Raw genomic sequence first — 51,570 nt, 5'->3', positions numbered from 1 at the left:
ATCATTCTCCAAAACTTCATTCACATTCACTAGCTTTACATAATTCACACCAACTGAACTTCGACGCTCCGGTACTAACACTTCCACCCTCTGGTTATTGTCACTTAATAGCTCCACATGCAAAACTGGAATACGACCCTCTTCATCACATTCTGTTAAAAAAATGTATACGTCCTCATCATCTACAATATATGTCTCTCTCCGAGCTTTAGATAGATTGTAACTCAGTTTCAGATTCCCAGGGACTCCATTCTGGCCAACCTTCGTAGTGATCTTATCTAATAGCACCGAATAAGTTATCTTCTCTAAACATGCCGTCTTAAACGATATAGCGTATAGTGAATTTTTATAAATCCACTCATTCCCTTCTGAATAGTACCCTCCATAGTCAAAATGTACGTTAGTATGGCTCTTCTTCTTCATCGCCTCCTGAAATTACAACAATTTAAAACATAATTACAAACACAATTTGTCACAGTTATACTAGTTGTACCAGTTGGCCTATACAGTTGGACTATACTCTAACAGTTGTACCAGTTGACTATAGAGGGTACTATCCTGAAACTACAACAATCAAAAACAACACATACACCATTTTCCACTGTTATACTAGTTGTACCGGTTGGCCTACATACTATCAGTTGTACCAGTTGGCCTACATACTATCAGTTGTACTAGTTAGCCTACATACTATCCGTTGTACCAGTTGACTATGGAGGGTACTATCTTCAAAATACAGCAATTAAAAACAGCACATACACCATTTGAAACAAATATTCTAGTTGTACCAGTTGAATAATTAAACATAGTTGTACCGTTGGCCTATCAGTTGTACCTGTTGGCCTACATACTATCAGTTGTACCAGTTGGCCTATAGTCTATCAGTTGTACCAGTTGAATACTTAAACGTAGTTGTACCCTGTTGAATAACTTTCTCTTAGCTGTACCAATTGACTGAGATCTGACTCGATTCTACTTAAAATGTGACTCCATTCAACAATGTACGAGTGTAGCTCGATTCTAACATTCCCATTCGCCAATATACTATCAATTCTTCCAAAAAACCCCCAATTCTCATTCAAATCCCTAATTTTAAAGATTTCCAAAATACTCTTAAATTACCTAAAAATCTATCAATGCAGCAATGAAAAGAGGATACATGAGAAGAAACTAACCGCTTTCGAGAAGGAGGACGCGACTGCAAAACCGTACGTGCAGATCGGCGGGAGCGAGCTATGGCGGAGGGAGAGAGAAATGTCGGGGTCGGAGAGGAGAGAGAGAGAGGAGAGAGAGTGGGACGAAATGAGATTTTTAGTTTTTCTTTTTTGATTTCTTCTTTATTTCATTAAGGCTAGTTTCGGAAATTCACATTCTCGGTGGCATGCCAGATTTTTGAGTGGCATGCCAGATTTTTTTTTTCCAAAAAGTGGCATAAGTGACAATTTTTCTGTTTAGGGTTTCTAATAGATACAAAGAAGAGACCTTTAGTTGTTTCACAAAAAAAAAAATAAAAGAAGAGACCTTTAGTTATCCGTGACAAGACCGGGATGAACCGGAATAAACCGGATTGATGGACTTGTTAATGATTAATTAGTAAGTAATCATCAATTACCTAAACTAAACTCAATCAATGCTAACAAAACACTATCAAGTGACTAAACCAAATGAACTAAACCATTGGCGGAGCTAGCCATTATTTTTACAGTGGTCAATTTTTATCTAATGACTAAAATTTATTTCAAAACAAATTTTTGTGTGGGTCAATAAACACATTTTTAACTATTTTTGTGAGTTTTGCTTCTAAAAATACAAGTTAATAAACAATTTTTATAAATCCATAGGGGTCAGTTGACCCCCTTGTTATACTAAACTATACTTTCAAATAGCTTTTTTTAATACTATGAATGTTTAATATCATTATAAAATTTTGCTTTTGAATCCTTTGTTAAGAAAGATAAACAAGGACTACTCAATAGAAGAGATACGTTACTCTATGTGAGTTCAGATTAACCAGAGTTGCATAAGGTTGCGGAGAGATTTTTGATGTCTTCTTGCGGTGATTATATTTATATTGTGGATTTCTTTATCCATGAGAGCTTGAAGACGGTGGAAGAGAATAGATTGCTGGTTGTGGACCACATTGTTGGGAGTACATTTGCAAAGAGTTCATCAAAATTTTTTTAGATAAGAAGATCCACATTATTTAATTTAAATTTATACAGTATGTGTACTAACGAAAAATGTTTTATTTTTAAGTTTACCATAATAAAAAAACTTCTTTCTAGTTTTTCTTCTTAAGAGATGTTGATAGTGTTAGGTCCAGAAGAACTTCTTGGTAGTTGAAACAAAAGAGAAGAAGATAGTCGGAGAAGAAAAGAGGTTCATAGACACGTGATACGACGAGGCCTGCCAATAGAGACGAGTGGAAAAAGATTAGATAGTGCAAGCCCATGATTATTACTTCTTTTTTTGTAAATACATGATAATGAACATGACATGTCAATGACTCATTCCGGCAATAACAAGAAACAAGAAAACTTTTTTTTTCTTAAAGCAAAATAAAAAAGAACAAATAAAAAAGGATGTATGAATGCATTTGTATGGACTAGTAGTTTCAGAATTTATAACCGTTACATACTGCAAAATTTTGAATCATGTACAAATGAATTCATGGTCTAATATTACCAACATGATTTGATTAGTTAACTTACTTAATACACCGATTTATTAACGGGCAAGAAAAAAAGCTTAACATGACGCAATTTTTAGTTTTTACGGCAATACATCAATGCTAATTCACTTAACAACTTGTAAGCCAAACGATATATTTTCTTTTTTTACAATAGTCACTCTCAAAAGGAACTAAGAATTTCCAAGGCTATGGTTTGTTCGCAAGATTAATGGAAGAGTGATTGATTGATACCAATTGGTGGGGATCTTGATGTTATGGTATGGTTTTTGTGGTCCTAAGAATTAATCACTTTGCAAGTTTTTTTTTCGTCCTTTATCCGAATTCTTGTGGTTCCTCGATCTTCTTAACTACCAAGAATTATTATGTGATGAGATTTCGCATCTACTTTTCTTCCCATCTCTTCACCTACTCAATTACCCATAACTTTTTGGAAAAAAAATTTAGTTATGATCAGTGAATATATTTGTTGTAGATCCATTACAAATTTTTTGGTTTCAATATTTTATGCATGTACTCAATTACATGTACAATATGTGTGATGATATTCTCTCATCTCTTTTCCTTTCGACCACCTTGGTTTCTTGAATTGAAATGTATTTAACAAATACTATCACATCTTCGAATATATCATCGTTGGATCTACGATGAATACTAAATGTCTCTCATGCCATCACAGTTTTATAACATGAATTTCTGTCATATACAATATGATTTCTATTACGACATTCTTGACTTGAAATATATTTTGTTGCCACCTGAATAACTTTTTGTTGAATATATTTTTTAATATATTAATTGGATGTGCGAAAATCAATACTTTAACTCGGTAAGATCTAATCAAGAATTAACATGCATTTCAAAAAATTAAAATCACAAAGATAAAAATGTCTTCTTTAAATAAAAAAGAATCTTATCGTCTTTTGTTGTCCCCAAAGAAGATAACGAACTCTGTACAAAAGCTTCCCACTCATAACCGTCCTTTACATATTCGATAAATTTGTAAGGAATAAAAAGAGTGAATAATTAAATTTCGTATTGGATAATAAATCTTAATTGACATAAGTCCATATGTTTTTTACCTGCATTTTTTTTATATATGTATTGTACATATTAAATTATTTTTATTATTTCACTAAAAGATATTATTGATGACAATTCAAAATTTAAACTTACGTTAAAAAAATTATAGTAGTGATAGTTATGTCACAGTCACACGACATCAGAATAAAACTTGAGAGAGAAACAAAACGTGTAAGGCCGTGAACCAAGATAACAATGTCTAGTTCCAAAACCGCTTTTGGCTGTATTCAATTTCGTTGTTTATCATAGTTTCTTGGCTTCTTTGTTATTCGGTTTAATTGAGATACATAATAGTATTGTGGTTAAAAGTACAGTAAAACATCTATAAATTAATATTTGGTAATTAATATTTCGATAAATTAAAATATATTTTGGTGTCAAATTAATATATTGGTAAATTAATAAAATTTATTAGACACTAGACATTATTAGTCTATAGTAAAACCTCTATAAATTAATATTGTTGCAACCATGATATTTTATTAATTTATAGTAATATTATATTACCTATAAATTAATATTTTTTAGTTTATAGTGTAAATTAATATTTACTAATTTATAAAGAGATATGTTTTAATTCTTAAAATTTTAGAAAGAAATGAATTTATAAATTTTGTAGTTTTGGACTTGATTTTAATAGTTTGAAAAAACAATTTCGAAAATAAATTAGACAATAAAAGTACAAAGACTATAGATGAATTTTTTATACAAACGATATACGTAAATTCAAATTTATGATTAATGACCTCAATTGTCGTATTTTAATAGCTATAAGACTATCGTAATGAAAATGATGCATACTCAAAAATTAAAAACTTACAGAAAATCTTGACTATTTTATGATATAGTTATAGAGTATACTACACCACTATAATTTAAAATCACAATAGACCAATTGTTTTATTCAATAAAATTTAGACATATGTTCTAACGAAAATTTAATTTAGTAAAAAAAACAACTAAAAGCATATCTTAGTATAACAACTTATATATATGATTATTAATTTAGGATATTAATGGGACCATATATTTACATAAAGATTCTAAAAAAAAATTTATCTTATCGAATTTTTTCAAATTTTATATTGGCCCAACTTGGGACCGGACAATTTTATTGAAAATGTTTTTTTTTTTTTTTTTTTTTTTTGTGCAAAATTTTATTGAAAATGTTAAAACCTTAATAATCTACTGTATTATGGTTTTTACGGTATACCGGTTTGATTATTAAGGTTTTAACATTTTCTATAAAAGAATCACAATATTAATATCCTGTATTACGACAAAAATATTGCATTCTATATTTGACACTTAAATCGCTATATATATATAATTTGTAAAATACTTGTATCACTTTTTAATGAAAATTAGGAACCATTTTAAACATCTTCAAGAAAGAAACTAAACAATTGATGATTATATATGCGACATAAAAGTTAAATCATACCAATTGATGTTGTTGAAGGAAACAAATTAAATGATCGAAAAGATTTAATCGGCTACATTTGATGGCTTTGGCGTACAAAGACATTGTCGTAAATGGCCAAGAAAGCCCGATAAAATTCGTAGAGCTTCAAAAGAAACTTCTCAACAAAAGATGATCTCCTTCACTTGTAGCCTGAACTATCATAGTTTTATGTTACATTGAACACCAACTACACTCGAGGTCGTGGCAACATAGTGGGTTCAAAAGATCCAACACTCACCGTTACCGTACCTCGAACAAATGCCAGGAGTTCAAAGGCTTGGTACAGGTTGATGCTTATCATATTGGCAACCGTTTAAAACACAACAATTTTTATTTCCACACACATCAGCTCCATCAATATACCAATCATGGAGACCTCAAGAAAATCCAAAAAAGATTTCCTCGATATATAGTGGCCAACCACAACAATTTCTTTTTCTGCCTTATCTTTTTCAAAATCGATGTTGGTTAAGTTGCATTTGCGACTTGGTCATCCCGCTCCTCCAATTTTTGAATCTAGTTTTTCTAATCGTTCTACTTTCTTTGAAAACTCTATTTTATTGCAATGCTTGTTTAAGTAATAAAATTTTTGAATTACTTTTTCATTCTACTTCTATTTCCTTTTCTGATCACTTGGATAAAATCTTATAAGACCCTTATAATCCGATGCTCGACGTGGTTTACAAATTCATGCTAGTTCCTTTCTTTAAAACTCAACATCCTCTTCACTTGGATACGATCTTATTGTTTTCACGTTCTCTCACGTAAAACTTAAATACCCAATCTTTTTCTTGTTTGTCAAATAGCAACATCTTTTCTCTATATTCTTCCACAGGAAACGTCTATACATCGAAAGAATTCATCGGAGACTAATTTTCTGGACCCATTGCTAATCTATTCTTAATTTCCAAACAAAATCTGGTGTGTTTTTAAACTGATTTGAGGGTTGAAGGTTCTCTAAAAGCTTCACAATAGTGTTTCTTTTTTTTTCTTTTTTTTTGGGCAAACACAATAGTGTTTCTTTTTCTTTTTTGATCAAACACAATAGTGTTTCTAAACTACCACATCTCTGTTTCTTTTTTTTTTTGACATTAATTGGCATAATATTTTCCCTCTAATAAACGAGGCAATTTTGAATGATTTTCCCAAAAAGTGGTATATGATGTATTCTGATTTTTTTTTTTTGTTAAAAATATGATGTATTTCGATTTCAACATTAGTACAAACTTTGTTTTTTTTTTCACTTTGCCCAGTTATACATACTATATTTGGAAAGAGTTCCGACATTTTCTATTATACTTCATAGATTTTATTTATGTTTCGAAACCTTACTAAAATGAAGAAATTATGTTTGTAGATGTCGCAAACTTTATATGTTTTTAAAATTTAGTGATATAAATTTGCATACTTAGAAAATTGAAGTATGAAAAATGGATTCGGAAAATAAAAACATTTTATAACATAATATAAATAAAGTAAATTCTATTAAATGTTTCCATATATATTTTTGAAAAAATGGGAATATTTCATAAAACCGGACTTTGGAAATTAAATACACGCATGTTTGTTTGTGTATAAATTACATAGACATGCTAGTGGTTGTGGCTATCATGAGTCCCTTCGTTAATAAACAATGATGTAGGACCAATAGCTATTCAATAACCAACAAAACGATCACACACCAAGAAACTCTTCTTCACACTCTCTCTAATTCTCTCATTTCTCACCATACAATTTTTCATCTTCCTTTCTTTATCCTTTTCTAGATTTTCTTTTTACCCTTCAATCACTTATCTATATATCTATCAACCTTTCATGCTCTTTCACCACTCCTTCAATAAAATCTATCATTTAATCAATTCCTCTCTCTCTTACAACACTCAAGAAGCGAGACACAGAGGAGAGAGTTAGTCTTCTTCTCTGTTTTTGTCTCTTTGGCTATATATATTCAAACATTGTGTGAACAGGACACAAATCAACACAACACACACAACTTTGTGTTCTTTAAGTTTTGTTTCAGACATCAAATGGCGGGGACTGGATTGTTTGCAGAGATTCTTGATGGAGAAGTCTACAAATACTACGCTGATGGAGAGTGGAAAACTTCTTCCTCAGGTAAGAGTGTAGCCATCATTAACCCGGCCACAAGGAAGACACAGTACAAGGTTCAAGGTATGTCTCACTAATGTCATCATAAGTCTCATTCTTTCTTGATTTCAGATGATTTTGGCCAGATTTGGAGATATATTCTGGAAATTTTGATGAATCTTGGAAAATTGAGATTAGTTAAGATAACAACCTAAGAATCTTCGAAGAGAAACAGAGGAAGTAAAAAACAGAGGATATTAAGATAAGATAATGTTCTGTTTTCTGTTAAACATAGCATGCACACAAGAAGAAGTGAACGCGGTGATGGAACTGGCGAAATCCGCTCAGAAAGCGTGGGCAAAAACTCCTCTTTGGAAAAGAGCTGAGCTTCTTCACAAAGCTGCTGCAATCCTCAAGGACAACAAAGCTCCCATGGCTGAGTCTCTTGTAAAAGAAATCGCTAAACCCGCCAAAGATTCTGTTACTGAGGTCTCACTACATCCCTCTCTGTCATTCGAAACTGTTATTGTTTTGTGGTTTTGCAGATCTCTAATGTTTGATTATGGTGAAAGGTTGTGAGGTCTGGAGATTTGATCTCTTATTGTGCTGAAGAAGGTGTTAGGATCTTAGGTGAAGGGAAGTTTCTGCTCTCTGATAGCTTCCCCGGTAATGACCGTACTAAGTACTGCCTCACTTCCAAGGTATAACCTCTTTTATTCATATGTATGAATCAATGGTTGAAGTTAACAAATGTTTTGATCATATTATTGTTTTCTGATCTGCAGATCCCGCTCGGTGTGGTTTTGGCTATTCCTCCATTCAATTATCCGGTCAATCTCGCTGTGTCAAAGATCGCTCCTGCTTTGATCGCCGGAAACTCCCTTGTCCTCAAACCTCCAACTCAAGTAACTAAAAATAATATACACTCTTTTAAAATTGATGTTTTGAAAATGCTTGTAACGGTTTGTTTCTTTAGGGAGCCGTTTCTTGCCTTCATATGGTACATTGCTTTCACTTAGCTGGTTTCCCAAAAGGTCTTATCAGCTGCATTACCGGAAAAGGATCTGAGATCGGAGATTTCCTTACTATGCATCCTGCTGTTAACTGCATTAGGTATATATACATTCAACAAAACAGGTTATGTTTTTGTTAACTACTAAAATTTCGGATGCCGATTTCAGTTTCACGGGTGGTGATACCGGAATCTCAATCTCTAAGAAAGCTGGTATGATCCCTCTTCAAATGGAACTTGGAGGTAAAGATGCATGCATTGTCCTAGAGGATGCTGATCTTGATTTAGTTGCTTCCAATATCATCAAAGGAGGATTCTCTTACAGGTAATCTAGCTAGCTACGGTTAACCAATATATATGTTGGGATTCTGTGTTAACCAGTTTTATCTACCTTAACCAGCGGGCAGAGATGCACTGCGGTTAAGGTAGTCCTAGTAATGGAATCAGTGGCGGATGAGGTTGTTGAAAAAGTGAAAGCTAAAGTGGCCAAACTCACGGTGGGACCGCCGGAAGAGAACTCCGATATTACGGCTGTTGTGTCGGAATCTTCAGCTAATTTCATTGAAGGATTGGTGATGGATGCTAAGGAGAAAGGAGCAACCTTTTGTCAAGAGTATAAAAGAGAAGGTAACTTGATTTGGCCGTTGCTTTTGGACAATGTTAGACCGGACATGAGGATCGCGTGGGAGGAACCATTCGGTCCTGTCGTGCCCGTCTTGAGGATCAATTCTGTTGAAGAAGGGATTAATCATTGCAATGCTAGCAACTTTGGCCTCCAGGTTTGGCTATATGGGTTTAGGGTTTAGTCCGGTTTATATGGTTTGCACTTAACCGGAACTAACCGAACAATTTCACTTGAAGGGATGTGTATTCACTAAAGACATCAACAAGGCAATACTGATCAGTGATGCAATGGAGACAGGAACGGTTCAGATCAACTCTGCGCCAGCTCGTGGACCGGACCACTTCCCTTTCCAGGTAAACCATCGATTTCTAGACCCTTTTTTCCCTCGGTTATGACTGGTTTGGTTAACTCGGTTTTGGATTGGAATAAATAGGGACTTAAGGACAGTGGAATAGGATCACAAGGTGTGACAAATAGCATCAATTTGATGACCAAAGTGAAGACCACTGTCATTAACTTGCCTACACCTTCTTACTCTATGGGTTAGTTTCCCTTTTTTATGTTCTTCATTTTAGAATCAAATCAATCGGTCATGTTTGTATCGGATTAAATCGAAAACTGCGAATAAAAGGGAGTGATTAGTGTAACTATTATGGTTTGTAATCTCTATGTAACCAATAAGAGGATATTATGAAAGATGAGTGAGAGCTTTGGTTGTGTTGTGTTATAACAGGGGAAGGTTTCATCTCACGACTGTGATTCGAGCACACAAAAATCCTTTTGATAAATCTTTGGAGTTTATCATTGATGGTAAAAATTAGAATAATCGTTTGAGACCAATCTCATTGATTTCTCCGGTGGAAATTCCCAAAAATTTACTATAATAATTTATTCTTTCAGATGGTCTCGAAAGTACAAACTGGTCAGATAAAAAACAAATTGTATAAAAATTTTAACTGACCAGTTAAGTAGTAAGTTCTGTTTGAGTCTGATCTGAGCCATCTAATATCACGATTCACTAGGTAAAAACAATTATTGGAGTTTAGTTTAGATTCATTTTGTTTTTAGATTAACTTCTGTTTAGAAATTTAATAATTAACCGAATAATTGTGAGAGCATTCGTACCATTTAAGACATTCACAGTGGTCAATTACCATTGAAAATGCTGCGGAAAACGCAAATGCTTGTCTCCCCAACACATATAGATGAATCATTTAATTATTGTATTTGGACCACCAATAATTAATTGGTTCTTTATTCATGGTTTGTGTAGTCTGAAGTTAAAATATTTAAATCCAATTACTTAAACCAGTTTTCTACTATTTTAAAATTATGAAAAATATCCTTATATATAATTTAAAGAAATACCTTAAAAACACACCACACCACACCACACTATTAAGCTTTTGTTCTAAAAATACAATCTCTAGTTTATTATCTCAACAATACCACAAATTTTTGTATAAAAATATTTGTTCAACCAAAATGAATTACAAATAAAATTAAAAATCTATATTTGGATTTCTTATTTCTAATTTAGGGTTTATATTTCTACCATTTAAAAGAGAGTTTGATTTATTTAATATTAAATTTGTAGTATTATTTGAAAAAAAAACTAGTAGTGGTATTTTTAAAACAAAAACTTAAAAAAGTGGTATTTTAAAGAATTGCCGTATAATTTACTTACAACAGAAGAGCAAGAAACTCAAAACATAGTAAAAAAACTTAGAGATAAATATGAAAATAAATATATGTATGTCTTTTCTACAAGTTTGAAAATGAATTTAAAGATAAATCTATATATAATAGCAATCTAATAAATACCATTTGCACATCTGAACGGTTGCGTTTTTTTATCGCAATATTTCGTTTAAATCGGTTATTTTTTTACGATTATTTTGGTTGCGTCTTTTTATCCCAATTTTCGTTTAAATCGGTAATTTTTTTTTACGGTTATATCGTTTCCAATAATTACCATTTGCACATCTGAACGGTTGCGTTTTTTTATTGCAACCTTTCGTTTAAATATTTATGGTTGTTTTTTTTTACAGTTATTTTTGTACGGTCATGTTATTTTATTTAATTTCTTCTTACGTAAACCAATAAACTACATATAAAATTGGTTTTGTTTCATAGTTTACATATGGATATATTTAGTAGTATAACCTTCTTAATTATATCATTCATTTAATATTTACGTGATATCATGGGAAAACAAATATAATAGCAATCTCAATAAAATGTCATTTGCACATTTCAACGGTTGCGTCTTTTTATCATAACTTTTCTTTAAATATTAGCGGTTATTTTTCGGTTGTGTTTTTTTTTTATCGCAACTCTTCGTTAAAAATATTGACAGTTACTTTTTTTGTTTACGGTTATTTTTCAGTTATGTCTTTTTTATCGCAACTTTCCGATAAATATTGGCAGTTACTTTTTTTCGTTTCTGTCTTTTATCGCAATTTTCCGTTAAAATATTGATGGTTATTTTTCTCAGTTGTGTCTTTTTATCGTAACTTTCCGTTAAAATATTGACGGTTATTTTTTTTCAGTTGTGTCTTTTTATTGTAACTCTTCGCTAAAATATTGACGGTTATTTTTTTTGTTGACGGATATTTTTTAGGTTGTGTCTTTTTTATCGTAACTTTCTATTAAAATATTGATTGTTAATTTTTTGTTTGTGTATTTTATCGTAACTTTCGGTAAAAATATCCACAGTTATTTTTTTCTCGGCCATGTCTTTTTATCGCAACTTTCTGTTAAAATATTGACAGCTATTTTTTCTCGGTTGTATCTTTTATCGCAACTCTTCGTTAAAATATTGACGGTTATTTTTTCTCCGTTGTGTATTTTTATTGTAACCCTTTGTTAAAATATTGACGGTTGTTTTTTCTTAGTAGTATCTTTTTATCGCAACTCTTTGTTAAAATATTGACGGTTACTTTTTTTGTTGACGAATACTTTTTCGGTTGTGTATTTTTATCTTCACTTTCCGTTAAAATATTGACCTTTATTTTTGCGGTTGTGTTTTTTATCGCAACACTTCGTTAAATTATTGACAGTTTTTTTTTTTTTGTCGATGGTTATTTTTTGGTGGTGTTTTTTTATCGCAACTTTCCGATACAATATTGGCGGTTATGTTTTCTCGATTGTGTCTTTATATCGCAATTCTTCGTGAAAATATTGACGGTTACTTTTTTCGTTGACGGTTACTTTTTCAGTTATGTATTTTTATCGCAACTTTCCGTTAAAAAATTAACGGTTACTTTTTATGTTTTGGTCTTTTATCGCAATTTCGGTTGTATCTTTAATATCGCAACTTTGCGTTAAAATATTGAGGGTTATTTTTTCTCGGCTGTGTCTTTTTATCGCAATTCTTTGTTAAAATATTAACGGTTATATTTTTTATTGATGGTTATTTTTTGTGTTTTTTTAATCGCAACTTTTTCGTTAAAATATTAACGGTTATTTTTTTGTCTGTGTTTTTTTATCGTAAATTTCCGTTAAAATATTTACAGTTATTTTTTCTAAGTTGTAACTTTTTATCGCATATTTTTGTTAAAATATTGACAGTTATTTTTTTGGGATGGTTCTGTTTGTTCAATTATAATCGTATTTTTTTAGTTTACGGTTGTGTCTTTATAGTTGCATCTATTCATTTAAATACGTCTCTTCACTATATTTTATTGTATTTTTTCATCACAACTTTTTGTATGAAGAGTTGTCTTTTTAAAATTTCATGACTTTTGAACTCTATATATTTTTTCTTCTTCCTAAGTAGTTCCCAAATATTTGATCTTTAACATAGATTATTTATTTTATGATGAATCTAAAAAAAATAATCTGTAAAATGGCTCCAAATTCTTTATTCTCTAAACTATTTCTAAACATACATCATTTTAATATTAAAGAAATTTTTCACATTCTTAATCTAACTTAAGTTTTTTTGGAATGATTATAAAAATGGAGAAGTTTTAATCGACTTTACATATAACATTCTAATGAAGTACCAACAATTGGACGGGTTATATAGTGATTTTTTTATTTAACTATTTTATATAGTAACAATGATGTTTTATATTTTAAGGCAATATATATGGGTTATATACAAAGAAATATTGATGTTGCGTTAACACTATTACAAAGTCCGAATATGAGAAGACATGCTCATATGACGCTTGTGATTGGTCGTTTTAAATTTGGTAAGCGTCAAATGAATTGTTTCAAATGGTATGGTAATCCAGAAATCTTTTACATTATTAGGAAAAAAACAATGCTTCCAATTGGTCAAATGTTATTCAAGGAAGAAGTTTTTTATTCAGTTAATTTATCAATATAAATACAAATTTATGAGATCTTGTAAATATTTATTTTTTTGTTATAGATGTAATTTATGTCATTAAATTTTATATTTTCTCTAATATATATAACAGAATAAATATTAACTTTATATTTAAAGAACAGTGGGCAATAAAAAAAACACCAATTCTCTGGCGAAGTTCTTAGTCATTCACAAGTCATTCTGAGTACTGACTCCGTCCGAATTTTTTAGTTTTGACCTGCTAGAATTTTTCTTCTCTATATTATAACTCTTCGCTATGTATTTTGTCACTTATAAATAATTTACATTCATAAAAAATATTTCAAATGTGTTTTTAATCATAATTCTTCTTTTTTTATTTTTATTCATAAATTGTTTTAACATCTTTGAAAAATATTTATGATATAACTTTAAAACATAGTTAATTTTATATAATAATTCATATATTTGAATATATTATCATAATAATTTAATACATAAACACAATCAAATATATTTGTTGAAAATGAGTTCCCCCGCGATATCGCGGGGTTCATAACCTAGTATAGAAAATAATTGAGATAAAAATATACAAAACATAACATATCTCAATAATCTTCTTCAAGTTGGAGTATGAATAGTGTGAATACCTAACTTGAGAAAAATGCTTAAAACCCTTTCTGACTAAGAGTCTAAGCTAAGTAAGAATATATGCGAGTTGCATAGAACTATAGAAGATAAAAACATGCTACAATAAAATGGTGTTATGTGTGATTTCATCTCTCATAAAATGTTGTTACACTACAGGAAATGTGGGTATTAATAGCGGCCAAAAAACGCAATTATTCATCTACCATAGCGTTTCCTTAAGCGCTCTGACATCGCCCGTTATAGAAAGTCGGACACTTTTGATAGCGGTTTTGCGTTGTGCAATAGTTAAGTATACAACGATAGCGTTGTCTTTTGTGCAATTGTTAATGTTTATAATAGCGTGATAAAGATGTTATTAAAACTCGTTAATTAGATTTTACCTATAGCAAAGATAGCATCTGTTTTGTGTTATTAGTTTGTTTTTAAATTATTCAAAATAATAAATAATTATGAATTATTTTTTAATTTAAATATAATATTTGTAAAATAACATATCAAAAATAAAAATACAATATTTATTATCATTATTACATAAAATAATATACAAAAACCTTTATTAAAATACTACATCAATAAAAAATACAAAATCAATAAATCTCCTCTATGCCTCTTCATCTGCCCCTATGTCTCCTATCTTCATCTTCCTCCTCTAGGAAATGCGAGTTCTTGCAATCAAACTAAAATGGAAACTATCATCAATTAATCAGAGACATTCATGTCTAACCTCCAGATAAAACGTTGGCTTGATCCATAGCTTACCAGTACTCCAATCCTTGGAGATCTCTTTAGCAAGTTGCTCAGCTTCTTCATCATCTGTATGTACAAGAGGCAAAGCATTAGTAACATATATGCCAGAAAATTCATAGAAAAACTAACCAAAATAACCCAAAAACAGTAAGAAAATATACCTTTGTTGCTTCCATAAGATATAGCACGGGACTGTAGCCCACAGAGATGAGATCCCTGTAAGGCTTGCCCTGAAAAAACCTATCAACAAAAGACAAGACAGATGAAGAATCCCATAGCATATCCACCAAAAGAAGCTAAAGTAAAAGTCAACTACCATGACGCTCTCAGTTAAAGTACTTGTATCTGCAGAGATTGACATAATAACATTTTGGCTACACATTCTACCTTAAAGGAAGAGTCTTGATCTATAGGAAAAATGCAGCCTCACGAGATTGAATGATGTAAATATTCCCTCTCTACTACACATAGAATCAACAATAACAATAAACTAAATCCCTAAATCTTAAAATTCGAAATCATTTTGAGGAAGACACAGAAAATTCACCCTAAGTCAGAAATTGAGCAGATTCATTCCAGTTCGGATTGATGTACCAATTCCAAATACTACCAAACGTAAGAATAAGGAACCCTAAAAATATCCAAATGCCTAGCAGATCTTTCACCGAAACAAAGATTATGATTAACACTAGATAACAAAGATTATGATTAACACTAGGTAAACAATGTGCACTAGTTTTCCTTCCATAGATGATTTCCAGATAACTACACACTACAAGAAAAATCCACATTCTTAACACGACAGGAGTGCTATAATACGTCATTCATAGCGTTTTCATAAACGCTGTTTCTGCCCCAGTTATTATAGACCCCCCACATACGATAGCATTTTCGGCATGTTATGGTAAACCCCCACATACGATAGCATTTTTATATTATTGCTTTAATCAAACGCTATAATATACTTTATTGTAACCCACGTTTAGTGCTATTTTATATAATGTCGTAGATTTTTTTTTTGCTATATAAATTTAATTTGATTTATAAAATAAATTTTATTTTGGAACCCAATTTTGTAAAATTTACTTAATTGGACATATATATATATATATATATATATATATATATATATATATATATATATATCATCAACAGGTAAATATTTCATTAACCAACAAGTCATACATAACATCATATTAAGTCTTATACTTATTACTAAAATGCTGCCTAGTCTTAAACAAACTAAAACTAACATCACAAGGCGAAAATAAAAAACTTCTTAAAGCCTTCAAAATCATCATCTTCTTAAACTAGCTTCTTTATACCCGTAGAATGTGTTATCTCGTACCTAAGCCTCACAATATTCTTATCACATGACGAAAACAAGTCTCTGAAACCATCCTCTCACTTAACCTGTTTTACAATAAAACAAAACAAACGAAACCAATACAATCAAAAACGTTCATGGACTTTCTATATCTCCTTACTTGAACATGTCGTCTCATAATAAGAAGTGGCAACATCAGTTTTTAACTAAGGGACATACTGCAAGGATATACTAAGATAGAAAAGACAGAGATAAAAGAACAAACCAAACGTCAGAAAGTATACAAAGAGTTAGATGTAAATTGATTCTTTGAGAGCAATGTCATTTGCAAACTGAAAGTAAACAAACCTCAGTTCCTGCAAATAGCTTCAAAATTTTCTTGCCAAAGCTCAGGAGCAACTCTTCCAATGGTGTCTCTAGCAGAAGATCTGCCTCCACCCTTGAAAAGACCAAGTCAATACACATTAGACATACAAAAATGTAGGAAAACAAATACTTCTTAGTAAAGCTTTGCCTTTAAAAGCTTATCCAAAATCTATAAGCTTTAAAATCTGTTCAGCGTCACTAATAATTTCTTTCTTAAGACCAGCAACAAACACTCCACGTTGTACATCAAGAGAAAGCAAGAGAATTTAAACACTCATAAGCAAACTAATGAAGAAGATATTACTGATGAAAATAATCAAAACCAACCTCCAAATGTTCATGAATTTGTAGTCTCTGGTTCTCAACAGTCAACACCTAAAAGATCGTCAATTTCTTCGTTGTAAATTTCCATGTACGAAACTCACAAATCAAAAGTTGTACTCTTTTTCTTACTTCACATATCATTGAATAATCAAAAGTTGTACTCTTGTTTCTCAGATGCTTTTCGTGTCTAAGTCTTAGTGAGTCATAATTTCCATTTCTCCTTTTCTGTTTTAGCGGAAATGTGAATCAATTCAATAAATCAGAACTGCCCTAAAGATTCAAATTACACATCTTTCTTCTTTATGCAAAGGATTGAATCTAAAATTTTCGAAAATAATCAGAAAACTCACGAAAGTTTTTCCTAGTTTGGGTACGGATATAGATCTGAACGGCGGGAGAAGATAGACGACGGAGCTCCGAAGGAAGAGAAGAAGAACCGGGTTTGGTGGATCCGAGAATGGATTTGAAAGTAAGAGAAGACGCCATAAAGATCTGAATGGCTTTTGTGGTCTTCTTCTTCTTCTTCGTTGCGCAAATGGAGGAGGCGATTGGATTTGACCGCCATTGGAGGAGAACAGTCGTGAACCATGTCTGAGAATCCCAGCAGAATAAATCCATGTAGATCTAGTAGAAACTTGGTATGTCTTGAAACTTTGATTACTTCTAAAACGATGGATCTGAGATTGGAGAAATAGAGGGAAATTTGAGATTGGAGAAAGGAGTGAGATTTGAGATCGGATAAAGAGAAGTGGGAAGAGAGGCGGTTGGGTTTAAAAGAGGAGAAGCAAGTCGTCTGAGTCGTCTAATGGTGGAGGAGTAGATCGAGATAGAATGAAGAGAATAGGGGTTTTTTTTTTCAAAGTTTTTTTTTCTGTTTGGTCTCGGAATATAAAAAGAAACAGTAGCGGTAATTGTGTTATTTTTGTCTAAGTATTAGCGCCAATGGTAAAAAATTAGTCTCCAAAAACTCCCGCTTAAGTGAAATGTCGGTTTAGCATTTTTAAAATGCTATAATAGAAATCTCCAATCTAGTTAGTCCTTTTTAATAGCAGTTACGAAAACTGCGCTATCGTAATGTGCTATCAATGCTCATTTTTCTTGTAGTGACACACCACCCCCACCTTACATATGAATGGAACTACAGTCTACAGATTGTGAAACCCCACAAGAACAGGCTTACAAGTAACATTATGGCATTCACATACATAAGGTATCTATGGAAGGGGTAACATTAATGGGAAGGAACACATAAAAGCTGACACAGTGTGATATGGACTACAAAGAAACACCCCAACCAGTATATACATATATGGCTTTATCAAGCTTCGAGAATGGTTGAGAAATCGAATTCCATCAACTCCGACAAGTAGCAAATAATTAATCATCCAATTGGTAAAACTAAATCGAACGAAAGAGAAGGGCTAAGAGTGCGAGATAAACCTCTGGAAGCGGATATGAGGGAACGATACGCTTGCTCAAGATTCGCAGAGCACCCACCACCATCTCTCTGACCAATAGAAGATTTGAGACGCTTATAGCAGTCATGCACTCTTCGAATCTCTTCTCTGTTCCTGCTTCTGGTTTGAATTTCCTCCTGAGATGGAGGCGACGGCGTCACCGGAGCTGGGAACGAGCTAACCACCATAGAAGGGGATTGGGATTCTAATTGCGGTGGCGGAGGCTGAGATTCAGGAAGAGAAGGGCTAAGAGTGCGAGATAAACCTCTGGAAGCGGAGATGAGGGAGCGATACGCTTGCTCAAGATTCGCAGAGTTTGATTTTGGGACCTTTGATTTTCTCATACGAAGAGAAGAGGCAAAAGGAAAAGAAGTTTTAACCAAAAAAAAAAGAAAAGAAGGAGAAAATCTTAACCGTTGGATTTAATTCATCAATGGTGGAGAATAAGCCAAAGTTCAATCCTGGAGGTTAATGCTCATTGGCTAAGAAAAAGAACGGCTCAGATCAAAGTTATCAAGATAGATCAACGGTGTACATTAATCAAATCAACAATAAGAATGGACGGCTGAGATCAAAGTCGGCGCTATCTAACGGTGTAGGATTAGTCCCACAATCTGGGAGGTTACTTCCCATTGGCTATTAATGAAAAAATCAGAAAATTATCATATAAAATAGTTTATTAATGAAAAAAATAGAAATTATTTCTTTAAAAATTTAATATAAGTATTTCAATTTTTAGAATATTTTTTCTTATAAGTATAAAATTTTAAAATTAAGAACAATTAATATTAGTTAGTATTCCAACTATCTAACTTATATGTTCATAAACACTAGGGCATAGTTTAGGGTTTAGGGTTTAAACTTTGGGGTTTAGATTTTTTTACTCAAGTTAGATAGTTTTTTGATTTTAATTTAGGATTTTAACTTTAATTTAGGGTTTAAAGATTTAATTTAATTAGGATTTTAACTTTAATTTAGGGTTTAGGGTTTAGGGTTTAGAGATTTAATTTAATTAGGATTTTAACTTTCATTTAAGGTTTAAAGATTTAATTTAATTAGGATTTTAAAGATTTAATTTAATTAGGATTTTAATTTTAATTTAGGGTTTAGAGATTTAATTTAGGAATTTAAAATATGTGGATTTTAACTTTAACTTTAATTGTGCTTGCATTCTCAAATATGTGGTTTGTATCAAAAGTCAAGTGCATTCAACAATAGAAAACAAAGTGTTCTACATAACATTATAGATATATAAAACACAGTACTTAAAAGTTTCAGACGTAGACTCATTAGGCCAAGCCACTTCTGAATTTTGGCTCCCACATTTTAGTCTGTATTAACCATGTTTCTTCTCAACGATCACGATCTCCATCTTTGATTAGAAGATAAGATGGCAGAAATCGGGGAAGAACCAACGCAGCCACGAGACACAAAACTACTAAAATCACCACTGACCAGCTTGATTAAGGGAAGCCTAAGAGCTGTTCTTCACAAACTGTAAACCACGAGAGTTTCAGACTTCAGAAGAAGCACTATACTCACTACAAGTTTTATGTTGCAAATTGAGTTCGGATAGCACTATACTCACTATAGTCACTTGCAACATAAAACTTGTATCATTACAAGCACTATACTCACTACAAGCCTAAAATCTGCTGCTTATCCACTTGTTCCAATCATCCTAGTCATCAACTATCTTCTGCCACTCGAATCCTGAGGGATTGAAAAAGAACTGATCAAACAACCAAGAACCCACCAGGAACCAGGTTGAGCCCATCACAAGCGCATATGCCACTGAGTCCTCTGTTGCTTTCCCGTACAGCCTGTAACACATCAGCAGCACCATCAGCTCCATTCCTTTCACAAAGTGGCTTCTCGAATACATCATGTAGTTCATAGTCTGTAATACACAGAATAACTCCGTTAAAAACAAATTCATAGTCAATGGTTAACTCAGTTTGACATGTGGAGATCATAAGTTACCATAGAACTGATGTAGAAGCCTACAGTAGTGAAGTAATCTCCACGAGAGTTTCAGACTTCAGATCAATTTCTCAGTGTTTAGTAATCTCCTCATATGGTTAAGCTTCAAGCCCATCTCACCGTTCTTCAGTAGATGCAGCGTAAATAGAGCTGGTGAACCTTAATCCTCGCTATATCAGCCTTGAACTCCTTCAATTAGTTCTGAAGATCAGTCTTTGACTTATCTCTAAGCTCGTGAACCTTAATCCTCGCTATATCAAAATTAAACCAAAACGAAAATCCAATTAGAATTATGCAAATGAAAAAAAATCAGAAGACAAGATATTCGAACAGGAATTATGTATTCACAAGATCAATCTTATACCATCAACCATCAGAAGTAATCTAACAAACGTCGTTCCACTATGGAAAAATCAATTAAACAAGTTTATATTATAGTCACTAAAACTAAGAATCAAATCCAAAATCAAATCCCAAAATCAAAATTGATACCCAAAATCACAAACTTCTGCATCAATGTTCACACAACCCAAGAATCGGAACCCCAAATCAAAATGGTTTTCCATTCCAAATAACAAAGAAGCTACGATTGAATGAGAACATACCTATATATTGAAGATTCCAGGGAGATTGTGCGAAATCGAGTTGAGAGACTGAGAAATCAAGATGATACAGTGAGAAATTGAGTGAGAATTAGAGGGAGAGACTGAGAAATCGAGTGAGATAAAGTGAGAATTAGAGGGAGAGACTGAGAAATCGAGTGAGGTCTCAAGAAATCGAGTGAGAGTTGCAGATTTTGATCTCAATATCTCAAGAAATCGAGTGAGAGAGAAGTTGTCGATCTGCTTTTGCCTTAGGTAAAAAAAAAAAAGAGAAGTAATTTTTAAGGTTTTCTTTTATTTTGCCTTAGAAAAAATTTCACCTTTTTCCCTCTTAAGATTTTCAATAGCGGGATATTAAAGATTAGAATCACAAAATTGGCCCGCCTCAATTTCATTATCCCGCTTAAACAAATTACAATTTACTGTAGCGTTTACAATTTACAAAACGCTATCTTTAATTCACGATTCAGTCAAACATAGCATATACAAAAAAAACGCTATCTTATTGTGCTATTAATACCCACATTTCTTGTAGTGTTAGTTCGTCTCTAATTCACACCGATATGAATGGCAGATAAACTATCACAATAAAGGGAGAGATATGTGCCGCACGATCCCCGCCAATAACAACTAGTACGTAGCTCTTTCAACCAAAGAAGCTCACTAACCGTGTTCCCCATGAATCAATACTATTATGCTTTTGCAAAAGAACAAGATAGCAAAGTTTGATTCTTCATTTTTGAAGAAAGTAAAAAGATCCACCAAGTTGAATAACCCAGTCTGTAATAAGATCAAAGCGTTGAAAGATAACCTAGCTAATATGAATCACATCAAATAGAAAAAATTAAAATCAATATTGGAACAAAGTAAAATTCCCTGGCCACAATTGTTTTCAAATATTGAACCACCCGAAGAACTACCTCATAATTATCAAGTTTTGAGTATACATTAATTGAAAAATTAAAGAACATGATTTACTTAACACATGATTTACTTCAAAATAAACGACGATAGATTTGTCCAAATTGATGACAAATTAACATTGGCTAATTAAACGGTAATTTTTTTTTTTTTGGTTCACGAGTTGGATGGTAAGTTAGTTGATTTAGATTACAGTCGAGATTAAAAAATAGTTTTTTTCAAACAACTGTAGAGATTTCGTTGACAATGACAGTTGAAGTTCAAGAAGAAGAGATCATTGCAGAGATTAAAAATAAGAGAATTTATAGTAAATAGCCATGGATTCAAAAAGAATTAAGAAAATAGCCATGAGTTACAGTACTTTGTCTGTTGGATGTCGGAAAGTACGTGTAATTACACACATACCCTTTATAACATGTTTTTTTTTCTCGAATTACATGTGATAGAATAATATATCTCTGATATAGCGCTTTCCTCCCAGACACGATTCTCGAGACCGACTTTTCAAACACTTTTTCGGCACCGGTAGAGCTTTCGTTCGTCGGTGCCGGGAGCTCTCTCCTCCTCGTCGATCTCCTCTCAAAGGTTTTATTTTCTGGTTATCTGCATTCTCTTGTTTCCTTCTGTTTCGGCTCTCTTCCCTCCCCTTTTATCCAAAAAGCTTTATGACCGCATTACCTTCGAGCTTGCTCTTATTTGGTACTAGTTCTCCTCTTAACCTTTTCGCGATTCTCGTGGATGATCCCTCTTCTCGGCTCTCCTTGAAGTCAAGATCAGCATCTCCTTGTTCCTCGATGGATGGGAGCTCTGCCTCGACGCCGGAGCTGTGGAAGCATCAAACCATGGGCGAATCAACTTCTGCAGACCGAGCTTCATCATCCGCATCTTTTGATTGGGTAGATCTTGTCTTAGAAGCCCCCAAATCGGTTGCGGGACAGCCCAAATCCGTTCTGCCGCCGCCGCTTTTGGTGAGGATGAGAAGAAGAACCTGGGTAAACCTAATGGTGCCTCGTTTTGGGCCTAGCCCAAGTCCCTTTTGTCCTCCTTCCAGCCCATTACCCAAACTTTCGAAGCCCATGAAGACTTCCGCTGGGTTAAGCCCATGTCTTCTAAGGCCCAGGTCTGATTTTAATTCTGTTTTACAAAGCCCAAATTTTCTGAAGTTGTTATCGTTTAGGGAGAGTAATGAACGCTTTCCTGTGATGGTGATGATGGATTTAGCTTGGATTAGTAGTTCTCTTTCCCAAAACCTGGTCGATAGTTTATCTCGTTTGGTCCGTTTGCTTCATCGTTTGAGTCTGGTCTTGATTCGTTTGGAGTTAATTTCTCTTTGGAAGTGTCCTAGAGTGTTGCTTCCCGTGCCAAGTATTATTAATTTCCTATCAAGTTCCCTCCCTTTAGCACCCTCTAACTCTGTCTTGGCTGGTAATGGACGCCACGCTAACAGAGTAATGGTTTGTTTGGGCTGGCTTGATAGTTACCTTTGTCGAGATCAGATGCTAAGTTTACTTTGGACTCTATCCAAGACTCTCTTACCCAACCATAGGCAATTGGCCTTTAGAGTTAAGAAGACCGGCATTATGACCCTGTCTCTACGGAGTAGGTGTTACCGAAGCTTTTTCAACTCTCTACCTACCCATTCACCAATTATCGAGTTCAGTCATGTGTTAATCTATTGCTTGGATAATTTGCAATCTTCTGGTAGGTTGGAAAAGTACGGCATTATGACCATGTCTTCAAGAGGTGGTTACCGTCTCTTTTTCAACCTCGTTAACCCGTCAGCCTCCTCCGCGGAGCACTTTTCCAAAAGCTCGGATGCATTGTTTATACACCAATTGCCCAAAAGGGTGAAGAAGAACGGCATTATGATCCCGTCTCTACGGAGCGGTGGTTACCGAAGCTTCTTCAACTCTCTATCTCCGCCTCCCCTGAAAACCAAGCTCATTCATGTGCAAATCAAAGAGTTCAGGTACAATACTCAAACATTTAATAGCTTGAAGAAGAATGGCATTATGACCCCGTCTCCGAGGAGAGGTGGTTACCAAAGCTTCTCCAACCTCTTTTACCCGACAGCCTCCTCCGTGGAGCATTTTCTCAAAAGCTCGTTTGCGTTATTCGCGCGAGCCGTCTATGACCATCCGTTGGTCGAGGATTTCGTGAAGCCCGTCTTCATGGTCGAATCCGCTATGGCCTCAAAAGATTCTTCAAACTTTGCAAACTTTTTTAAGATGAGCATCATTTTGGAAAACTCATGGAGCCTTTATCTTTATTCCTATTGCATTTTCTTAGCTACACCTTGTATGAACTTCCCTCTTTTGAGGTTTTAAGTGAATGAATGCTTGTTTGACAAAAAAAAAAAAAAAAAAAAAAGAATAATATATCTCTTTTTATCATATTATTTTCCGGTTTTACACGTTATTTATAAAGAGCACATGATATTTTTTGAAAATTAAAAACACTCTATTCAGTTTAATATCTTTCTCTATCATGTTATTTTATAGTAATCACGTTTTTTATTATGATCACATGTGATTTTCTTTAAAAAAAGATTCTTATTTTCTAGTAATTCACGGTTTTTATTAAGATCACATGTTATTTCTTTGAAAAACACTCTATTCAGTTTAATATTTTTCACTATCATGTTATTTTGTAGTAATACACGTTTTTTATTATGATCACATCTAATTTCTTTAAAAAACGATTCTTATTTTCTAGTAATTCACGGTTTTTATTAAGATCACATGTTATTTCTTTATAAAAAGATTCTATTCAAGTTTAATTTTTCCGTAACAATATTTTTTTAAAAAAAAAACACTACGTAACAATGTTTTTTCTTAAAAATTCACTACGTTTTTTTAAATAGCATGTATTTTAGTTAAATATAACATGTGAAATTTAGATCTTACGTGCTATTTTGAAAAATATCACGAAACAATGTCGCCTACTGTAGATCTCAAAACAAACGGAGGATGGTTTTGTTACATTTAAAATTACAGTCAATGTATAAAAAATAATAATAACTTATCAAATTGACAATTCTGATATAGATAACAAAACTATTCAGAAAAAAAAACTATTCTAGACCAAATATAATGCAATTTTATATATATATATATATAATTTTAATTTTTTCTATATAAAATTGGCACTATATGTAGAAAAAATAATTTTAATTATAAGTTCAAACTATATAAATTTAATTGCTTTAAGTATATGAAGTTGACTATACTCCAAAAAATAATTTATGTTATTTTATGCAACAATTTTTGTATTGTCAATTTGTACATTTTGTTTTCTCATGTTTTTATAGCTTGTAACTGATAAATGGATTTCATAAGCAAACAAATACTATATCCTTCAATTACAGAATTTCTATAACTATCATTCGATTAAGTTACTATCATTAATATACTATCGTTCTTTCATACATAGGTTTTTTAATTAACATGTCGAAATATCATGACATAAAATCATTTATTTGGTAACCATATGTGGATAAATGAAAGAGTATATATACATAAAAACTATTAAAACATCAATTTATATGAAATAAGAACTGAAGTTTAAAAGATGAATTTGTATAAAATGGAAGGTAACCACAGAGATTTTGGAGGTCATGTAAAGAACATCAAATATCCAGCCTACCAAAAAAAAAAACATCAAATATCCATTTAACAAAAACAGAAGGAAAAAACATCTGGGGGATGTGCCTTTAGTCAAATGGTTAAGTCCATTTGACTCCGCCTTCCCCACCGGAGTTCGACTCCAGTAAGTCGCGTTACCCCGCGTAGTAGGGATTGGCTATGGATCGGGCATTGTCGATCCAAAGATGTCAAAAAAAAAAAACATCATATATATCCCAGTTACGTACGTATCACTATTTTTTCGATTAAACTTGATCAAAACTAAACAAAGAATTTTATCAAAACCTCAAAACTAAACCAAGCAAAAAAATACAAGAGATTTTTTGGTTTCTTTTTTTTTTTAACACAAAGAGACATCCACACGGAACGGGAACTTCGTTAAACATTGACTTTTATACAACGATTATCTTGTTTTTGTAAAATCAAATTCTTGGCTATAATTCTCTCACGTAGTGACGTTTTCTTTTTAATTACAATCTTTAGTATTTCCTATCTAATAATCATATGCTTCTTGAAGTTGTTGCATTCATTTAGATATCTCATATATTCAGCAGAACGTAAACTAGGATAAAAACCCGTTATTATGTAGTATAATTATTACATACCTTTACACAAAAATATGTAAAATACAATTCGTCAATTACGTGGTATATGCGGATCGAGGTGTAAAGGAGAAACTGACAAAGACATATACCAATATGTAGGATCTAAATGGTAACCGAGAAATCTAGCTGAATCTGGCTGAATTGCTGAATCTGGCTGAATTTTTAGTGATTTTTAGCTGAATCTAGCTGAATTTTTACATTTTCAAATGGTAACCGCTGAATCTAGCTGAATGTTTTTGTGATTTTTGGTAAAATCTATCAAAATAATAAAGATTTTAACTGAAAAATATCGTCAAATAATTATGAATATTAAAATAATTAAGAAAATATCAAAATAAAATAGATAAAATTATCTAATGATCTAATTAACTGTTATACTAATTAATAAATACTAAATTATCTAAAATAAATACTAATATAAATAATATATTGGTTAGTAAAATTGAGTTATTCTTCCATATTTAATTTTTAAACTATGAAATATGTAGATAATTATTGAAAAGCTTTGTAAAGTAATATTGATAATTTAATTCAAGAAGTTAACATGGTAATATAATATAGATTATCTAATTGTTTATTTTATGTTTTTTTTTGCGAAATTTTACATTATCTGAAAATTATTAAAATTATCCAAAAATGTCTATAGTTATCCGAATATGAATTCGTCTCTTGTATATTGTGGTAGTGATATATTATGTATCTGAATTATTTATATATCGTATGTGTATAATCTGACTTATTTTAAAAATATAAATTTGATGTGTAATTTTTGATATCCAAAATATTTTAATTCGACTTATGTGCTCGTTATTATCCAAATTTTTACCAGATATAAACGTATCTACGTATCTGTTGGTGCTGAAAAAACTGTTGAATTTGGCTGAATTTAGTTTTATGCAAATGGTGACTGCGGAATTGCTGAATCTAGCTGAATCCGGCTGAATGTTTTTGTTATGTTACCATTTAAGGCGGTACTTATCTCTAATTAACAGAAGAATGTGAAAATTCATATTTTATGACTTCGATTTACTTTATTAAGAACAAACAAAGATAATTATAGTTGTTTAAAAACTTCTGTCTTAATAATAATAAAATCAGTTCATCGATCTCTCTCTCCTAGCTTTGTTGTGTAGTACATTAATTATTTGACCAACATTTGCAATTAATAAATGAGTGTAATTAAAGCCCATCTTTCTCCCCTTATGAGTTTGTGCAAACACAGAATGTCCCATGTGGAATATTTTATCAATAAGACCAATCCCATTTAAATATACTACTTAATTACATAGATATATCTTCCATGTACTGAAAAACAAATACTTATATGTGCATTGGTTTCCTCGCAAAAACAAAATCTAGTTTATTTGGACTAAGTGTACTTGTTTCATATCTCAAATCTACAATTTAACTAAGGAATCTGGCTGAATCCGGTTGAATTGCTGAATCTGGCTGAATTTTTAGTGATTTTTAGTTGAATCTGGCTGAATTTTTATATTTTCAAATGGTAACCGCTGAATCTAGCTGAATTTTTTTGTGCTTTTCAGCAGAATCTGTCGAAATAATTAAGACTTTAACTGAAATATCGTCAAATAATTACGAATATTAATAGAATAACTAAAGAAAAATATCTAAATGAAATAGATAAAATTATCTAATTGTCTAATTAACTCTTATACCAATAAATAAATACTAGAATTAATATCTTTTTATCAAAATTGAGTTGTTCTTCCAAATCTAATTTTTGAACTATTAAAAAGATATAATTAATTAATCGAAAGTTTTGTCAAAGTTTTATTGAAAAATTAATTTAAAAATAAACATGATAATATAGTATAGATTATCTTATTGATTTTTCATTGTTCTCTAGTAGTTTAAATCCTTAATATGATTAGGATGATTAACAATTTTTTTTAATTTGATATTTTAAATATTATTTTAGCATAAGTATGAGTTATTTTTGCAAAACTTTGGAAAATTATATTTCAGTATCTAAAATTTATTAAAATTATCTAAAATTATCTATAGATATTTGAACATAAATATGTCTCTTGTCTATTCTGGTAATGATTTTATGTGTATGAATTATTCATATATCGTATTTGTATGATCTAACTTATTTTAAAATATAAATTTGATGTGTAATTTTTAATAGCCAAAAATATTTTAATTTGAGTTGTGAATAGCTATAATCCAAATTTTTATCTGAAATGAACATACTATGTATCTGTTGATGTTGGAAAAACTGTTGAATCTGGCTGAATTTAGTTTTATGCAAATGGTAACTGCGGAATTGCTGAATCTGGCTGAATATTTTTTTCATGTTACCATTTACACTCTGAAGTTAATTTATCTTCCCTCATTGTTTATCTTTCTAACAAACCCTTAAGAGCATATGTAGTGGAAAATTCTCACAAGTGTTCTCAAGAATATAAAAAATAAAAATAATAAAAAGTAAGTGAAAAACATGAGCATGGATTAGAGAACTTCTTGAGAGACTCATGTCACACATGTCAACATGTAATTGGTTTTAAATAAAATTTATTACGTAAAATTTAATTATACATTTAAATTAATTTATGTATATTATAATAATATATTTTGAGAGACTTTGAGAGAACCTCCCACTGCACATGTTCTAAAATAACTATAAGTTTCTTTTGTTCATAAAAAGTAATGATATAATAATTTAAAAATGATTATGGGTTGTTCTATTTTTTCTTTTTTTAATATGGGTTGTTCTACTCTCTTAATCGCCGTAGAGATTGTGTTACTAAATTTGAAAGAAGTGTGAAAGTTTGAGGCTTCTAATATAGAGATACGTCACTTTTGAGTAACACAAAACTATAACATTCTATCGATTAACCGAAAATAAAATTTTATCATTTTGAAACCTATAACTCGGATAGTGGAAAGTGAACACGCCAACACAAGACGTGTCCCTTTAGATTGTTGGATATACATATATAACTTATAAAGCTCGATATGCATGTTACGTATTTTATATGCGTATATATGCAATACACACATGCACATACGTAGACATACATGAACGTAGATGAGCCTATATACGTTTGTTTAATCGTTAAATTAAAATTTTGAAAGAATTGTGACTTGGGAATATTATTCAATGAAATAATTCCACGGTATACGAACCAATACATAGATATATGCATGAGTGTGCATTATAACATGAGAAGATACATGCACACAGCCACACATATGCTATATAGAAGTTTGTTTCATTAAAATGTGTTCATGTTAGCAATTAATGGAAAAAGGAAAAAAATATTTCTGACTACAAAATACAGACCTCGAAACCGTATATGAATTAATTAATGGATCCAAAAGAAGAAGTCTCAAACATCCGGAAATATTTCAATTTAATTATTTATCCCAAAAAGAGTATATATGGTGAATGTGGCACAATATAAAGAAATACCTAGTTTTCAGCTATACAAAAAAAAAAAGAAAAAAAAAAGAAGAAGAAGAAGAAGAATATCTATCTAGTTATAAAGAAAGAAAAGCTCCAAGTCGTGATTAGCTCAAAAGATAAGTTATCATATTGGTACGGAATTTCCTTTTATAAATTTATTATCGTATTTTGTGATTTTTAATTTACGAGTATCGTCTTTGGGATAGGATGTTTGTGATCTTGGAGACAAAGAAAAAACAGTAGAATTTCGAGAGAGCTCTAGCATCATTGATGAATGTACCTATTCGAGTTTTTATAATTTTAGATATTTGTCAATTGTCATCGTGAAAAGATTATAAAAACATGAATGTAATATTTCATTTTCAGATTGTATTAATATATATATATATATATATATATATATATATATAATATGTTTCATTTATGAGAAATTTTTTATTATACATAATTTAGTGAATGATCAATAGCGGAAATTCTAAATTTTCTTATAACATTTCAAACAATGAGAAAATAATATAAAATTTTCAGTCGTGTATTATGAATTGAACATATACAACTGAGGATGTGCGAGAAAGTCTTTTTTATGAAGTAGAGGAACTCCAGATTTTCATATTTCGGGGAGGAACTAAAACAAATGGAATGAATTTTTTTTTCATAAATGGGTATGGGTATGACCATTTGAAAAAAATTTAGGTCTAAGATCGGATGTAATCGATTTGTGAACAAATTTGTAGCACCTTGTACAACTAATTAGCTCACCAAGATGGACCACATGTGCTTTTGGCGCGGTTAGAAGTAAATGGGTTTGAAACTGGTCATACATATGGATAAACGACCAGAGATTGTCCTATCTTGGCCATCTCCTAAACTACTTCAATCCAAAGCCAATATTTTTCGATCAGTCTCCTTAAAATGGTTGGCTTGCCTGTGAATTTGAAAGCTTAGGTAAATCCATAGATTGTCAAGTAGATTCACCATTGGGTAACACTTAGGTGGTTTGGGACCGATTCTGGGTAGACTCCAAGAAACATATATTTAGGGATGTGTGGTTTAAATAATAATGTAGATGTGATTTATAGTTTTTTTTTTTCAATTTCCCAAACTCCCTACTGGCTCGTGTGCTAAGGGGTCGATACTTCAGGTACTCTAGCCCTCTCTACGTCAAACCATCTTATCGGCCTTCCTATGGTTGGCGCAGCATTCGAGCAGCTAGACCCCTCCTTTTGTATGGGTTAAGGAAAAACATCGGCTCAGGTTTTGACACTCGGGTTTGTTCCGACCCTTGGATTCCGACTATCCTGGCTCGTCCAGCTAAAAGTAGATTAGCAGTCACGGATCCCAACCTCTTTGTTAATGATCTCATAGATCCTGTCTCGAAAGGATGGAAGGTCGACAGACTTCGAGAGCTAATTGCACATGACGACATCCCTCATATCTTAGGGCTACATCCGAGTTCTTCATTCTCGAGAGATTTATTTATCTGGGCTCATACCAAGTCTGGTAGTTATACCGTTAAGTCGGGTTATTTGGCTGCGAATGCAAGCCGGCGAGGGGATTGTGACCTCCCTTTTCAGGGACCAAATGTTACTGCACTTCAAGCACAATCATAGAAAATCTCAACCTCAAGAAAATTAAACATTTCCTCTGGCAATCTGCCACGGGATGTCTAGCTACATGTCAACGATTAGCTGATCGTCACCTAAGTACGGATCAAATGTGTCCCCGCTGCTGGATGGAAGAAGAGACCTTTAATCATGTCCTGTTTGAGTTCCCCCTTGCTTTTCAGGTGTGGTCGTTATCTCATATCCCCATTAGACAGGGTGTCTTCCCATCGCCTTCTCTGTTTACGAATTTAGACTACCTTTTTTGGAGAGCGAAGGAGCTAGGAGGAAGCAAAGAAGTTATTCTGATTTTTCCTTGGATCATGTGGTTCATTTGGAAGGCCCGTAACTCTAAGGTCTTTGAAAACAAGGATACCCATCCTGCTGACACGGTCCAACACGCATCGAATGAAGCAGAAGCCTTCCGAGTAGCACGAGCCCAAGACCTAATTATCTCGCCCAAGGTAGTCCCTCCTCCTTTAGAGCCACCATCGTCAGACAAAGTGGTTTGCCAGGTTGATGGATCTTGGGTGGATTCTTGCACCTTAAGCGGTGTTGGCTGGATTGTGAAATCGAATAGAGCCATAATTCATCTTGGTTTGAAGAGTTTTCGCAGATGTTTATCCCCTCTCCACGCAGAGTTTGAGTCTCTCCTCTGGGCAATGAGGTCCCTTATCTTACTCTCTCTTTTTGAAGTTGCTTTTGAGACAAATTGTTTGAAGTTAACACAGGGTTTAGACACTCCCGATGAGTGGCCTGCTTTTTCGTCGGAGTTAGAAGATTTTAGTTCCTTGAAGTCATCATTTTTTCCTTTTATTTTAGCTTTTATCCCACATACTGATAATATTCGTGCTGACGGCCTTGCAAAAAAGGCACGATCACGTGGTGGTATTTTTCCCTATGTAAGCTATGTAACTCCAGACTGGTTTTCTCCTGAAGAGAACGATCTGTTTTTAGCTTGAATGAATGAACTATATTTGCTGTAAAAAAAAAAAAAAAAAAACCCTAATAAGGCACTTAAAAAATTAAATATTTATTAAAAGAAAAAATATCAGATATTTAATACTATTATAAAGATTTAGAATATGTAGAAGCCACAAATTAAAACGTAAGAGAGGCACGGATAATCATCGGCGCTTGCCATCATCACCATATAATAAAATTGCTAAACAATTACTCACTCTGTTCCTGAAAGTTTGATTTTTTAGAGTTTACACATATATTAAGAAACAATCATGATTTAATCATTTAATAATTTTTTCTTTTTATTAATTTTTTTTAATAATCTATGAAACAATAGTAATCTAAAACAGTTAATTATTTGTAATCATTACGTCTTGAAATCTACGATTTGTTAATATCAATTAATAAAAAATAAAATAAAAAGCTAGAAAATCAATCTTTGTGGAACAAACGTAAAATACTAAAACATCAAACTTTGAGGAACAGAGGGAGTATTATTTTCTAAGACAACATTTGTTGTATACAACTACTCTCTCCGTTTCGTTTTAGTTGTCGTTTAAGGTTTTCTCACACAAATTAAGAAAAGCATTAAATTTTCTATTTTATTCTTTATTAATATATTTTATAAAAAAAATTCATTAGCCGAAACATTAAAACAGTAGGGATAAAATTAAAATTTTCACCAAAAATTTGTATCGAAAACCTAAAACGACAACTATTATGAAACAAAATTTTAACTCTAAAACGACAAGTAAAACGAAACGGAGAGAATATTATAGTTAGCACCATAAAAATATCCCTATAACTAAACTTCTCATCCATCAATTTTTTTTATTATATATTTGTATTGTAAAATGAAGTTAGTTTGCATCTGAAAAAATGTAAGTAAATATAATCAAAACTCTTTAGTTGGCAGTAGCAATATGTACATCAATACATTAAAAAAAAAAAAAAAAAAACCTCATTTTCATACGTATTAAGCTGTAAAAGATAATGATTAAGACTTGGAGTAACGAGAAACCAAAGTTTAAGACGGAAACGAAATTAAAGAAGCGACGATAATCATCACCGTATAATATGGGTTGCTAACCACAATATATAAAAAATTAAAAACAAAAGTTTTTCTTTTTTTTTGGTTTTTAAATATTACCAAAAATTAAAAATAATATACATCTACAAGACTACAACAATGATCTTCTTTATTATAAAGCCAAACCACAACATTTTCAACCTCTTCCCAAAAAAAAGTGTAGAAGCAGAAGAAGCCCATCATCATTATGATGAACTCTTCTCTTCTAACTCCTTCTTCTTCATCTTCTTCCCATATCCAAACTCCATCTACGACTTTTGACCACGAAGACTTCCTCGATCAAATCTTTTCCTCCTCCCCGTGGCCCTCCGTCGTAGACGATGCTCATCCTCCTCCCTCCGATGGCTTCCACGGCCACGACGTCGACTCAAGAAATCAACAGATCATGATGATGCCTTTGAATGATGGCTCCTCCGTCCACGCTCTTTATAATAGCTTCTCCGCCTCCGGATCTCTTCCTAACTTCCATATCCCTCAGGTATAAATAATCTCTCTCTCTCTTTTATATTTTTCTCTCTTTGAAAATGTAACTTATGATGAAATATAGGGATCGGGAGGAGGGTTGATGAACCAACAAGGACAAACGCAAACGCAAACGCAACCGCAGGCGAGCGCGTCTACAGCTACTGGTGGTACGGTGGCGGTTCCGCCGCAGAGTAGGACTAAAGTTCGAGCTAGGAGAGGTCAAGCAACTGATCCTCATAGTATCGCCGAAAGGGTTAGTTTTTTTTTTTTTTTTGTGGTTCGATGCATTAATTTGTATCAGTTACCGAGAAAAGTGTCGAAAATGAAATTTTAAAGTTTTTTTTGAGAAAAGTTTTTGAGTATTTTCTGAGAAAAATGTTTTTATGGGACAGTTACGAAGAGAGAGAATTGCGGAAAGAATGAAAGCTCTTCAAGAACTCGTTCCTAACGGCAATAAGGTAATTTTTTTATTTAATTCATTTTCAGTTTAGTTTCCAAATGGATCATTAAGAAAATAAATGTCACTTTCCATCATTTTGTTCATCATCCACTCTGGATTTGTGCGATCCATAATTCCATCTAATTTTGTATTGATTATTTACAATTTAAACTCCATTGTCTCTTTATAGTTCTAGTCTTCTATACCTAAGATTGAATCAGTAAAAACAAAATAAATAATGAAAATAAGTGTCATCAGGAACTTTCTTGGAGCTGTCAACTAGAACTTTCAGGAGTTAACAAGTAAATTTATATTTTTTGTTTTACTCAAATAATTGGTGGTTGTGTAGTCTATATATATAGGAGTAGCTAGTAGTATATATCAATCAAATGATTAAACACTGATTAGCTAATTAATTAGGCTACAATAATAAAGTTAACTAATGCAGTAATTAATGAGTTAGGATCTCAGTTCTGACAGATTTTTTTTTTTGTATTTTATTTAAATAATAATGGACCAGACAGACAAGGCATCGATGCTCGATGAGATTATAGATTATGTCAAGTTTTTACAACTTCAAGTCAAGGTGAATCTCTCCCTCTCTCATATATTTTACAGTTATTATTTTATTTGGTTTTATTTTTAATATAAGAGGTAATTCTTTTACAAAGTACAATTTGATTTATTTTAATCTCTTCAAAACATTGATGGAAGATTCTTGTTTTGCCTTTTAGTTTGACATATCAAACAAAAAGAAAAGCTGCATATTAGTACAATCTTTACATACCAATAAATCAAATTTATGGGCCTCTGCAACTAAAATTCCTTATGCTCCCTCCCCATTTTTTTTTATATTTAACTTTATACATTTTTGGATTGTTACGACATATACACACATTACATAATGTATATTTATGTTATAAAGTAGTATATTTATAACATTACATAATGTATATTTATGTTATAAAGTAGTGGACCAGTGTACTTAATTAATAATTCTGTTTTGAATTTAATTATGCGTTTTAGGTACTGAGCATGAGCAGATTGGGAGGTGCTGCTTCCGTTTCTTCTCAACTCTCCGAGGTAATTAATATTCTCTCTACTCATTTTTCATAAATTCCAATAAACATCAAAGCCAATTGTTAAGAAACTAGAAAAGTACTTTTTTTTTATAATGTTATTTAGATACATCATTCGTTACATATATTCTTTTCGTGTGTGTCAAAAATAGATAAATCGTGCCAGACATTGAAAACAAAATAAATGTAAAAAGTTTCTAGAAACAGAAATAAATAAGACCAATTCTAAGTATAATTCTAAGATAGAGAAAAAAGAGAGCACGCGTGCCGACTAATCACTTAGGGTTTCGCTTTCTTTGTCTTTTCTTTTTAAAAATGTTTTTTTGTTTTTCGTTTTTTTTGCTTAATTAGGCTGGTGGATCCCACGGGAACGCATCCTCCGCCATGGCCGGCGGTAGCCAGACGGCCGGAAACTCCAACGACAGCATTACAATGACGGAACATCAAGTGGCGAAGCTAATGGAAGAAGACATGGGCTCGGCCATGCAATACCTTCAAGGGAAAGGTCTTTGTCTCATGCCAATCTCTTTAGCCACCGCCATCTCAACCGCCACGTGTCACTCTCGTAACCCTTTGATCCCTGGACCTGTCGCGGACGTCGGAGGTCCTTCCTCTCCCAATCTTTCCGGTATGACCATACAGTCGACGAATACAACGACAATGGGTAACGGTAATGGGAAGTTAAATGGTAACGGTAACGGCGTGACCAAGGGGTCTTCGTCGATCGCCGTTAAAGAGGCTGTATCCGTTTCGAAACCGTGATAACGGCCGTTTACTTTTGGGATTAGGCAAAGAGATACCAAAAACAAAGAGAAAGTGGGGTGAAGTGGGAGATAAAGTCAAAGTCTACGAAGAATGAGGTTGAGGTTGTTTGATGTGTTCTCTGAACGAAGCCGTATTTTTCGTAGAGTTTTGGTTCTTTTACCTACTACTACAAAACCACTCAAAGGGACATTTCCTTTTCTTTTTTTTAAATATATGGTTGCAATGTTTTATTTTCGATATAATAAAGTTGGTTTCTTTTATCTGAATATCGTAGGCTAGAAAGAAAGAAAAATTTAGTATTGGGTTTTCATTTAGCTAGGTAACACTGCATTACATTATATTGTAGCGTGAGATAATTTATCAAATATTGAACCCAAGATTTTAGATATTTATTGGATCGCACAAATCTCAAATATTAGGTTATGATCAGTTTGAAGAATATAAAAATTCTGTAAAAAAGAAGGAATCTGAGCACATGCAAAATTTAAAGAGGTACGTACGTCTTTATACATTCACTAGAATTTATTTAACAATTTTACAATAACATTTTGTTTAAGTGGAATAGAACTACTCGATACTAAAACACCTTCTTAACTTGACACCAGTACCGTTTTATGATCACTACACACACGTTTATAACTCAAATCCAAACACTTAAAAAACTTAAAGCCTATCTCTTATGTTTTTATACTTATACAATTCATGTCCTATATAATGTTTGGGGCCATTCTTATGATAAACTGGGGCCACAAGCCCAATATAATGTTTGGGCCGAACTATATTGTAAACAAAGGAAAAGAAATTAAAACAGGTAAAATGTGTTACAGTAAAGATTCGAACTTGAGACCTTAGTAATATTTCCACATCTTTAAACCACTAGACTAAAGAGACTTTTATGTAAATGAGGCCGATTAAGAACTATATATTTTTGGGGCCACAAGCACATGCCTCACCAGCTTGTGTCTAGGGCCGGCTCTGCATGTCCTCATTCCCATTTGCCTATCTCCACTGCTCATAATGCTCGATCATAACTCTTCTGCACTACGTTACCGGCTTGGACCTTCCATCGGTTAATCGATTCTTCATTCTTCATTTCATCGCTTCACTCTCCTTTGTCTTCATGGTTCAAGTAAAGACAAACTTCCCTTATTATGGTTCAATCTAATTCTTGTCAAGTTGTTTTGGGCTTAAACTCTATGGGCTTGTCCCAAACAAACATTATGGTCTGGGCTGGTCATTGCGGATTCTTAATTAGCTTCACTTGATTTAAACCGGCATATTCCTTCGGTTCTTTCCCGATTCAACCCCGAACCGAATTCCATCTCTTGCTCAATTCATGTCCCAAGTCTCTCTTCTCTTCCTTGCCCAAAACTTCTCGTCTCCCAGACTTGGCCAAACTTCACAATCGATCCACTACTAAATTGCCAGATATTGTGGCTTTTTTGGTTGTTGTTCAAAAAATCAGGCTATAGAGGAAGCGATTCTTCCTCTGTATGCTCAATTTCTCTAAGCTTTATCAAAATCACTCTTTCTTCCTTCAAATTCTTCAAACCTTGGGCTCCAAGTTACGGTACGATCCTTTCTCTTTAATCCAAGTGAATCTTCGGTGTTTTTGTTTTTCCAATATTTCAACGCGATTTGCAGTAGAATCAGTTCAAATGTAAATTAGTTTTTGGTCTTTAATCTTCTCTGTTCCAAAGCCCTAAAAAAATTGTCATTTTTATTTCAGATTTGGAAATTTCAGTGTCCATTATCAAACATGGTAGAACCCGAAACGAAGAAGAAGACATCGATAATGCCAGACTGGTCTGTTTGTACATGCTCGCTCTGTTTGCAGCTTGTGGCGATCCACACTTCCTCTGTCTCCCGTATTACGCCCAAGTTACTCTCTTCCCGCATTCGGCGACTTCCCTTTAGAAAGCAAAGGCCTGTGCACCCTCGAGAAGGTCCCTAAGTTCCTCTTTATTAGAGTCCCAACTCCTGCTATTGCTGATGATCAGCTTTCCGATGCTCTTCAATGTTTAGTGAAAGTGAAGATCCCAGCATCTGTTCCAAAAAAGATCATCCCTTTGGGCCATAAGTACAGAATGATCGGTTGGGAATATAATCGTGTGGCCTTTCTTCGGTTAGACAAGGAGGGTAAAAGAGGAGAATTTGTTGTGCTTCTCAAATACTCTTTCGGTTTGCTGGTGTTAAAAAGTGCTGAAATGAGGTGGAAGCAGCTTGAGAACGTCCCAAATGCTAGATGCTTTGATATAGTCACTTTTAGAGGCAGATTTTATGCACATTTTCTTTCAGGAAAATTTTTCGTTATCGATCCTTATTCACTGGAGGTGACTCTCCTATTGCCCTCACCTCAGGAGTCTGAGCGAGGATTACAGTCTCTGGTTCCATATGGCAAAGATGAACTTTTCCTGGTTGAGGTAATTATCCCAGAAGATCGTGTAATAGACTTGAGTCGGTTAACCCGTATAGTGAGGAGGCTAGATGAGGAGGCTGGTAAATGGGTTGAGGTCAGTGATTTGGGAGACTGTGTATTGTTGCTTGGAAATCTCTCTTGCTCAGCTAAGGAATTTCCTCATGGTTTTGGTTTGACGAAGAACGCAGTTTTGTTCACCGATAAGTCAGGCCATGCATTTTTATACTATAAAAGAAATGTGGTAAAAGATCTCAATTGATGGAGATCCTCAAGGGAGAATAGTGTGATGATCCTCATTTGTCGTGTTCGACATCATCATTGGTTTTGTCTTTTACCATTATTGCCATGCGATTTTGCTGTAGAATCAATTCAAATGAGCTTAAATCTTCTCTGTTCCAAAACCCTAAAAAAAGTAATTTTTATTTCGGATTTCGAAATTGCAGCAGCAACTTTAATTTCTGTCTTCATCATCAGCAAACATGGCAGAACCCAAAACGAGGAAGAAGACATCAACAACATCGATAAAGCCAGACTTGTCTCAGCTCCCGGAAGAGTTACTGCACCTTATCTCGACGCATCTAAAGAACTGTTTTGATGTTGTTCATGCTCGCTCTGTTTGCAGCTTGTGGCGATCCACATTTCCATTTCCTTCTTCCCTATTACGCCAAAGCTATTCTCTTCCCAAGTTTCATTCACAATTGAAGGACTTGTGTACCCTCGAGAAGGTCCCTTTGTTTCTCTTGAGAGTCCCAATTCCTGCTGCTGCTGGGTCGAATTCTGAGTATTTCCTGGGACGGATAAGCCGAGATGAGTCGGAGGATCATGTGGAACTTCCATCTCCTCTTCAGTGCGCAGTGAAAATCAAGATTCAGGGATCTTATCCAACCTTGATGAACATGCTCGACTGCCAGGTACTCGCTCTCGGCCATCAGTACAGAATACCCGGTTGGAACTGTAATCGCGTTGCTTTCCTTCTTCTAGACAAGAAGGAAAAAAGAGGAGAATTCATTGTGCTTATTAACTGCATTAGTGATTTAATGGTGTTAGCAAGTGTCGAAATGAGATGGAAGCAGCTCAAGTACATCCCACATGATTTATGCAAGGATGTACTCACTTTTAGAGGCAGATTTTATGCAACTTTTATTTCCGGAAAAATTGTTGCTATCGATCCTTATTCGTTGGAGGTGACTCTTTTGTTGCCCTCACCTAAGGTGCCAGTACCCTATTTGGTTCCATCTGGCAATGATGAACTTTTCCTGGTTGAGCCAATTGTTGTTAATAGTCGATCAACATATAGAGTGAGTAGGCTAGATGAGAAGGCTGGTACATAGGTTGAGGTCAGCGATTTGGGAAACTGTGTTTTGTTTATTGGTGGACACCTGGGAAAATTCTGCTGCTCATCTGAGGAGCTTCGTCATGGTTTGAAAGGGAACTTGATTGCGTTCACCAAGAAGGCAGGCAACGTGATATCTGACATCTGATGATCATAAAATCTCGCTTTTGATATCTGACATTCTGTTTTTTTAGAGATCAAAAACAAAATTTTATTTTTTATGATTTTAGGTATTTAAGTTTTTATATATTTGTTGTTCTAAACTATCTTTTGTCTGACTACCTTCTCAAGACCAAACAACTATGTCTTTTGTCTCATGAACTCTCAAAGTTGTGTCTGATTGTGTTCTTGGTCATGTTTCTGACAAAAATTCTTCAAAATCATTTGAAAACTCGAACTGTACATACTCGTTCGGTAGCAGATGCGTAATGACCTCCTGTCGTGTGCATTAATGGTAACTTTGATGAGGCATTCTTGTTAGTTAGCCTAGGGATTTGTTGGGGATTCTTACTTTGTTTTGAAGCTCTAGAATTCAGTTGTGTTCTTATTAAACTTGTTGCAAGCATAGCAGCAACGTCGTCCTTTATGCTATATCCTCAGCTATTCTTGTTGTTGACTCTGTTTATAGCCTTTTGATCATTGTAGTATTTCTTTTGTTGAGTGAGACAATTGCTACTATATTCTGGTGTAGCATAATGATTGTGTAAAATCTGTAGGCGTCTCCATGTTTAAACTGGTCCAAAAAGCAGCAAAGACTAATCCTTTTGCTATAGTTTATGTCCTGGGGATAGTGAAGATCTTGACAAACTTTAGTAATGTAGCAAATTTGAGCTTTTTCAGTGATTCAGGGAAGCTTCTATAAAGAAAGTGATGATCAGGACAACATGGATAAAGTTAAAATCTATCGCAATAAACAAAACAGGTTGTTGTAGGAACATGGAAAGTGCTATTATAGGTTTATGGGTGGGTTGTTTCTGATGAAGTGAATCTTTCAAGGGATAAGAAGAATCAAGAGAGAGAAGCAGAGTCTTCAGCAAATCATGATGGTTCTTTTACTTCAGTTCACTCCTAATGTTGAAGTCAAATCTCACTTTTGAGTTCTTCGAACATTATTTTTTCATGATCCTGATCCTGTTGCACTTTCTTATTGCAGAGAAGTATAACAAAGCTTAATGGAACTGTTCATTGTGATTACCCTTACTTGGTAATGCATCTTGTGCTTCTTCAAGTGTTTAGTTTATGTATCAAGCTATTGCATGCTTATCAAAACAATGTCTGTTGCAGCGTTCAGCTTTAACTATTTCTGTGACATGGAAAGTGCTATTATAGGTTTATCTCGCTTATTTGATTCCCTTTTGTAACTAGATTTTTCTGTTTGAGAAATGCTCTATGCTTAGGCTTTGATGACAAAATTGTTGAGAATCTGATCCAACCTTGGTGAACAATTGGCGGAGGTAAGAAGGGGTGAGTGGGGTCATATGACCCCACTAAATTTAATATATTATTTTTATTGTAAATTTGATTGAATTTGAAGAAATATTTGGTTAAAATTAGTGTTTGAACCCTATAGATTTTTGTTCTAACTTCCAAATGACCCTTATAAAACTTGTTTCTAGATCCGCCACTGGTGAACATGCTCGACTACCAGATCCTCCCTCTAGGCCATCAGTACAGAATGATCGGGTTGGAATCTAGTCCCGTGGCTTTCCTTCCGCTAGACAAGGAGGGAAGAGGAGGAGAATTTGTTGTGCTTCTTAACTGCTTTAACGATTTAATGGTGTTAACAAGTGTCGAAATGAGGTGGAAGCAGCTCAAGAACATCCCACATGATTTATGCAAGGATTTAGTCACTTTTAGAGGCAGATTTTATGCAACATTTTTCATTCCAGTAAAATTGTCGTTATCGATCCTTATTCGCTGGAGTTGATTCTTTTGTTACCCTCACCTGAGGTGTCAGTTCCATACTCTCAAAGTTGTGTCTGACTGTGTTCTTGGTCTCGTTTCTGACAAAACATTTCCCAAATCATATCAAAACTTGATCTGTGGCAGATGTGCAGTGGCCTCTAACCTGTGGCAAGCCAAGCCACCTGAATGGTAACTTTTGATCAGGCATTCTTGTTAGTGTTAGGCAAGTCTACCATAGTTAGCCTAGAATTATTGGGGTTCTAACTCTAAGTACTCGTCTGGAAGCTCTAGAATTCAGTTGTGTTCTTATCAAACTTGTTGCACGTAGAGCAGCAAGCCAGCAATGTCGTCCACTATGCCATACCCTCAACCAGCTGATCTATCCTCGCTTATTTAATTCCGTTCAGAGCCTTTTGATAGTCGTAGATTCTTCTTGTTGAGTGACTATGGCAGTAGTATAAAATAGTAGGACCTACATAGTGTAGTCCATGGGTAAAAATAGGGAAGATCTTGACAAAGTTGGTACTTGTTTGACTATGTAGCTTTTTCAGTGATTCAGGGAAGCTTTCTATAAAGAAAGTGATGATCAAGACAATATGGATAAAGTTAAAATTCTGTCGCAATAAACAAAACAGGTTGTTGTAGGAACATGGAAAGTGCTATTATAGGTTTATGGTGGTTGTTTCTGAAGCAGTGAATCTTTCAAGGGATAAGAAGAATCAAGAGAGAGAAGCAGAGTCTTCAGCAGATCATGCTCGTTCTTTTACTTCAGTTCACTCCTAATGTTGATCCTGATCCTATTGCACTTTCTTATTGCAGAGAAGTAGAACGAAATTTAATGGAAATGTTCATTGTGACTAGGCCTGTCAATTTGAAGCAAAGCCCGCGGGCTCCGCCTCGACCGTCCCGCTGCGGGGCGGGTGCGGGTCTAAAAATTTCAAAATGCAAAAAAGCGGGGCGGATACGGGTTGGTTTTATAAATTGCGGGTTTTTACGGGTAAACCCGCGGGTCCCGCGGGCTTTTCAAAAAAAAAATATAATTATATATAAATTTATCTAATATATAGTTGTAAAATATTAAAATAATTCGTAATATATCTAAAATAATTAAAAAAAATTAAATTTTTTTTTAAAATATGTGTATTTATATTTAAAATTATTATTAATTATATTTTTGTTTTAAATATAATTTATAAATATTTAAAAAGTAAGTTTTTAAAAGCCTGCGGGTTACCCGCGGCTCCCGCAAAATTAAGCAGGGCGGATGCGGGTCTAGTATTTTTCTCCCACGGATTTTGCGGGGCGGGTTTTTTGGGGGTCAAAATTTTTGTCTTATGACTGTTATACAATAGTATAACTGCCCTCGTATAACAGTCTTACTGACTTACCAGCAGCATAACGGTTATACAGAAAAACGGACAGAGTAACAGTTACACTATTGGCTATCCTAACCACATTGTATTACCAAGCAATCATTATTCAAGCATCAACACAAGCAAGATTAATAGTAACCCGATCATACGACTTAACGTATAACCGAGGATCGCATAATTATACCACGTATAATAAATAAACCTCACTAACTAAAGAAATAAAACCTAGGCATGTGCTACTACACATGCTTCCGATACTTATTACAAATAAAACTTACACATGTGCTACTACACTTGCTTCGGAACTTTACTCATCGTAGAATCCCCCCATTGGGAATGGTCTTAATGTCCCAATTGAATGGTTCATTCGATTTCCTTTTTTGTGCTGGTTGAGAAGTTCTAGTGGGCCTGATGGGTCGGAGTATTTTTGAGAATTTTGTTGTCAAATGTTTTTTTTTTTTTTCGCATCAAATATGTTTAGGTTACAACTAGCTGGGCTGTGTCTTGGGCTGGTCTGGTTAAAGCCTAAATTCATTTACTTTTGTTCAATCCATATCCTCTAATATATAAACTTAAGCAATTGGGCTTCTTATGTTACATTATTTAATTGAAAATTAAGTTGTGTTTATGTAATGTTAGAAGATTCTTTAATTTTCGAATATCTTTTTTTTTTCTGCTAAAAATGTAAATATTTCATAAAAATGAAAACGTTTTAGGTTTACAATCGACGATGATTATAGACCTACACAAATGGTCCCATGGCAAAAAAGTAAAAACATGGAAGCATAAACCATAACTAGAATTCGGTCCATCCTCTCAACAAAAGCGATGAAGCTAAAAGAGTTAGATGAAGCGATGACGATTTTGATTGCTCTCCCCGGATTTTTGTTGGAGAAGAAGAGAACTGCAAGGAGAAGGAGCCGAATTGCGAAAGAAAGATAACACTAGAAGCCTTTCAAAGGACGTCCGAGAATGGGCCGTCAACGGCAGATAACTCAAAATCCTCGATCACATGCGTCTCTTCCGGTATGTGAGAGCAGAGCCGGCCCTAGCCACAAGCATGTGAAGCATCTGCTTGTGGCCTCCAAAATATATAGTCGTTAGTCAGCCTCATTTATCAAAAAATTCATTGGTTGTGGTGGTAGAAGCAAAGCGAAAGCGATATAACTCTAAAAATATCATGGGTTCAAATCCCAAAATCTTCCATTTTCCACCCTTTTAACTTGTTTCTAAAAAAATCAACAAATTCTTTTTCTATAACAGGCTCGAAAATTAAGTGAGCTTGTGGCCCTAGAAGTTATAGAGAGCGACTTGAAAATCAAATCGAAATTTTCGAATATCTTCGTTCTTTTTTTTTTTTGTAATTTATGAGGAGGTGACTGACATGCATGGAAAAAAGTGGCACAATGTCGTTATGGAAGTTTCACCATTATAGTGTCACAATGTCGTCATTCAATCAAATCATTAACTTATATTATGTCCTCTCAATTATTAAAACTCGTTTATAATTTCGCGGTGAAGCTCATTATATTTTACTTCATCTGAAGATTGTTTCCCTTCAACATGCAGCGTATTTAATCGTTAAATAAAAAGTCAAATCTTAATGCCGATAACACGTCTTGGATCCCAAAAGAGTTTCACCGTAAACAAAAAAGTAGATACCGATCGAATGAAGTTTGGAAGAGGACAAACATCCGAAAATGATTCTTCGAATGAGAGCTGTAGTAAACACTTTATTCATTGCTGCAAATGCTACGATATCTCCGAACTTTTTTCAACCGATACAAAACGGACCACTTCGCTTTCAAAGCAATCTTTGGACAGTGTGGAAACACAATTTTCAGAGGTAAATAATTTTCTTCGTTGATCTCTTTCCTTGTTTCGACCACAAGATAAATAGAAATATACTCAAAAGTTATCATAGTGCTCATTTATAGTTTAAGGATCTTGAATATATCTTGTCTAATACTCGAATTACACTTGTTTTAAAGACGTTTTGGATCTTCGACCCATATATAATTCCTTCACGCCGGGCCTAAGTTAAGTAGGTTAATATTTGTTAAATGAATTTATGGTAGAGAATGTACTAATTAGTTTGTATGCATTGACAGCATATAGAGAATGAGTAAAAATAAATAAATAATAATCAAGGTTCATGGTCTCAGAAGGAACAGCCATCAGGGAGCTTTTCGGGTTTCGAATCCGCCTCTGAGTTAACAAGCTCAACTTCCATCAAAACAAGAATCAAGTGGACAATCGATCTTCAAAACAAGTTTGTAGAGTGTGTGAATCACCTAGGTGGCCACATGAGTATGACCTCTTCATCATGCATATATCCCTATACGTATACGTGTGTGATTAATTTCGTTAATGAATAAATCATAATTTAACTTTTATTTCCCAATTTATTCTTGAACTCGTAGAAGCGACACCAAAGGGGATCTTAAATCTCATGAGAACACGTGAATTGACGATCTACCATGTCAAGAGTCATCTTCAGGTAAGTACCACATCATTTTTCCATTTCAGATTATATATGATTCATTCTTACCTAATCTCCTTTTGTATTCATCCAAATCAGAAATATCGATCACTGAAGCATGTTCAAGATTCCAGACAAGGTAAAGTCATAGATCTTATTGTTAACTCTCTCATTGACTCATTGATCCCCCAAAACTAAGCAATAAATATTCTTCAACTTCTTTTTTTTTTTTTTTTTAATGATTATGCAGAAACAAGATTCAAAGAAGATGATATTCATCAGAAGGATTCAACAATCAAGGACTTGATGAGACTGCATGATGAAGTAGGAAAACATCTCCAAGAGCAATTAGAGGTTTGTCTTTCATCCTCGGCATATATATTTACAAATACTAAGATCTCTTGCAACCATATATATATTTATTAATTTATATGGCTATACCAAATTCTTGGTACTTGTTATCAGATGTAATGCCTTTAAGAATAAAGAGAGCATGTTGGTGATAATGATTTGATAGATAGACTAAAAAAAAGTCTCTCATTTTTATTTTTATTTTGCTAATTATATCGAATATGCATGTTTTATTTTCCGCAGATGCAGAGAGAATTGTACTTGTTGGTTGAAGAACAAAATAAACAACTCCACGAGATGATCAAATATCAAAAAGGAAAGAACTTGTAATACCTTTTTTAAGGCTATATATCTATCATGAGTTTTAAGAAGAATCTGCAAATCATATGTATACTCATTCAATGGCATGCCTGTAAATTATTAACAAAACAAATGTTTTTCTTATTTTCTTATTTTTTTGGTAAGATCTTAAAATTTGTTTTTGAAGATTCGGAAATTAGTTTTCCACTAAAATTTCTTTAAAAAACCTGATAAATCATACAAATCAAAGAAAAAGGCGAAAACCCAGCAAAGTCTCCTCACCTGTCTTCTCTGCCAAAGCTTATGATAATCTTTGGAGATGGCAAAACAACTCCAGCGACTTGAGCTCCAAGTGTCGAATCATACCAAACTCATAAAAATATATTCAAAGGCAAAAGCTTTTTTTTGCTTTGCTCTGGCAATGAAACTTTAGCAAAACCCTAGTACTGATTAAATGGTGCATGAGGTGCTCAATTTCGTTTTTTTTTGTTACGGTTATCAAAAATTGGTGGAACCGGCTTCATTTGATTTGAACCGGTCCAATTCGTTTGGTTATTTCTCGATTCCCTCTACTTCTTAATTCATCCGAAGTCTCTCTATCAAACAGAAGCTTTCAATGTCCTCTTCTCTTTTGCCGACCTTCCTTCACCTTTAGACCGTCGTCTTCCACAGTCCACTCAGCCAAACTTCACAATTGACAGTGCTTTTTGTTCAACAAAGCAGGTATAGCGGAAGCCATTCTTTCTCTGTAAACTCAATTTTATCTAAGCAAAATCAGAATCGCTCCAAACTTTTTCTCTACGACTATACGACCAAGCGAATCGTTGATGTTTTTGGTGTTGGGTTTATTTATTTTTCCAATAATGAAATGTGATTGTGCTGAAAAATTCATACGGATTATGAAATCTTCTTTGTTACTAACACAATTTTCGTAAACCCTAAAAAAAAAGTTGGAAATTTTTTCTAATTTTCTTTCAGATTTCGAAATTGCAGCAAACATGGCAACGAAAAAGAAGAAGATATCATCTTTGTACCCAGACTGGTCTCAGTTCCCTGAAGAGCTTCTGAACCTTATCTCCAAGAAGCTGGACAACTGTTTCGATGTTGTTCACGCTCGCTCTGTTTGCACCTCGTGGCGATCCGCATTTCCATTTCCTTCTTCCCTATTACGCCCACGTTACTCTCTTCCCTCATTTGTCAAGTACCCTTTAGAAAGCAAAGAATTGTGCACCCTAGAGAAGGTCCCTTTGTTCCTCTTTAGAGTCCGAGCTCCTGATGGTGATGCTGCTGAGTATTTTATGGGTGGGATAGGCCGAGATGAGTCAGATGATCATCTCGAGCTTCCATCTCCTCTTCAGTGCTCAGTGAAAGTCAAGATTCCAGGAACTGAGCCAACCTTGATGAACATACTCGACTGTCAGATTCTCTCTTTAGGCCATCAGTACAGAATGATCGGTTGCATTCCTAAAGATTGCGGAGGTGTGTCTTTTCTTCCGCTAAACAAGGAAGGAGGAGAATTTGTTGTGCTCCTCCTCAACTACACTAATGTTTGGTTGGTGTTAAGAAGTGCTGAAATGAGATGGAGGGAGCTTAAGGAACTCTCAACTGCTGCATGTAGGGAGTTATTCACTTTTAGAGGCAGATTTTATGCATCTTTCTTTAATGGGGACAAGTTCGTTATCGATCCTTCTTCGCTGGAAGCGACTCCCCTAACACCTCATAACGAATCCAACTTTTTCATTCCTTCTGGAAATGATGAGCTTTTCCTGGTTAAAACAGACTTCCCAACATGTAGAGTGAGTAGGCTAGATGAGGAGGCTGGTAAATGGGTCGAAGTCAGCGATTTGGGAGACCGTGTTTTGTTTATTGGTGGACACCGGGGAAATTTCTGCTGCTCCGCTAAGGAGCTTCCTCAGGGTTGTGGTTTGACTGGGAACTCGATTTTGTTCACCCTTGGGCCACGCAATGTAACTTTCCCCTATAAATATGGAGTACATAATACAGGAAATGCAGAAGATGATATCAATTGTTGGAGATCCTCAATGGAGAATCGTGTGATGATCCTCAACAAATATTTTCCGGTCCTTGCTTTCCAGGTTGAACGCTAGGCCGCAAAAATTCTCACTTGAGACTGTTATTCTGTTTTTATTAGATCAAAGACTATTTTTTCTTATGATTTTAAGTCTAGATTTTGTGTATTTGAAAACTCGACCTATAGATGATCTGTACAAGAATGGTCTACTACAGTTAGCCTTGGGATATTTGTTGAGGATTCTTACTTTGTTGGTAATCAGCTATGTTCCTATCAAACTTGTTGCAGGCAATTATATAACTCGCAGATCCCATTATGTCCCAAAAGGAACCTGCAAAGTATTGGCTGTTGCTTATATAACTGTACCGATCAGAGCTTGAATCCAGTGCTATTATAGCCATAACACCGGTTATTATCACAATGGAGTTGATAACTGAAGCATTCAGCGGGGTTTTAACAATGAGATAGCCAAACAAAGCAGAGAAGGCAAGCGACGAAGATGCCAAAAGAGAAGAAGTCGATGCAGGGAGGTACGCATAGTCATAACTCATAAGCATATAAGATTATCTGCAGCACTCAAGAAACCGAGCACGGCATAAGAGAGAACATACTCGCCAGTCAACTATAGTTAGCCTAGGGAGTTTCATTGATGGGGTTACCAATCTATGGGTTATTTCATCAATGTTGCCGTTATGATAGTTATGATCTTTGGAGCTAATAATTATTTGTTTTCTTCTCCAATAGTGAACAAAGAAGAGTTTTGAATCAATTCATCTTCTCTGTTCCCAAACCCTTAAAAAAGCTCTAATTTTTCGAAATTGCAGCAGTTTCTGTCTTCTTCAGCAGCAAACATGGCAGAATCCGAAACGAAGAAGAAGACATCAACATCATCGATAATGCCAGAATGGTCTCTTCTCCCTGAAGAGCTACTGCACATTATCATCGATAAACTTGACAACTGTTTCAATGTTGTTCATGCTCGGTCTGTTTGCCGCTCATGGCGATCCACATTTCCATTTCCTTCTTGCCTATTACGCCCAAGTTACTCTCTTCCCATGTTCACTCATTTCCGTCGCAAAAGCAAAGACTTGTTCACCCTCGAGAAGATCCCTTTGTTTCTCTTTAGAGCCTCAACTCCTGATGCTGATGTTGCTGAGTATTTTATGGGAGGAATAGGCCGAGATAAATCAAATGATCATATGGAGCTTCCATCTCCCCTTCAATGTTCAGTGAAAGTGAAACTCCCAGGATCTGATCCAACCTTGATGAACATGCTCGACTACAATATCCTCCATCTGGGCTATCAGTACAGAATGATTGGTTGCAATCCTGATGATTACAAAGGTGTGGCTTTTCTTCCGCTAAACAAAGAAGGAGGAGAGTTCGTTGTGCTTCTCAACTACTCTAGTTTTCTGTTGGTGTTAACAAGTGCTGAAATGGGGTGGAAGCGGCTTGAGAACGTCCTATTTTTTGCGTGCTTGCATTTAATCACTTTTAGAGGCAGATTTTATGCAACTTTTCATTCCGGAGAAACTGTTGTTATCGATCCTTATTCACTGGAGGTGACTTTCCTGTTGCCCTCACCTCGGACGCCAGTACACTATCTGGTTCCATTTGGTAATGATGAACTTTTCCTGGTCGAAGTAATCTTCCCAACTGTTGGTAAATTAACATGTAGAGTCAGTAGGCTAGATGAGGAGGCTGGTCAATGGGTTGAGGTCAGCGATTTGGGTGACCGTGTATTGTTTGTCGGTGGGCACTTGGGAAATATCTCTTGCTCGGCTCAGGAGCTTCCTCATGGTTTGGGTGGGAACTCGATTTTGTTCACCAATGGGTCAGGCAATGTAACATTCCCCTATAAATATGGAGTATATACAGGAAATGCAGAAGACAATCTCGATTGTTGGAGATCCTCAATGGAGGACCGTGTGGTGATCCTCAACAAATCTTTTCCGGTCCTTGCTTTCAAGGTTGAATGCTAGGACGTAGATTCTCGCTTTAGACTGTAATTATGTTTTTATTAGATCAAAGACTATATTTTCCTTTGATTTTAAGTCTAGATTTTGTGTATATAAAAAACTCGAACTATACATGATCTGTAGTTGATGTGCAATGGCCTTACTGTATCTACCCTTGGGAGATTTGTTGAGGATTCTTACTTTGTTGGTAATCAGCTATGTTCCTATCAAACTTGTTGCAGGCATAGCAGCAATATCCCTCATACAGCTTCTATTCTAGTTTTTATTCTGTTCAGAGCTTTTTGATCGTTGTATGATTGCTTTTGTTGAGTGACTATGGCTACCTGCGTTGCGTAGTCCATGGGTGTAAATCAGTAGGCATCTTCATGTTTAAACTGGTCCGAAAGTAGAAAACAGTAACACTTCGTCTTTAGTTTGTGTCCTTGGACTAGTGAAGATCTTGAGTCTTGACGAAGTTGGTATGTTTGAGTTCTGTATCAAATCTGAGCTTTTTCTGTGATTTAGGGAAGCTTTAAAGAAAGAAAGTGACAATTCTGTCACATTAAGCTAAACAGGTTGTTGTAGGAACATGGAAAGCAAACTAACTAGCTATTAGCCTATTAGAGGTTTATGAGTGGGTTGTTTCTGATGCAGGGAATCTTTCAAGGAATAAGAAGAATCAAGAAAGAGAAGTAGAATCTTCAGCTTATCATGCTGGTATTAATGTTGAAAGTTAAATCTGAGTTTTGAGTTCTTCGAACTTTATTTCATCATCATGATCTTGTTGCACTTTCTTATTGCAGAGGAGTGGAGCAGAGCTTAATGGAACTGTTCGTTGTGACTACCCTAATTGGTAATAGCTGCTTCAAAATTTTAGGTTCTCTATCGAGCTATTGCATGATGCTATGCAAGAGAATTGAAGAAATGTACAATTTGACGCTGTCCAAAACTTGAAACATCAAGCCACAATACAGAAACTCTTTTCTTGGTCACTGATCTTTCATTTTGCGCAGCGTTGTGCAGTATACAAATCTTGATACATGGATGGAACTGGCGCTTGATGGCGATGATATGGACTAAATGTTATGTATATAACAAAGAGGAAAAGTGGAAAACTACATTGCTTTTGACCGGGTAGCTCCCGAAGACTTCCTCAATAAAGCAATGCCTGATTCAATGCATGATTGCTCTAGCTCATTGATATTTGCCTTGGAAGGAGTCTTTGATGTTCTGGACGTTTAGGTAAGTGTTACCATCTTTTTAACATATTATACCGATGTCATCTTGAATGATAATATAGCATTATAGCTTCTAAAAATGGAAGTAGAACAGAGAGGGTAGAGACTTGATTTTTGCAAAGTGATGAAAAGAAGTGAACTAGATTCTGTGAAGATCAGAGCTTATCCACTGTGGTAGCTCACATACTGTTACGCCACAAACTTTCCCAGAGTGTAAAAGAGAAAAGAAAATTCCTTCCAAAAACTAAAAGCTAAAATTCTTGAAGACATCTTTAAGGGAAGGTGAAATGAAGATATAAACTTTCACTGCCCCAAAAAGACAGTAGCAGTTGCAACCACTCACATGTCCTAATTAAGGTAACGAATCCTCAAAAAAACCTTAAAGAAACTGAGGTTGAGATTTTGGACAACCATGGAAACAGCTAAAAGGCTTTATTAAGTCCAAAGAGTATAAA

At 34.0% G+C, this 51,570-nt stretch overlaps 6 protein-coding genes, 2 long non-coding RNA genes and 1 pseudogene across 13 annotated transcripts; 8 read left to right on the top strand and 1 right to left on the bottom strand.

Moving 5' to 3' along the window:
* The first annotated feature begins 6,939 nt into the window (after positions 1-6,939).
* On the top strand, positions 6,940-9,861 carry LOC9314809 (NADP-dependent glyceraldehyde-3-phosphate dehydrogenase). Of its 2 annotated transcripts, none has more exons than XM_021027925.1 (11): positions 6,940-7,143; positions 7,258-7,409; positions 7,621-7,814; positions 7,898-8,026; positions 8,111-8,230; positions 8,302-8,438; positions 8,507-8,662; positions 8,738-9,116; positions 9,199-9,315; positions 9,396-9,504; positions 9,696-9,861. In XM_021027925.1, the coding sequence occupies exons 2-11, from the start codon at positions 7,265-7,267 to the stop codon at positions 9,719-9,721; spliced, it is 1,512 nt and encodes a 503-aa protein (XP_020883584.1). In that variant the 5' UTR covers positions 6,940-7,143; positions 7,258-7,264; the 3' UTR covers positions 9,722-9,861. The 2 variants fall into 2 exon arrangements, with proteins under 2 accessions (XP_020883584.1, XP_020883583.1); XM_021027924.1 differs by having other exon boundaries at positions 6,941-7,143; positions 7,247-7,409.
* A 9,421-nt stretch (positions 9,862-19,282) lies between these two features.
* Positions 19,283-20,878, bottom strand: LOC110229358. The gene is made up of 3 exons (XR_002332753.1): positions 20,723-20,878; positions 20,118-20,368; positions 19,283-20,034 (listed from the first exon to the last, which is right to left on the bottom strand). It is a non-coding gene; the product is annotated as an uncharacterized LOC110229358 (long non-coding RNA).
* A 1,247-nt stretch (positions 20,879-22,125) lies between these two features.
* On the top strand, positions 22,126-23,972 carry LOC9316636. Its single transcript, XM_021029292.1, has 2 exons — positions 22,126-23,462; positions 23,742-23,972. Exons 1-2 carry the CDS (start codon positions 22,306-22,308, stop codon positions 23,965-23,967), a joined length of 1,383 nt encoding a protein of 460 aa, XP_020884951.1. The 5' UTR covers positions 22,126-22,305; the 3' UTR covers positions 23,968-23,972.
* An 8,978-nt stretch (positions 23,973-32,950) lies between these two features.
* Positions 32,951-35,990, top strand: LOC9316635 (transcription factor bHLH66). Its single transcript, XM_002880522.2, has 6 exons — positions 32,951-33,454; positions 33,524-33,694; positions 33,834-33,899; positions 34,401-34,466; positions 34,907-34,963; positions 35,311-35,990. Exons 1-6 carry the CDS (start codon positions 33,164-33,166, stop codon positions 35,719-35,721), a joined length of 1,062 nt encoding a protein of 353 aa, XP_002880568.1. The 5' UTR covers positions 32,951-33,163; the 3' UTR covers positions 35,722-35,990.
* Positions 35,991-37,105: 1,115 nt separating this feature from the next.
* On the top strand, positions 37,106-38,549 carry LOC9316634 (F-box/kelch-repeat protein At1g64840). The gene is given in 2 exon segments (XM_021029742.1): positions 37,106-37,696; positions 37,698-38,549. Coding segments are annotated over 2 exon segments (918 nt in total). The 5' UTR covers positions 37,106-37,483; the 3' UTR covers positions 38,403-38,549.
* A 71-nt stretch (positions 38,550-38,620) lies between these two features.
* LOC110229382 lies at positions 38,621-39,859 on the top strand (annotated as a pseudogene).
* Positions 39,860-44,874: 5,015 nt separating this feature from the next.
* On the top strand, positions 44,875-46,039 carry LOC110229194. The gene is made up of 2 exons (XR_002332655.1): positions 44,875-45,590; positions 45,831-46,039. It is a non-coding gene; the product is annotated as an uncharacterized LOC110229194 (long non-coding RNA).
* Positions 46,040-46,389: 350 nt separating this feature from the next.
* LOC9314805 (F-box/kelch-repeat protein At2g24250) lies at positions 46,390-48,161 on the top strand. Of its 2 annotated transcripts, none has more exons than XM_021028677.1 (2): positions 46,390-46,610; positions 46,881-48,161. In XM_021028677.1, exon 2 carries the CDS (start codon positions 46,886-46,888, stop codon positions 47,993-47,995), a length of 1,110 nt encoding a protein of 369 aa, XP_020884336.1. In that variant the 5' UTR covers positions 46,390-46,610; positions 46,881-46,885; the 3' UTR covers positions 47,996-48,161. The 2 variants fall into 2 exon arrangements, with proteins under 2 accessions (XP_020884336.1, XP_020884335.1); XM_021028676.1 differs by having other exon boundaries at positions 46,866-48,161.
* Positions 48,162-48,265: 104 nt separating this feature from the next.
* On the top strand, positions 48,266-51,257 carry LOC9314804 (F-box/kelch-repeat protein At2g24250). 4 transcript variants are annotated; one of them, XM_002880519.2, is made up of 4 exons: positions 48,266-48,449; positions 48,747-50,594; positions 50,681-50,730; positions 50,891-51,257. In XM_002880519.2, exon 2 carries the CDS (start codon positions 48,771-48,773, stop codon positions 49,899-49,901), a length of 1,131 nt encoding a protein of 376 aa, XP_002880565.1. In that variant the 5' UTR covers positions 48,266-48,449; positions 48,747-48,770; the 3' UTR covers positions 49,902-50,594; positions 50,681-50,730; positions 50,891-51,257. The 4 variants fall into 4 exon arrangements, with proteins under 4 accessions (XP_002880565.1, XP_020884333.1, XP_020884334.1 ...); XM_021028674.1 differs by having other exon boundaries at positions 48,744-50,594; XM_021028675.1 differs by having other exon boundaries at positions 48,266-50,356; positions 50,532-50,594.
* Positions 51,258-51,570: the final 313 nt, after the last annotated feature.

Source organism: Arabidopsis lyrata, assembly GCF_000004255.2.
Source record: "Arabidopsis lyrata subsp. lyrata unplaced genomic scaffold ARALYscaffold_4, whole genome shotgun sequence".
NCBI classification, from domain to species: Eukaryota; Viridiplantae; Streptophyta; class Magnoliopsida; order Brassicales; family Brassicaceae; genus Arabidopsis; species Arabidopsis lyrata.
Note: the sequence above shows the minus strand (reverse complement) of the source record. Positions and strands in the feature narration are given on the sequence as shown.

What these genes read in the sequence shown, in the direction of transcription:
- LOC9314809 (XM_021027925.1), top strand. Translation starts at nt 7,265, where the DNA reads ATGGCGGGGACTGGATTGTTTGCAGAGATTCTTGATGGAGAAGTCTAC. An exon ending in TCCTCAAACCTCCAACTCAA is followed by an intron (nt 8,231 to 8,301) that starts GTAACTAAAAAT and finishes TTGTTTCTTTAG; the next exon opens with GGAGCCGTTTCTTGCCTTCA. An exon ending in CCTGCTGTTAACTGCATTAG is followed by an intron (nt 8,439 to 8,506) that starts GTATATATACAT and finishes TGCCGATTTCAG; the next exon opens with TTTCACGGGTGGTGATACCG.
- LOC9316636 (XM_021029292.1), top strand. Translation starts at nt 22,306, where the DNA reads ATGACCGCATTACCTTCGAGCTTGCTCTTATTTGGTACTAGTTCTCCT. An exon ending in TCCAAAAGCTCGGATGCATT is followed by an intron (nt 23,463 to 23,741) that starts GTTTATACACCA and finishes TTTTCTCAAAAG; the next exon opens with CTCGTTTGCGTTATTCGCGC.
- LOC9316635 (XM_002880522.2), top strand. Translation starts at nt 33,164, where the DNA reads ATGATGAACTCTTCTCTTCTAACTCCTTCTTCTTCATCTTCTTCCCAT. An exon ending in CTAACTTCCATATCCCTCAG is followed by an intron (nt 33,455 to 33,523) that starts GTATAAATAATC and finishes GATGAAATATAG; the next exon opens with GGATCGGGAGGAGGGTTGAT. An exon ending in TTTCTTCTCAACTCTCCGAG is followed by an intron (nt 34,964 to 35,310) that starts GTAATTAATATT and finishes TTGCTTAATTAG; the next exon opens with GCTGGTGGATCCCACGGGAA.
- LOC9314805 (XM_021028677.1), top strand. Translation starts at nt 46,886, where the DNA reads ATGGCAACGAAAAAGAAGAAGATATCATCTTTGTACCCAGACTGGTCT.
- LOC9314804 (XM_002880519.2), top strand. Translation starts at nt 48,771, where the DNA reads ATGGCAGAATCCGAAACGAAGAAGAAGACATCAACATCATCGATAATG.